Genomic DNA, 72,089 nt, shown 5'->3' on the forward strand with positions numbered 1-72,089 from the left:
GGGTTCTGACGGCAGTATATTACAAATCTAAGAATACTGCTCTCAATTATATACTGGTGACATGAGGCTGCCAGTTTCGAGCGAGGCTGAAAGCAGGAAAGAGGTCTATGGCAGATTCATATTGTGGTGGAAGCAGGCCTGCTACTTGGGTCACCTAACCTAGCAGACTCTAAGATATTACAGTTATTGGTGGAGGGAAAAATGTAGCAGAAGTTAAAGCAAAACCACTGTATACATACTCTTGATTTTTCTCTGCTCATTTTATTGAATAACTGAATGTATAAAAACCACAGAGAACATTACTGGAAAAAAATTTTATTCTTCAAATATATAATGGATTCTTTACCACTCAAATTATTTCTATAATAATTTTATCTTTTTATTAAAACTAAACATATATTTTTAATACATTTCATCTTTTCTCAAATGAATGACTATGGTATAATTGTGATTATCTTTAGCAACCAAAATCTATTTCCAGAAATTTAAACTTGATATGGAGAAAAATGCCATATCACGTCCTTTGTACCTGATTTGGTGCTGAGGTTGGGTTTGTTCCAGGATCCAGAGGTACAGGTACAATCAGGTACAATCAGGTTGTACCTGATTTGGTGTTGAGGTTGGGTTTGTTCCAGGATCCAGAGGCTATTCCAAGCTTGAAAGCGAAGTGATATCCTTAGGTTGGCCTTGGCTGCTTAAGGAACCTCTGGATGGGGGATGACTGGCTCTGCTCTGCACAGGACAGTTCCTTCTCAGGCTAAGCTGGAACCTCTGGGAACAGTGGACTGAGGGATGTACCATGTTCAGGCATTTGTTTGGGTGGCAGGTGGGGAGGACCCTATCTCTTATGTCAGATTTCTATCTATTGGTCATCATTTCTCCATAAAAATAAATGGCAAGTGGGCAGCTCTGGGTTCTTGATGATACCAATACTTTGCCCACAGTTCTCTCTCTCTCGATGATACTAAGACCAACAAAACAGAAGACAAAAACTGAGTTCACTGTGAACACTAGTAGTAGAAGTGACTGCGGCAACTGTGACGATAGTGGCAGAAACTGGGAACGGATTCTTGGAAAGGTCTTCTCGGATTGATTTATTCTAAGCAGCCAGTAGAGATCTAGGATTTGGACATACTGTGCTTGGATCTATCCTCTTAGTCTTCTCCACTGTCCACTGACTAATTTTTTTTTTACTCAAAATCAGGTTGAGGGAAAGAGTCTCCAGCTCTATCACAGAATCTCCATAAAACTTAAGATCATACCCAAACTTCCCATTAGAGTGTCTACTATGAATTCAAAATTAAATAACTCAAATAAATAATGGGTAGGTAATGAGTTTTTTTTAAGGTAGTAAAAAGATAAGACCTCCGTGATTTCTTCTTAGCATAATGCTAATCTTTCAAATGTGGGTAAAATCCCATTTAGAGGGAAGGTTTGGAATCCTACATAAAAATGTAATGTGCATTAAAACAGAAAATTCTTAAATATAAAAAAATTCAAGTGACCATATCCTTACTGATATTAATATAACACAAATAAAATTACAATAAACATTGGCAAAAAATGCAGCTCATTTCTAGTTAACACATTGAAATAACTGATATTCAAATTGTAACTATTATAGCATGGACGTGTGAATGAAGTTCATGAATGTACACATGCTTCAAAGTAGAATTTGGCTTTGGGCTAGTAATTTTATTCTGATCCACAGTGTTTATGACTCTTCATTTCAGTTGTTTTTACTAAGAAATTGGGAGATAAACCTAAATTTCTGACCCTTGGATTAATCAGAAAATAACTAAGAGTTATTCTTTTGTAAATTCAGTAAGAAGCTATTCTAAAATTGCTGTTTACTTATCTATTTCTCTAAATAAAACTCTTGGATAGTAATCTACTCTCCTAATTACAGGAAAATATTATAACTCTCTCTCCAATTCCTATTTTAACTAGAAAAGCCACATCATTATTTTTAATGGTTTCTTCTGTATTTCGTATTTTAAAAAATGTTAGTAACACTACTTTCTGTAAAATACAAAACAGCATTGAAAGTATCCAGTTACTACTGGCATTCAGATTTTGAAGATATACCTTTATGATGAAATAACAGTCATGAAACAAACTGTTCAGAACTGTCAGAGTAACCATTTGATAATCAGATTTATGACCCTCTTTAAAAATTTGTTAAAGCTATGCTGGTTTACATCAAAGTACTCCTAGTGAGGAGAAATGATGTACTGTACCAAAAAAACAAGACCTCATCAGGGGTCTTCTTAACTTGGCTCTGAACAACTTTAAAAGCCAAAAGATCTGCACCATATGTTGTTCTCAAGGTCAGTACCATGGGATGCCCTGTAAAAAGATCTTTTGGTATTACTGATAACAAAAGCACCTTGGATTGGATCCAAGATGGACATGTGTTATAAATGAATTCTGCTTTGTGGTAAAATACAGTTAAAGTACAATTCAACATACTTACCATAAAACCTACATAAGCAAAGGTACTCCTTTGAAGCCAAAAATCTGATGCTGCTAAAGTGTCCAGTTTCTACTATTACAGCCTAATGTGGCTGATTTGAAATCATTTCCTTAGTCCTACAGAATCTTCTTGATCTTTTAACATCTTACAATAGTAACCTGGCACTAGTTTAGGTCTATAAAAACATAATTGTCACAAGTCACCCAAAAACATGAGAACCAGCACAAATTTCTGCACATCTTTAAAAAAAAAAAGCCTTTGGATAATAACACTAATGCGTAATGCTGCGGAGGATCCAAAGAAGGACTCTAAATGACGGATATTATTTAATGATGGTAATCATTTTCTGCAAAGCTGTACCAATAACAATTTTAGGTAGAACATAACATGAAATTATTTCATGAAATATAGTCTTGTTCTATGCTCTCCCGACACCACTCCCAACAGAAAGCTTCCAGTCTATTTGCTGTTTCTTGGCTGAGAAGACATTCATCCTTTAATTCCCTGATTGTCTTCCTCAGTGATTTTTGTAAATGTCTTTGTCGGCCTAAAACATTCTGCAGACTTTTCTTGGTATCCTCTAGCTCGCTGATCACTTGATCTAATTTATGCTTAAGTTTCTTTGGACTGTCCATCACACTGTAGCTATGTTCCTAAAAACATAAACACCAAGTTATTAAACCAGACAGACAAGCAGTGAGATAAAAAATTATAACCAGGCCTCAGCTATTTCTCCACTTACTATACTTAGAGAAGATCTTTAAGTTGGTGATACTAAAAGGTTTAAAGAACATAGGAAGAGGATGGGGGTAGAACACTATTTCAGGTGCCTAGGGCCTCCCTCTTTGTCTAAGGCCAGGCATACATGAGGAGTACAGAATCCTGTGGATGGGAAGTACTTCTCACCTGGAGGTAGGTATCTGCTTATGAACAGCATGACATTCACAATGACTATACAGCATTAGGTCCCTAAGTGTGGAGCTGCTAAGTTTAAGTTTTACCTATCACAAAAACTTAAATTTTTAAACTTTTAACTGAATTGCTTTATTTTGATGAATATTTCACTTTATAAGGTATGACAGGAAAGGAGCACTGAAGCAGGTCCTCAGGCTGGGTGTTATGGATTTAGAGAGGACTCTGGTCTTGGGGTTTTAAAGAGATAATTTAAGTTCTCAGTATTTATTGTGGTTATGTTTATGTCTGCTGGGTAGACTTTTCTTCATCCAAAAACAACACTGACATATCTTATAAATGTAACATAAAATAATTTTGAAAAGCTGTTACTTAATATTAAAATTAGTGAAGAGGACTTTGCTTTCAGCCAAGATGAGATAACACAGACTGGACTGACTCCTATCTAAAAAAACTCCAACACAAGGCCAAAAGATGTAAAAACGTTTGAAGATAAACAGACATCAGGCAACGAAGGCAGATACTGCAGAGAGATGGGAAACAAAGAGGTGAGTCCTATGATTGCCCAGCTTATTGCCTTGAGAGAGTTCTAGGCCTCAGTGTAAGGGGAGGAAACCCAGGTAGAGCTTGGTAGATAGAGTTGAGGAGATAGTGCAAAGTGTCCAGGGAGACCAAGGTGGCTACAGTTCATAGGGCAAAGTATTAGAGAGGAAAGAGCTACATAGAGAGAGAACGCTGGAGATCTTCAGAGGCTCCCCCTCAAGTATTTCCTTGTAGGAAACTGCTTGAGGTTGAGGAAAGAGTGACCAGAAAAGATCAGGAGTGCCCTGAGCTCACAGGGCATAGACACTACTCCCACCAGCCAGACCAGATTCATGGGGCACTGAGTAGAGTATACAGAAGTCTTGCCTCAGTGGTGGAGAACAAATAGCCCACAACTGAGCACTGTTCTAGTCCTGCCTAACAAAGCAAAACCTGAAAGGATCAAACTGTTTCCAAATAACCAAACTCCATAACCAAGCTCAAGAAAACAGGACAAAAAACTATCCAACATCCAGCGAAGTAAAATCCGGCACTCAAAATTTACCAGGCACGCAAAGCAGCAGGAAAATACGAGCCATAATAAGAGATAAACCAATCAATAGAAGCCAACCCAGAACTCACAAATGTTAGAATTAGCAAACAAGGGAAGTAACAAAGTTATTAAAACTGTATTATATATGTTTAAAAGTTAAGCAGAGACATGAAAGATATTAAAAAAGAATCAAATAGGATACCTGGACATAAAACTTACAATTTAAATTTATTTATAATAAATTTAATAGATTTATTATCATAATAAATAATATATAATAATAGATTTACTATTATTTAAATCTCTTTAAAAGATAATTTACTGTTTAAACAGAAATAATAAAATGTAGTGTGGGGTTCATAGCATATGTAAAGTGAAATGTATGATAGCAGTAGCAGAAAAGGTTGGAGAGGAGAAATAAAGTATACTATGATAAGATTCATATACTATATGCTAAGTGGAATAATATCACTTATCATGTAGCCTGTGGTAAATTAAAGATGGATGCTATAAACCTAAAAGCAACTATCAAAGAGTTATGGCTAATGAGTGAAAAAGAGGAGATAAAATGAAATTGTAAAAAAAATTCAGTTAATCCAAAAGAAGGCAAAAAAAGAAGAAAATGAGAACAAAGAACAAATGGAACAGGAAATAAGTAAGATGACAGATTTAAACCAAACCATATCACATTAAGTCATGTGATATAAAAAAATTTAAAGTAATGTAATAATCACATTAAGTATAGAGTTTAAATAATCCAATTAAAAGGCAGAAATTATCAGGTTATATTAAAAAAATCAAGACTCAAGAGTACATGCTGCCCAGAAAAAAGCACTTTAAAGATAAAAAGACACAAACAGGTTGAAAGTAAAGGAGTTGAAAAAGATATGCTACAATAACACTAACAGAGAACTACAGTAGATATATTACCATCAGACAAAGTAGACTTCAGAGCAATGAATATTACCAGGGATAAAGGAGGCCATTTCTTAAAAATAAAGGGGTTAATTTATCAAGACATAAGAATATTAAATATTTAGTACCTAATAACAGCTGCAAAATGTAACAAGCAAAACCTGACAATTTAAGGAGAATGAGACAAATCCACAGTTATACTAGAAGATTAACAGCTCTCTCTCAATAAAAGATAGAACAAGTAGACAGAAATTAATTAAGAATGCAGATTTGAACATTATCAATTTGACCTAATTGACATTTATAGAACATTCTGGCTAACATCAGCAAACTATACATTCTTTGCAAATGCATGCAGAACGTTTACCAAGACAGACCATATTGTAGGCTATAAGTCTCAAAAAAAAGAATTAAAAGCATTCAAGTCACACAATGTATATTCTCTGACCACAAAAGAATTAAGTTAGAAATTAATAATAGAAAGATATCGGGGAAATTCCCCAATATTTGAAAACTATATAGCACACTTCCAAATAACCCATGGATCAAAGAACAAATCAAAATGGAATTTGGAAGTATTTTGAACTAAATGAAAATGAAAACACATTTAATTTGTGGAATGCCGCTAAAGCAATACTTAAGGAGAAATTAATATCACTAAATGCTAACGTTAGAAAGGAAGAAGGCTCAAATCAATGACCTCAGCTTCCATCTTAAGAAACTAGAAAGATGAGCATATTTTACTGAAATAAGTAAAAGGAAATAATAAAGATGAGTGGAAATCAGTGAAGTAGAAAATAAAAACAACAACAAAAAAGAAAAATGAGAAAAATCAGTGAAAGCTAGTTCTTGACAAGATCAATAAAACTGATAAATCTCTAGGCAGACTGATCAGCAATAAAAGAGAACAGAAACAAATTACTGATATCAGAAATGAGACAGTTGGTATCACTACAGATTCTATAGATATTGAAAAAATAAGGAAATGTTTTGAATAATTTTAAGCTAATAAACTTGACAGCTGAAATAAAATGGACAAATCCCTTGGAAGATAACAAGCTCCTTAAAAAACGTTCCCACAAAGAAAACTACTGTCCCAGATAGTTTTACTGGGGAATTCTACCAAATATTTATAGAAGAAATAACTGCAAATCTATACAAACTTTTCTAGAAAATTGAAAAATAAGGCAATATTTTCTAACTTGTTCTTTGAGGTTAGCATTATTCTGATACTGAAACCAGACAAAGACATTCAAAGGAAAGAAAACTATAGGCCAATATTCTTTGTGAACATACACAGAAAGATTCTAAACAAAATTTTAAATCTAATCCAACAATATATAAAAGGGATAACATCATGAAGAAGTAGGGTTTATTCCAGAATGCAAGGCTGGTTTAACATTAAGAAATTAATTGGGGAATTCCCTGGTGGTCCAGTGGTTAGGACTCTGCTTTCACTGCCGAGGGCCCAGGTTCAAATCCCCGGTGGGATAACTAAGATCCCACAAGCCATGTGGTGCGGCCAAAAAAATAAAATAAAAACAAATCAATCAATGTAACTAATCACACTAACAAACTAAAAAATAAAACCCAAATGATGTCTCAACAGACACAGAAAAGGCATTTGACAAAACTAACATTCCTTTCTGATAAAAATTCTCAGCAAAGTAGGAATAGAAAGGCACTTCCTATGTAACAGTATGGATGGACCTAGAGGGTATTATGCTAAGTGAATTTAAGTCAGACAGAGAAAGACAAATACTGTATGATGGAATCTAAAAAACAAAACAAATGAACAAACATGAAGCAGAAACAGAGTTGTAGATACAGAGAACAAACAGGTGATTGCTAGAGGGGATGGGGAGGAAAGAAACAGGTGAGGAATTAAGAGGAACAAACTTCCAGTTACAAAGTAAATGAGTCAAAGGTACGAAATGTACAAGTGTTGGGAATACAGGCAATAACTATGTAATATCTTTGTATGGTGACATATTGTAACTATACTTATTGTGATCAGTTTGAAATGTATAGAAATATGGAATCACTATGTTGTATAACAGGAAATAACATAATGTTGTAGGTCAATTATACTTCAAAAACAGACAAACTCAAAGAAAAAGAGTTCAGATTTGTGGTTATCAGAGGCAGGGGATAGGAGGAGGGAGAATTGGATGAAGGCAGTCAAAAGGTAAGAACTTCCAGTTATAAGAGAAATAAGTACTAGGGATATAATGTACAACATGACAAATATAATTAACACTGCTGTATGTCACATATGAAAGTTGTTAAGAGAGTATATCCTAAGACTTCTCATCACAGGAAAAAAATTTTTTTTCTATTCCTTTAATTTTGTTTATATGAGATGATGGATGTTCACTAAACTCACTGTGATTATCACTTCCTGATATGTGTAAATCAAAACATTACTGTACACAAACTTATACAGGGCTATATGTCAATTATATCTCAATAAAACTGAAAGAAAAAAATTGAAAGGTACTTCCTCAATCTGATAAAGGGCAGTTATAAAAAACCTACAGTTAACATCATATTTAATATCATATGAATATCTTTAATAGTGAAAGACTGAACAACTTCCTCCTAAAATCAGGAGCAAAGCATAAAGATCATTTCTCAGTACTTCTCTTCAGCATAACCTTGCAGGTTCAAGGCAGTGGAATAAAGCAAGAAAAAGAAATGAAAGGCACTCATATTGGAAAGGAAGAATTAACACTGTTTTTTTTTTTTGGGCCACGCCACATGACGTGTGGGATCTTAGTTCCCCGACCAGGAACTGAACCTGGGCCCTCGGCAGTGCAAGCATGGAGTCCAAAACACTGGACTGCCAGGAAATACCCTAAAACTGTTTTTAATGACAGACACCATGATTGTCTATGTAGAAAATCTGATAACCTCTAAAAAAAAGCTTTGATAATTAATATGTGAGTTTAGCAAGTTTGACAGATACAAGATCGATATACAAAAGTCAATTTATTTAATAGGGAGCAGACAGCAAAAGCAAGAAGAACTACAATCCTGCAGCCTGTGGAACAAAAACCACATTCACAGAAAGATAGACAAGATGAAAAGGCAGAGGGCTATGTACCAGATGAAGGAACAAGATAAACCCCCAGAAAAACAACTAAATGAAGTGGAGATAGGCAACCTTCCAGAAAAAGAATTCAGAATAATGATAGTGAAGATGATCCAGGACCTTGGAAAAAGAATGGAGGCAAAGATCGAGAAGATGCAAGAAATGTTTAACAAAGACCTAGAAGAACTAAAGAACAAACAAACAGAGATGAACAATACAATAACTGAAATGAAAACTACACTAGAAGGAATCAATAGCAGAATAACTGAGGCACAAGAATGGATAAGTGACCTGGAAGACAGAATGGTGGAATTCACTGCTGTGGAACAGAACAAAGAAAAAGAATGAAAGGAAATGAAGGCAGCCTAAGAGACCTCTGGGATAACATTAAATGCAACAACATTCGCATTATAGGGGTCTCAGAAGGAGAAGAGAGAGAGAAGGACAAGAGAAAGTATTTGAAGAGATTATAGACGAAAACTTCCCTAACATGGGAAAGGAAATAGCCACCCAAGTCCAGGAAGTGCAGAGAGTCCCATACACGATAAACCCAAGGAGAAACACATCAAGACACATAGTAATCAAATTGGCAAAAATTAAAGACAAAGAAAAATTATTGAAAGCAGCAAGGGAAAAACGACAAATAACATACAAGGGAACTCCCATAAGGTTAACAGCTGATTTCTCAGAAGAAACTCTACAAGCTAGAAGGGAGTGGCATGATATACTTAAAGTGATGAAAGGGAAGAACCTACAACCAAGATTACTCTACCAGGCAAGGATCTCATTCAAATTTGATGGAGAAATCAAAAGCTTTACAGACAAGCAAAAGCTAAGAGAATTCAGCACCACCAAACCAGCTCTACAACAAATACTAAAGGAACTTCTCTAACTGGGAAACACAAAAGAAAAGGACCTACATAAACAAACCCAAAACAACTAAGAAAATGGTCATAGGAACATACATATCGATAATTACCTTAAACGTGAATGGATTAAGTGCCCCAACCAAAAGACACAGGCTTGCTGAATGGATACAAAAACAAAACCCATATATATGCTGTCTACAAGAGACCCACTTCAGACCTAGGGACACATACAGACTGAAAGTGAAGGGATGGAAAAAGATATTCCATGCAAATGGAAATCAAAAGAAAGCTGGAGTAGCTATACTCATATCAGATAAAATAGACTCTAAAATAAAGAATGTTACAAGAGACAAGGAAGGCCACTACATAATGATCAAGGGATCAATCCAAGAAGAAGATACAACAATTATAAATATATATGCACCCAACATAGGAGCACCTCAATACATAAGGCAACTGCTAACAGCTCTAAAAGAGGAAATCGACAGTAACACAATAATAGTGGGGGACTTCAACACCTCACTTACACCAATGGACAGATCATCCAAATGAAAATAAATAAGGAAACAGAAGCTTTAAATGACACAATAGACCAGATAGATTTAATTGGTATTTATAGGACATTCCGTCCAAAAACAGCAGATTACACTTTCTTATCAAGTGTGCATGGAACATTCACCAGGATAGATCACATCTTGGGTCACAAGTCAAGCCTCAGTAAATTTAAGAAAATTGAAATCATATCAAGCATCTTTTCTGACCACAACACTATGAGATTAGAAATCAATTACAGGGAAAAAAACGTAAAAAACACAAACACATGAAGGCTAAACAATACGTTACTAAATAACCAAGAGATCACCGAAGAGATCAAAGAGGAAATCAAAAAATACCTAGAGACAAATGACAATGAAAACACGACAATCCAAAACCTATGGGATGCAGCAAAAGCAGTTCTAAGAGGGAAGTTTATAGCTATACAAGCCTACCTCAAGAAACAAGAAAAATCTCAAATAAACAATCTAACCTTACACCTAAAGGAACTAGAGGAAGAAGAACAAACAAAACCCAAAGTTCGCAGAAGGAAAGGAATCATAAAGATCAGAGCAGAAATAAATGAAATAGAAACAAAGAAAACAATAGCAAGGATCAATAAAAGTAAAAGCTGGTTCTTTGAGAAGATAAACAAAATTGATAAACCATTAGCCAGACTCATCAAGAAAAAGAGGGAGAGGACTCAAATCAATAAAATTAGAAATGAAAAAGGAGAAGTTACAACAGACACTGCAGAAATACAAAGCATCCTAAGAGACTACTACAAGCAACTCTATGCCAATAAAATGGACAACCTGGAAGAAATGGACAAATTCTTAGAAAGGTATAACCTTCCAAGACTGAACCAGGAAGAAATAGAAAATATGAACACACCAATCACAAGTAACGAAATTGAAACTGTGATTAAAAATCTTCCAACAAACAAAAGTCCAGGACCAGATGGCTTCACAGGTGAATTCTATCAAACATTTAGAGAAGAGCTAACACCTATCCTTCTCAAACTCTTCCAAAAAATTGCAGAGGAAGGAACACTCCCAAACTCATTTTATGAGGCCACCATCACCCTGATACCAAAATCAGACGAAGTTACTACAAAAAAAGAAAATTACAGACCAATATCACTGACGAATATAGATACACAAATCCTCAACAAAATAATAACAAACAGAATCCAACAACACATTAAAAGGATCATACACCATGATGAAGTGGGATTTATCCCAGGGATGCAAGGATTCTTCAATATACGCAAATCAATCAATGTGATACACCGTATTAACAAACTGAAGAATAAAAACAATATGATCATCTCAATAGATGCAGAAAAAGCCTTTGACAAAATTCAATACCCATTTATGATAAAAACTCTCCAGAAAGTGGGCATAGAGGGAACCTACCTCAACATAATAAAGGCCATATACAACAAACCCACAACAACCATCATTCTCAATGGTGAAAAACTGAAAGCATTTCCTCTAAGATCAGGAACAAGACAAGGATGTCCACTCTCACCACTATTATTCAACACAGTTTTGGAAGTCCTAGCCACGGCAATCAGAGAAGAAAAAGAAATAAAAGGAATACAAATTGCAAAAGAAGAAGTAAAACTGTCACTGTTTGCAGATGACACGATACTATACATAGAGAATCCTAAAGATGCCACCAGAAAACTACTAGAGCTAATCAATGAATTTGGTAAAGTTGCAGGATACAAAATTAATGCACAGAAATCTCTTGCATTCCTATACACTAATGATGAAAAATCTGAAAGAGACATTAAGGAAACACTCCCATTTACCACTGCAACAAAAAGAATAAAATACCTAGGAATAAACCTACCTAGGGAGACAAAAGACCTGTATGCAGAAAACTATAAGACACTGATGAAAGAAATTAAAGATGATACCAACAGATGGAGAGATATACCATGTTTTTGCATTGGAAGAATCAATATTGTGAAAATGACTATACTACCCAAAGCAATCTACAGATTCAGTGCAATCCCTATCAAACTACCAATAGCATTCTTTACGGAACTAGAACAAAAAATCTTAAAATTTGTATGGAGACACAAAAGACCCCGAATAGCCAAAGCAGTCTTGAGGGAAAAAAATGGAGCTGGAGGAATCAGACTCCCTGACTTCAGACTATACTACAAAGCTACAGTAATCAAGACAATATGGTACTGGCACAAAAACAGAAACAGAGATCAATGGAACAGGATAGAAAGCCCAGAGATAAACCCACGCACCTATGGTCAACTAATCTACGACAAAGGAGGCAAGGATATACCATGGAGAAAAGACAGTCTCTTCAATAAGTGGTGCTGGGAAAACTGGACAGCTACATGTAAAAGAATGAAATTAGAACACTCCCTGACGCCATACACAAAAATAAACTCAAAATGGATTACAGACCTAAATGTAAGACCGGACACTATAAAACTCTTAGAGGAAAACATAGGAAGAACACTCTGACATAAATCACAGCAAGATCTTTTTTGATCCACCTCCTAGAGTAATGGAAATAAAAACACAAATAAACAAATGGGACCTAATGAAATTTAAATGCTTTTGCACAGCAAAGGAAACCATAAACAAGATGAAAAGCCAACCCTCAGAATGGGAGAAAATATTTGTAAACGAATCAACGGACAAAGGATTAATCTCCAAAATATATAAACAGCTCATGCAGCTCAATATTAAAAAAACAAAAATAGGCAGAAGACCTAAATAGACATTTCTCTAAAGACATACTGATGGCCAAGAAGCACATGAAACCTGCTCGATATCACTAATTATTAGAGAAATGCAAATCAAAACTACATTGGGGTATCACCTCACACCAGCCAGAATGGGCATCATCAGAAAATCTACAAACAACAAATGCTGGAGAGGGTGTGGAGAAAAGGGAACCCTCTTGCACTGTTGGTGGGAACGTAAATTGTTACAGACACTATGGAGAACAGTATGGAGGTTCCTTTAAAAACTAAAAATAGAATTACCATATGACCCAGCAATCCCACTACTGGGCATATACCCAGAGAAAACCATAATTCAAAAAGACACATGCACCCCAATGTTCAGCACAACACTATTTACAGTAGCCAGGTCATGGAAGCAACCTAAATGCCCATCAACAGACGAATGGATAAAGAAGATGTGGTATATATATACAATGGAATATTATACAGCCATAAAAAGGAACGAAATTTGGTCATCTGTTGAGACGTGGATGGTTCTAGAGACTGTCATACAGAGTGAAGTAAGTCAGAAAGAGAAAAACAAATATCGTACGTTAACGCATATATGTGGAACCTAGAAAAATGGTACAGATGAACCAGTTTGCAGGGCAGAAATTGAGACACAGATGTAGAGAACAAACGTATGGCACCAAGGGGGCAAAGCGGCGGGGGGTGGGGGTGGTGGTGTGATGAATTGGGAGATAGGGATTGACATGTATACAGTGATGTGTATAAAATGGATGACTAATAAGGACCTGCTGTATAAAAAAAAATAAAAATATAGTAAATTTATTTCCCTACATTAACAGTAAATAAAAGAACACTGTCTATAATAGCATCCAAATATATAAAATATTTAGGGATAAATCTGATAAAAGGAGTGAAAGACCTGTACACTGAAAACTACAAAACACTGCTGAGAGAATTTAAAGGTCTAAATAAATGAAGTGATACAATGAATTCATGGGTTGGAAGACTTAAAATAGTCTTATTATGACGTCAATTCTTCCCAAATAGATCTGTAGGTTCAACATAATCCCAGTCAAAACTCCAGGATTTTTGTAGAAATTTACTAAGTAATTCTAAAATTCATATGAAAATGCAAAGGACCCAGAATATCCAAAACAACTTTGAAAAAGAACAAAGTTGGAAGATTAACACTGTCTGATTTCAGGAATTATTATAAAGCTATAGTAATCAAGACAGTAAAACAGATCCGGATTCCAGGCCTGGTTCTAACATCAACAGGCAATGAGATGAATAAAGCTTCAATACTGTGTGTGTATGACTGTCCTTTAAGAAAACCTGAAGACATAACTATTTTTTAAATTAGATATTTCCATATAGAAACTACAGTACCTAAAGGGAGGAATTAATTATTGTATTTTATTGGTTGAAATATCCTTGTGAAAGCACTCTTTGAACTATGTAACAAAAGATTAACTACCTGTGCATCGTTACTGCAAATATATAAAGTATAATGGCCCTGGGAAGCAATATTTCTGGATATTACATATTAAAAAAAAATCTCAAACACCTAAACTCCTAGTTTTTCAATAAGATTTTGAAAACTTAATCCTAATGGAGAGGACATGGTCATCTTAACAATATTAACATTAGCCCAGTAAGTAATTTTACTTACAAAAATGAACTGGGACTGGAATTCTTCGATACACGAGGAAGCACCAACAAGCTGGTGATTATGGTTTGTGACTGGAAGGGCTTTGAGGGTGAAGTTTTTCCTACAATGAAGCTTTTGTCTTTTCCCCTGTTAAGAATAGTTAATAACAATCATTGTAGATTTTCTGTCCTTTTGAAAAATTTTAACCTTCTTAACTTTATGTAGTAAAATTAATATATTTCTTTTTATGGAAATTGCTTTTAAAGGTCAGTAAAATTTAAATTCACTGAGAGTACTTTAAAGGAACTTCCCCAGAGTAACTCTAAAGTTGATCTGGAAACATGAATTCTTCCGGAAAAAAAAAAAAAAAAAGAGTGATAATGAGGGAAGATATACCCTACAAAGTATTAAAAATACCCTACTCAGTAACAATAGTTTAAAAAGTGTACTACTCTCTTAGAAAAATCTGAATAGATCATGTAGATAAGAGCCTTTAGGATAAAAAGTGGCATTCTAAATAAGTGGAGAAAGGCTATAAATCATGAAAAAATGAACTAATTATGAAAAACAGTTATTTCCTTTATGTATAATAAGTCACAATGAAATTCTATATACTGAAAATTTATGTAAGAATGAAAACAATGAGGAAGTAGAAAAATACATTGGAAATATTTACATAATCTTAAAGGGGAAGGCTAAAGTCAGATAGCACAAGAGAAAATATAGGACTACTCAAAAAAAAGTTTGAATTTCAAACAAAACAAAACAAAACAAACCAACCCCATAATGTGAGCTAAAGACAAATAACAAAAAGTAACTGCAACATAGATGGCAGTTAAATGATTCATAGCCTCAATATCTAGTGTTGTTCCAAAACAGCTTAGAAAAAGACGAAAATAGAAGAGGATCTGAATAAGTAATTCACATGAGAAGAAATAAAAACGTCTAATTTACATGAAAAAATGCAGAAACACATTTTCTAATATTTATATTAGAAATATTCATATTCTAATATTTTCTAATATTCAAGGATAAATTAAAACAATAAGATGCCATTTTTGCCTATCAGTTTTACCAAAGGTTAAAATCACAACTTACATTGAGGATTAGGGTGAACAGACACTTTTATGCATAACTAGTAGGGGAGCAGATTGGTATAAGCTTTATGGTGGGCCTTTATATATGTTGACTTCACTATAAAGTTTAGTTTAAAAATTGATGTTCCATATAGGTTTCTCTTAAAAACGTGATCCCTTGAGCTGCAACACAATCATGCCGGGTGCTTGTTAAAAAGTGCAGATTCCTAGACTCCAAACCAAACTTGCTGAATCAAATTCTTTGGGAGAGGGGCACAGGATTCTGCATTTTAAGCAAGTTCCCTGGATAATTCTTATGTAGACTAAAGTTTGAAAGCCATTGTTGTGGAAAAAATACGTATTTTTAAGAGGACATTTGTCACACTGTCCTCGTGTCTTTTTTTTTTTTTCTTTTGGCCATGCCACATGGCTTGTGGGATCTGATCAGGGATCGAACCCATGCCCCCTGCAGTGGAAGCGTGGAGTCTTAACCAGTGGACCACCAGGGAAGTCTCCTTGTGGAAAAATATTTAACATCATGGAAAACAGTAGTTAAGACTGAACTTTGGAGCCAAAATGCCTGGGTTCAAATCCAGCCTCTACCATTTAACAGCAGTGTGACTTGGGGAATGTATTCCAGCTTTCTGAGCCTAAGTTTTCTCAAGTGGTTAAATGAGAATAATAATAGTATTTAACTCTTATGGTTGTTTTGAGGACTAAAAGAGTTAATATATATGTAAAGTGTTTAGAATAGTGCCTGGCACACAGCCAGCACTATATGAATGTTGAAAAAACGAAAGAGTGAGGCAAAAAATAAAAAGCATATACAGTATAATTCTATTTTGTAACAATATATGAACATAGATGAATTTATATACAAACATATACATACGAACGACTGGAAAGATATACATCAGAGTGTTAACAATATTATTTCTGGATTACGTGATTATTGTTAATTTTAATTTTCTTTTTGATTGTATCATCTAATTTCCTATAATAAAAAATGTGTTATTAGGAAATAGCTTTTGAAAGGTAGTAATTTATGGTTTATTTGATTTAGTATGTCCATATTTCTTAAGGTCCTCTTAACATTACAGATGACTCCCTGCTATAGGAAACAAACCCTTGAGAGCAAATTGCACAAGATACTGTTCACTTATTAATATGGAAGAAAGTGAGGCAGTCTCCACCGGATAGCTCAGGTACTGCAATATGAACACCCGCGAACGTGACCAAGACCACCTGGGAGCAGGCACTCTTCTAGACTACTTCCTTGTTTCCAGCTGTCAGGAAGGAGACACCTTTCAATGGAGGTTCACGACTATTGTTGTGGGAACCCACAGGCTCCCCCTGAATTCTCCACATTGGAATCAGTCAGTCTCTATAGGTTCTGGACGCGAATACACTTTCAGGTATACGAAGTCAAGTGAGATGCTGAGGGTGAAGCAGCCCACCCACGGCACTAACATCACTGAGGAAAAAACACAGAATTCAACTAGACTTTACTTCAACAATCCTTTGTCTTTTTCTGACCTCTCTTCTCCTTTCCTTCTCCTGTTTTGGTTTTCTACCTTCTAGTCCTACCTAGGCTTTAAGCTTGAATGTGTGTGGCTCTAAAAGTATACTTCGGGGCTGTCAGAGGCTCTGCTCTTGACTTCTGCTGCAGTGTGAGGTGCACTGCCAGCCTGGAACTTCAGTCCAACCCTCTCATGTTCCTCCAGTTTTCAGACACGAATCTTGAGCTATACCAACTCCTAAGGTAGCCCGCTTCACCAAACCTTAGTAATATACAGACATTTCTGAGTGGATACTGGTAAAATTCTCCTACAACTCATGACAAAAGCTTAAGCAGCAGTTCACAAATCTAAAAACTTAAAGCATGGGCTTCAAATTAATAAGCAAACAATAAAAATGGTACCAAGTGTGGTGAAGTTTCTTAAATAGTACCATAAAAAGTGGGTCATGATGGTAAGCAGTATCTCATAAACAAACCTGTGAGTGAGATGGGGAATCAAAGATAGAAGGTATGACTCCAGGTTTCAGTTTAATATTTGGAGCACTTCTGTCAAAATCTGTCTTCTTAAAGTGCCTTGAACACAACACATCTCCTTTTTTAGGCTCCCAAGTGTCTACAGCATTCACATCAAGTCTTTTCATTGCTAATACCCATTTTCTTTTGACGTTTTCATCTGTGGGGAATCTAGAAAAACATACAAGAAGTATTTTAAAATTAAACACTATAGATATACACTTGAATTAAGGCTGTGCCTAAATTGATTCTTGGTATTACTCTTGGGAACTGGGATATTGAGGAAACCATCATGACTCATGCTTTCTTAACTTTCAGTTTTCATAGTCAGATTTCTCCACCAAACATGCTGCAGGCGTATGGCCCTCATTTACATCTTTCATCATACTATAAAGAAGAAAAGTTTCAAAGGACATTTAACACCTTTTAGTAAGATCCACAATTGAAGGTTTTTCTTCATCTGTAGATGATAAAGAATATCACTTGGGCCTTTTTCCTATCTGAGGAATTTATCCCAGATGAACAGAGACACTTGCACTTTCATTCTTCCGTCAGCATCAAAAAAATTGCTTAGTACAGCATTTAATACAAAACAGGGGTATAAATGCTTAGTGAATGAATGCAGAGAACACCTGCAGAGTTTGGAATTCTGGAGATCAGAATTATTTTGAGATCTGGAGGCCAATAACCATATCTTTTCCAATTTTTCCAGCGGGTTCAAATCCTTTTTGGAATACGGTAGGGTACACATACTCATTTTTGATATCCTTATACCTAGCAAAGTAGTTAGCAGGTCTTTCTCTGGCACACAGCACAGTGCCTGGCCCCAAAGCAGCAAAATAAACCTTTAGCAAATGCATAATTATTAAATCTTATTGCTCCTTTCCTATTCTGTCAGAAGAATGACTAAAATTTTAAATTAGGACCATCTTGGTTGTAATTTGGTTCACGACCATCCTGAACTTGTAATTTATATTTTTTCTCTACAACATATACTTGATCTATTTCTAAAGGACAGAATATATTTAGGCAAAGATCTTTCAGATTGTAAGCTATACGTAAACAACACTGAACTTCTTAGAAGTTATGGTAAAATACAAAGTAATAATATTAGCAAAAATGAGGTTGATGATATTTTTGTTAATCAGCCGGTGATACCTTTGCAGGTATCTTAAGCTTCTAAACGAAATGATAAAAGTGTAAAAGTATCACTGTCATTTCAAATTCAACTCAAAAGGCTATTTAAAAAGAACCTGATGTGACCACCTAGTGGGGTGGGATAGGGAGGGTGGGAGGGAGGGAGATGCAAGAGGGAAGAGATATAGGGATATATGTATATGTATAACTGATTCACTTTGTTATAAAGCAGAAACTAACACACCATTGTAAAGCAATTATACTCCAATAAAGATGTTTAAAAAAAAAAAAAAAAAAGAACCTGAGAACCAAAGTTCAAAATTGAACGTCTAGGGCGCATAGCTCAGGGGCAGAGCATTTGGCTGTAAAACTGATGATTTAAGTAGAACTGTCTTTTGCTTTTTCTAACAGTCAGAAGTACTTGGCTTAACTACAGCAGAATCTTACACGTGAAATGTCAGTCCTTTTAGCTTGGAATTCGGTAAACAGCGAGAAGCACATCCAACGGCCGAGCAACATTTCACCATGGTTTTAGCAACTCATACCAGAACTGAAAGAAAATTAAAAGGGTAAGCGTTAGTTAACTCCAAAGCTAAGGGGAACATAGTTACCTTTCCCGGTACCTTCCAGTATATTTTAGGTAACATGAAATCATGTTAGAAAGCCAAAGGGAAATATTTTCTTCCAAAACCTGCAGCTCTGCTCATACAATTTTCTAGGGGTTTGGCTCTTTAATAAGGCAAGTCATATTTAGCGATGCACCGAGGCGCCCGGTTTCCATTTAGGAGGCCGGTACATGTCCCTCCCACCGCTTCGTACAGGCACCTTGTTCCCTCGCCACCACGCCTTGGCACACTGACTCCTCCTGGCACCCTAACCTAGGCTGAACTCCCAGCCCAAGCGTTGCTTCCCCAGGGAGACCTTCCCTGACAGCCAGATTAAGTCAGATCCCCTCTAGGATTAGCTCTCGGGGAGCACACACGTCTCCTTCCTAGCACTTCTCAAAGCTCTAATCCTACATTTATTTCAGAGTCCCCGATGAACATCTTTCTCGGCACCAGTCTGTGAGCTCCCTGAGTGCAGGGTGGGGCGTGCGTTTTTTCTCTTTGATCCCCACGGCGTAGCTGGTGACTGGCACAAAGTAAATGTTAGGATATATACTGAAGGAATGAAGAGGAAATAAAGGAGATGAGGACGTGAGAAAGGAGCTCGGGGCGCTGAGAAGCGCCTGGGTGCCTAGCAGCCGGCGGCGCGCGCGCCGGACCCGCTCAGAGCCAGGAAGCCGGGCCGAGCTCCGCCCCTTTCTCCAGGCTCCGGCCGCCGCCGAGAGAAGGAGGGGCCGCCCTGTCACAGGTGCGGATGCGGCCGGAGAGCGGCGTCTCCGCGCCGCTGCGGTCCTCCTCGTCCCGAACCACGCCCAGGGTGTGGGCGGGTAGCGAAGGGGGGGAAAAGGGAAGGCAACCTAAGAGTCATTACCGTTAGCGGCGAAAGCAGCAACTAACACCGACAACAGAGATTGCGCTTCCCCTCACTTCCGTCCCGTCAGCTCAGGAACCGGAAATCCGGTTGCCCCGGGTCACGTACCCAGCCGCCATCTTGGCTCCGGTGGAAGCTGTACGCGGGAGGGGCTCGGGTAGAGCGGCGATGCTTCTCAGGGCGTAGCTTTCGTCCTGGTGGAAGGGTCCGTGGAATTTGAGGTCAGGTGGAGGAGATGGCGGCCTCGGCGCGGGAAGACGGCGCCCGCGGTCAAGCGCAAGGACGGCGGGGCTGCGAGCACTATGACAGAGGATGTCGCCTGAAGGTGAGGACTTAAGTGGGCTCTTCCCCTACGAGCTTCCGCCGGGCTGGGCTGGGGGCGGGGTGGGCAGGCAGGGCGGTTTTAGGCTTGGGCTGAAGTTTGAGGTTAAGCTGTTGTCTGGATACCTTCCCCTTTCACTGGGTTCCTGCTGTAGAGAACGTTTTTGGCAAGGCGACCACAGGCCCCACCTAGTCTCTTGTGTTGTGCTTTGCGAGCAAAGCTCGTCTTGCTTGGGAAGAGCCTGGCCTTGCACATTGGTTACTTTATCAGTGTGTTCATTTATTTAGTCTCTCGCTGCTGGAAGTAGACTGAGGCAGCCTCAGGCCTGTGCCGGCTTTTCTCCAGGATCACTTTCAGATGTGTGATGACATAAGCGAAGTGGGGTAAGCGAGTGGAGAATCAGAATACGATTTCATCTCCTGTCGTAAGTAAGTTTTACAGCATGCCAGCTTCGTTTGAGAGTCAGTGAGCATGCCTAAGCCTGCCAAGTAGGAAACGTATGTGTGTAATAGGAAGCTAGTCATGTAATTGCCACTGCATAGGGAATGATGTATAGGAGAGTGTCTAGTATGCATATACTGTTACTTCAGCTGTTTCAGAAAAATTCTTAGTCAATCTAGAATTTTAAAAATCCGCATCCATCCAATTAAAGTTCATTTTTCTTGCAAGAAGCGGTTTAAAGATTTTGCTTAGAAAGCTTGAGCTTTGGAGCCCCACAGCCCTACCCCCCAAATTTTAGCTCTGCTCTTGATAACTCAGTACTTTTGAGAAAACTACTGGTTAATGCCCCACATATAAAATATGGGTGATAGAAGTTCCTGTTTCATAAAAAAGTATGAGGCCTGTAAGGATAACCTGAAGCCTTTTTTGTAGGCGGTGGTTTGGTGACCATTCCTCCACTGCACTGGATAAAGCTCTTTCAAAGGTGGTCATTCACCAGGTGTTGTTTAAGGAGAGTGAGTGCTATCCGTGTGATTCCATTTCCATTGAGATGTGTTAGAGTTTCAGACTTCAGGTCTGAAACTGAATTCAGTATCCTCGTCTTCCTCTCCTCTCCCCCCAGAAAATCACACAAATACCTCTGTGTTTCATAGCACTCAGGTAGTTGACCCTGAGTATCAAATGCTTTTTTGCCCCCCCTCCCTTCCCTTAAATACCAGAGACCAAGTGAAGAGTTTTAAGGAGGAAGTAATCAACTAAATTAAAGGCTGCTGTTTGCCTTTAAGTTTGGCAAGGAGGAGGTCACTGGTGATCTTGAGGAGAAAAGTTTCTGTGGAGAGGTTGGGACAGAGTGTGATTGGAGTGGATTCAAGAGAGAATGGGATTAGTGGAAATGGACATAGCCTTTATAGACAATTGTTGGAGTTTTGCTGTGAAAGAGAGCAAAAAAAAAAAAAAAAAAGATGGAGGCTGTGGTTGTTGGGAAATGTGGGATCATGGGATTTTTCTTTTTTTCCCATGGGAGGGAAAGATGGGAGGTGTTGCAGCATGTATGTATATTCTTAGAACTGGCCCCCCAAAATGAGAACATTTATCGTGCAGGAGGAAGAGGGAAAACTGTAGGAGCCCTGTCTCTGAGTAGCCAAACTGAAGATGGGATCCAGTGTACAAGGAGAGGAGTTGGCCTTAGATAAAAACATGAACTACATGTAGACTGTAACAGAAGGACAGTGTGAGGTACATTTGCAAGTAGGTTGACAGAGTTTATGGGAGAATGTTCTCTTTTGATTATTTCTGTTTTCATAGTGAAATAAGCAAGAGTGTAGCGGGAAGAAGAGGTTTTTGAGGTTTGAAGAGAGAGGAGAAGATACGAAATAATCATCTAGGTGTTCGGTCCTAGACGGTGGAAGAATGAAGGAATTGACTAGGGAAGCATGGTAGTAAGAGCCCACTTTTCATTAGGGGTTATGACTTAAACGTGAGAACAGCCAGTGTGGGGGTGCTTTTGCTTTAGCCATATTTAGGTGTTCCTGTGCAGGTTGAGTAGGAGAGAATTGGATTTAAGCAGAGTTGGGCTTCTGGGTAGGTGAGTATGTAAATAGAGAAGGAAGGAACTAGGGTGTGTGCAAGGGAAGAAGCAGAATGAGTTGGAAAAGGAGGAGGTAGTGGTTAGAGAATTTAATGCTTGCAATTAAGATACAAACAGGATTCAGTTCTTGTTCTAAGCAGTGGCTCTTAAAGTGTGGGTGATGGGACCCCTGGGAATTCCTGAGGCCCATTAGAAGACTACTCTGTACTGCTAAGACATTTTTGTCTTTTCTGGCATGTGTGAAACTAATGACTAAAACTGCTAGCACCTTAACATGAATCAAGGCAGTGGCACTGAACGGTACTAAACCTATAGTTAAAAAAAAAAAAAGCCAGTTTCGCTTAAGAATGTCATTGATAGAATTAAAGCAGTAAAATTATTAATTGTATAAAATTTCAACTGTTGAATACATGTCTTTTTGTATGTTTGAAATGGGATGTTTTCATCAGGCACTTTTGCAGACTTACATTAGGTGCTTGTTATGAGGAAAAGCTCTGCGCAATTGGATTATGAACTGAACGAGTTTCTTTTTTAATGGGGCATTTTTTTACTTGAACTATGATTATTCAGACTTGAGTATTTGGTGGACATTTTCTCGACTAGGAGGGAAGTGAGACTGTCATTGCAAGGAAGACAATCAGCAGTGATAAAATTCAAGCTTTCATGTAAAAATTAGAGTTTTGGAAAACCTGTGTTAGCCTCTGAGCTTGAAAGCGTCACAATACTTAGTTTTCTGATAAGATGGTTAGTGATGTTAGCAAATGTGATTTTTTGATATTGCACGTCAAATGTGGGAACATTGGGAAGAGCTACGTAATTCAGTGAACTGATATTTTCCAAATGACCAGTGGATGGATAAAAGGTCCATTCACAATGCAAGATAGATCAATGGAAGGGAGAAAAGTTCACTGATGAATTTCAGATTTCATGTTGCAACTACCTGTTCTTAAGATTTGTTGAGTTTTGGTGTAGTATCAGAAGAATATCCATAATTTTCTAAGAAGGTTATTAAAATACCCCTCCCTCTTCCAACTACATATTTGTGTGAGCCCAAAATTTCTTCATATACTTCAGCCAAAACTGAGTGAATGCAGAAGCACATATGAGAATCTACCTATTTGGGGGGAAAATATAGCTGTTTTTCATTAAAATATGTTATTTATGTTAACATGTAATTGGTTTGTTGCTATTATTTTAAAAATAAGTAATAAATATTTTAAAAACCTGTAAGTTTTAATTTATAATATGGTAGGTGTCAATAGATATAATTTCACATAAACAAAAGCTCTTTGGGATCCTCCATAATTTTTAAGACTATATGTAAAGGGGTTGAGACCAAGATGTTTGAGAACCACTGTTTTGTGGTATGACTGAGAATATGTGGCTGAGGAGGGTTGGAGGACAAGGCCATTGGAAGTGAGAAAGGGAACTGAGAGTTCAGGGTATTGGAGGGATTATCACTGTTGGATGTGCAGATAACTAAGATTTAGGACAAGATTAATATTGGAAAGAAAAGGAGCCAGTTGAGTGTTAAAATAAGAAAGGAATGAGCTATGTTATAGGAAGTCATGGCATTGGAAGTCTTCAGAAATGAGTGGATCTGAAAGGTCACAGTGTACTGGAAAGTATCAGGTTACCTTACTGGCCTGCAGACTTCTCCATGTACTACTTAGAGTAAGGCTAAGTTGCTGTAACAGAAGGACCCAGTAGTAATGTGAGTTAAAGAATAAAGAGTTTATTTCTTCTCACCTAACAATTCAAGGTGAATGATCCAGTTTGGTAATGAGGCTGTGTTTCACATGATCATCCTAGGGACAAGTTTTTTCCATTGTATTATTTTGCCACGGAGGAGGAGGCATGCCCAGTTTCTTAATACACAGGCCCAGGAGTGGCCCTGATTTCTTCCGTGTGTATTCTGTTGGTAAGAACTTAGTCATTTGGTCACAGGTAACAGCAAGGAAACTGTAGTATAGCTGGGCAGTCGTGTGCCCAGGAAGAAGGAGACAGTAGATTTTGTTGGACAACTGGCAATCTTTGCTGCTCTTGAAAACAAGGACTGTCTTTTACGTTTATTGCATCTTCTAAAGTATCAGATACATAGTTGTTGGTTAGTAAACTTAAGAGGACTAAAATATAATCTTTATAGTATTTAATGCTTCGGGGTTGAAGTTGGTAAATGAATTTATCTGGAATGTCTAAGTAGAAGTTGCCTGCCTGCCATTTAGGCTGAGAATGAGTTTAGGGTGTTGTGGGATTAGTTTTGCAATCTAGGAACTTCCATCCTTCACAGTTCTTCTGTCTTTAACTACAAGGTTGTGTTCAACTTGATACAGAAATGTAGATGTTGAAGGGAAAACAGTGAAATGTCATGTTTAGTGTCAGTTTACCAAATGATTTATTGGTTGTAATCTTTTGACCTTGTTCCAAGGAGTAGGAGGAAGGAAATTTCTTTTTGCATTGCAAACTTGTTTTTTCTTGCTTCTTGTAACTGTTTTTCTCCCTTGGGGAGTAGGCACCATGCTGTGACAAGCTTTATTCTTGCCGGTTGTGTCATGATAACAGTGAAGATCATCTGCTAGATCGCTTTAAAGTAAAGGAAGTGCAGTGCATAAACTGTGAAAAAATCCAACGGGTAAGATTTTATCACAAATTTCTATTTTCTTTCTTTTTAAAAAAATTATCCTAAGGTGGTTTTAAAAATTTAATCAAGAGTATTGCCAATATGACTTCTTTAGCTCTTAAAGTAAGCCTTATCTTGGATTTCAGTGTATAAAAACTTGTAAAGATAAAACTGTGTGTACATTAATAAAAATTCTGGATATTTAAATAGTAATTCAAAATGTTTTGGTAAACTAATTTTTTAGTTACACGTGTTTTTTTTAGGCACAACAGACTTGTGAAGAATGTAGCACATTGTTTGGAGAATATTATTGCAGTATGTGCCATCTGTTTGACAAAGACAAGAAACAGTATCATTGTGAAAACTGTGGAATTTGTAGGTACTGTATGTATTCTTTTCTAATTGCTTCTGATATATCTGAGGAACAGTAGTTTTTAAAATCAACTTAGTTGGAATATAATTATTGATACATCTTATAAAATGCATTCATTTTAAGTGTCCAGTTCAGTAACTTTTGACAAATATATATACTGTGTTATTACCAACACAAACCAAGATAAAAAAAATTTCCATTATTCTAAAAAGTTTCTTCATGCCTTCATCATTTAACTAGGCCATCAACAATTGTGTGCCTATTTAAATTTTAACTTTGGGGTAGAAAATATGCTTTTATATGAAGTGTTTTGTAGGCAATTAAGGTAAAAAATTAGGGTAGATTTTTTTCCTTTTTGAAGATTAGTTTAAAAAAAAATTGTCAAAAGTTTTGATAAAATCACTACAGACTTAAAAATTGGAAAATACAGAAAAGTAGAAAGAATGAAAGTATTGATAAAACAGCCTGAAGTCCAATCACCCACTGACAAGGTACTATTGACATGTTGATATATAGGAATTTTTTTCTTTCTAAAAATCCTGAAGTGTTAGGTGTATACATAAGCATATATGTAACATGTGTATGTTTTAAAGTATACTAATATAACAAGCCACTCATGTTAAGAAATAGAATGTTACCAATACTGCTGGAGCTCTTAAGTATTCTATGTTAATCCTTTCTCCTTGTTCCCACTGGAGAATTTTAAATCGCTTCCTTTTCTTTTATGTAGTTGTTTTTAAGGAAGGATAACAAACATACCAAAAGATGTATCAATCATAAGCAAACAACTTTTTCTAGTTTTTAACTCTAGAAGTTTGATTTGGGTCTTTTTTATATCTTTCATGTCTATACTATTTGAACGTATGGAATATAGTAATAATAATTGGTTTAATGTCCTCCTCTGCTAATTCTAACATCTGTGTCAGTTGTGGATTGATTTTGATTGATGGATTATTCTTTTTTGGTTGGGTTTTCCTGCTGCTTTGCGTCACTGGTCATTGTTGGATACCAGACACTGTGATTTTTACCTTGTTGGGATATTTTCATATTCCTACAAATCTTCGTGAGCTTTATTTTGAGATGCAGTTAAGTTACTTGGAAACAGTTTGGTACTTCTGGGACTTGCTTTTATAATTTGTTAGATGGATCTGGAGGTGTGCTTATTCTAGGAATAATTATTCCTCACTACTGAGGTGTTACTCAGTACCTTCCTGAGTACTCTACCCAGTACCCCATGAGTTCTCAGGTTTTCCAGTCTGGCTGATGGGAGTAAACACTGATCCTGGCCATGTCTGAGTGCTGAGCGCTGTTCCTTCTAGTTCTCTTGGGTGGTTCTCTCTCTGGCCTTGGGTAGTTTCCTCACATGCATGCACTGATGTGTATCCTGCTAAATACCTGAGGGGCTCCCCTGTGCAGCTCTGTCCTCTCTGGTACTCTGTCCTGTGAACTCCAGCCATCTTCTCAGTCAGGAAGTCTTTTTGGCTCTGCCTTACTTCCTTCAACTTGTTTGGCCTGAAAGTGCTCTAAGCAGTAAACTGGGGCAGCTGTAGGGCTCACTTAATTTGCTTCCTGTATCTCACAGATCACTGTCCTTCATTGCCTGATGTTCAGTGAAACTTGTTTCATATATTTTGTTTGGGTTTTGTGGGGGTTGTTTTAGGCAGGAGGGTAGATCCAGTCTCTCTTATTCTGTCTTGGGCAGTAGTGGGAGCCTCCCTGCAGGGTTTTACCTGTGGAATTTGACAGGCTGATTCTAAATTTCACCTGGAAGAGAAAATTCACATAGCTAAGCAGATTCTGATTTTGAAAAGGAAGAATAACAAGGAGAGGATTGCCTTTCCACATGATCAAAACATGATAAAGTTAGAGTAATTCAAATGGTGTGTTCTTTGTACAGGAATAGACAAATAGATAAAGGGAAGAACAGTGTGTTTGTGAGTGTGTGTGTGTACATTCACATATTTATACATAGGAATTTATAACAAAAGTGGCATTTCAGATCAGGGGAAAGGGCATTAGGAAAATTGATTATCCATTTGGGAACAAAAAATTGATTACTAAAACTGTGCATTCATTAGAATATGGTTTTAGCATGTTGTGACAGAAACTCTAAATAACAAGTGCTTTGAAAAAGGTAGATGTTTATGTTTCTTATGGAAATGTCTGAACCATGTAGTTAATTAAACAGAAGTCCAGGTTCGTCTTATTTTTTTGCCATCCATAAGATATTTTCTAGCCTACATAGTTTAGAAGAGTCCATATTCTGGTCAGTGGAAAGGGGGAAATAGGTGAAGGGAAGGTATATACCCTTTTCTCCTAAGGACATGAGACAGAACTTTCATTTGTCTCTTCTGTTCATACCTTCAGAGAAGTTAGAAAATAGTTTTTATTCTGGACAGCCCTGTGCCTAGCTAAATGTTTCTGTTGTTGTGCAAGAAGAGGTATAAGAGAAATTTGGGGACAACTAGCCGTCTCACCTTTACCATACCTAATACATTTCAAATGGATGAAAGAAAAATATAAAAATTATAAGCCATAGCATTAGAAGTATATAGAGGAATGTGTTCATGACCTATAGGTTTCAAAAGTCTTTTCAAGACCAGAGGCAGAAGCATAAGGCCTAGAGGGAAATATGTCTTTTTATTATTACATAAGAATCAAAATGACTGTATGACAAAAGATGTAAAAAAAAGATAGATGACATACCAGAAAAATAATTGTAACATATGCAAGTGAAAAAGATTAATACCCAAGATATGTGAAGAGCTCCTTTAAATAAGGTTCCTCAAAAAAACTAAAAGTAGAACTACCATATGATACTGTATGCAATTCCACTCTTGGGTACATATTCGAAAAAAATACTAATTTGAAAAGGTACATGCACCCCAAGTGGTACTGTTCATAACAGTATCACTTACAAACACACACACACACACACACACACACACACACACACACACACAGAGGAATATTACTCAGCTACAGAAAAAGAATGAAATTCTGCCATTTGCAATGCCGTGGGTGGACCTAAAGAGTATTATGCTTAGTGAAAAGCCAGACAAAGACAAATGCTGTATGTTATCACTTACATGTAGACTCTAAAAAATAAAACAATGAATGTATATAACAAAACAGAATCAGACTCACAGATATAGAAAACAAACTAGTGGATACCAGTGGGAAGAGAGAAGGGGGGAGGGGCAAGATACAGGGGTAAGGGATTAAGAGATGCAAACTACTATGTATAAAATAGATAAGGAACAAGGATATATTGTACAGCACAGGGAAATAATAGCCATTATTTTGTAATAACTTTAAATGGAGTGTAATCTATGAAAAAATTCTTGTAAAATTTTTATTTATTTTTGGCGGCGTTGGGTCTTCGTTGCTGCTCGCGGGCTTTCTCTAGTTGCGGCGAGCGGCGGCTACTCTTCGCTGTGGTGTGCGGGCTTCTCATTGCGGTGGCTTCTCTTGTTGCGGAGCACGGGCTCTAGGTGTGCAGGCTTCAGTAGTTGCAGCATGCAGGCTCAGTAGTTGTGGCTCGCAAGCTCTAAAGCTCAGGCTCAGTAGTTGTGGTGCACGGGCTTAGTTGCTCCACGGCATGTGGGATCTTCCCGGACCAGGGATCGAACCCGTGTCACCTGCATTGGCGGGCAGATTCTCAACCACTGCGCCACCAGGGAAGTCCTCTATGAAAATATTGAATCACTATGCTGTATATTTTTGAAACTAATATAACATTGTAAATCAAGTATATACTTCAGTTAAAAATAAGAGCTTTTTAAAAAACATTTATGTATTTGCTGTGCTGGGCCTTAGTTGCGGCACACAGGATCTTTGTTGCCGCGTGTGGGATCTTTGTTGTGGCATGTGGGATCTAGTTTCCTGACCAGGGATCGAACCTGGGCCCCCTGCATTGGGAGCATGGAGACTTAACCACTGGACCACCATGGGAGTACCAAAAAGAGCTCTTTTAAATTGATGAAAGACAAATACCCTAGTAGAAAAATGAACCAAACACATGAACAGGCAATCCACGGGAGAAATCCAAATGGTTCATAAACATTAACATATGCTCCCTGTCTCATCATTTGAGAAATGCAAATTAAAATGACTTTTCATATTTGTCTGTCATATAGGTAACCAGTGTTGGCTAGGGTGTGGGGAACGTGGGTGCTGTCGCACACTGTTGGTGGGAGTATAAACTGTACTGTCTTTGGAGGTCCGTTTGGCAGCATCAGAGCTGATGATGCAATGCCCTCTGACCCCATAGTTTCACTTTTAGGAATCTTATAAAAAGTCATCAACATGTAGGTTGAGTGATGTCTGTATACAGATATTTATTGTATCATTGTATGAACTAAAGATAGTAAATTATATCAATAAAAGGATATTAAAAAAATTGTGATATATCCATACCATGTAATATTATGAAACTGTGGAGAGGAATAAAGTGGTTCTATGTATTCATACATAGAATGCTCTTCAGGAAATAATTGTTTTCTTCAGAAAGTTGCAGAACAGGATATATAGAAAGAATCCATCTATGTAAAAAACAAAACCCAAAGTGTGTGTGTCTGTATATTTATATGGGCAATTTTATAGGAAAAAAAGACATGGAAGGGTAGGTACCATTCTGCTTGTAGTGCTTTTACGTTTGGGGAATGCTGTTGGGGAGGTAGGGGTTTACTCATATTCTTCAGTGTGGTTTGAACTTTCTTTACAGTGAAACTAAACTTATATATGATGAACAGATTATCACTGTAGTAAAAAACGTGTTTGTTTTCATGCTTTTTTAAGGATTGGTCCAAAGGAAGATTTTTTCCACTGTCTGAAATGTAACTTATGCCTCACAATAAATCTCCAAGGAAAGCACAAGGTATATAATTCAGTTTGCATGATTTAAAAAGTATTACAGTGTTTTTGAAAACAGCTCAAATCCTCATTTGTTTAAAAGCATGCTCATTTTCAGATATTACCCAGTACAATCATGTCGCTTTTTATTTTTAAGCAGTATTAAGTAGATATTCTAAAGTATACACCTTAGAATATCTGATCTACAATTCCTTTTCTTCTCTGTGGTGTGTAAGAATACTTCCACCAGTTATTAGTATAACGTAGACAACTTCTAAATTGGCTTATGGATTCTTATCGTTGATACTGGTTTTAAGAATAACTTTTAAAAAGTGTGGTACAGGAGAAATACAGAGCAGTGTAACCTTTTGTTAACAGAGCATTCCAAGAAAATTCAGTATTCCTTTCATAATTAGACACATATTTTTCATTTGGATGTAGAAATTTTATGTCATGATCCTAGGCCTGTTAAAAATTATTTTCCATTACTTAGGAGAAAATCTAATAAACTATCGTTTATAGTACTGATTCTATCTAAGAATTTAGAGAATGGAGACACTAACGAGAGTGTTTTAAAAATAGATACTAGATAATAACTGGCCTAAAATACTAAGGTGGTGAGATGAATAATGAACATAGGGGATATTGTGACGAGTATAAGGGAGAAACAATGGGGCTGAATAAAGATGACACCCAAGGTTTTTAGTGCTGGCTTAAAGTACTTGATTAATAGATTGTGAATTTGTAGGAGATAAAAGATTGGGTTTGGTTTTACCGACTTGAGTTTAGGGTGATAGCAAGATATGCTTGCTGTGTTGTCTTTAGAAAACTGTATACTCATTTTCTCTTGTGGTATTTTTATTTTGTTTCTCACTTATTTTTTATTGTTTATGTTAGTAAATGGTCGTATCATCTACTCAGGTGCTTAATTAAAAAGCCTGGGCATCATCCATGACTTGGTGCTTTTTCTGTTACCTCCTCACACCTAATCAGACACTGTCTTGTCAAGTTAAGAACTCAGGCCCTGTGGGCACCGTGTTGGAGCTCAAATATATTTCCACCTCTTGCTACCATATAATTTTGGGAGTTCTTTAGCTTCTCTAGGCCTCAAATACATCATCTGTAAAACGGGGTAATAATTGTACCTGTTTCATTTAGTGTTGTGGGAATTAATTGAGGTAATACAGGTAATGAACTTGGCATATGGCATGTAGTACAATCTGTATAATATGAACTGTTATTATTTATATATAAAATGAAGATAATTTGAATAATTAAGACATATTAAGCAATTTCATTGTTTCAGGTAATGTGCAAAGCCATAGTTGTGAGAGTTAACTGTTCAATTTTTGTCTGACATACAAGAAACGTGTATTAATGTTCATTATTATCTTTAATAAGTTGGTATTGTTTCCTTAGTTAGTTTTTATTATTAATACTATGGTTATATCATTTCCATCTAGTTAAGCTTTGGTAATTTTAGTTTTGCTTTTAAACAGTGTATTGAAAATGTTTCCCGGCAGAATTGTCCAATATGTTTGGAGGTAAGCTTAAAATATTTTTTGTTTTGGAAATATCCCCTCTTGAATTTAAAATACTGGGTATTTATATTGTCTTCATGTAATTAAGCACTAACATTTATTTCCTTTTACAGGACATTCACACATCCCGTATTGTTGCTCATGTCTTGCCATGTGGACATCTTTTACACAGGTAAAGTAACTTTGGTTTTTTTCCTAAAAAATGTTTGGAAATAGTGGAGGTACTTTTTGCTTTATTAAAATAATGTTATATTTTTCAGAACGTGTTATGAAGAAATGTTGAAAGAGTGAGTGTTTCATGGGATTTAAAAAAACTGTAATTGTAAGACCTCTGTTTTCTTTCCTTTTCTTCCCTTTGTTTTGTTTTTTTGAGGGGAAGGGGAAATGGGCAAACCTTGCAGTTACTTGCACCATATTGGACATGGTAGATATTTCTCTCGAGATGGGTTGGGTAGATGGGTGGTGTTAAATTGAGCAAAAAGCATGGTGGGGGCATAAGACTATACCTTTGTCCTCATGTTTCTGTTATGCCTTATCTCATCTCACAACTTGAGACAGATAACTCTCATTTTCTGGCTATACTTATTGGGGAGCTCAGTCTCTGCCAGAGGCAGTCATAGCGTTGTAAAAAATAAAAATGCTGAGGCATGTTGCTCAAAATTCTTAGTTGTTTTATTGGCCCAGTATAATGACCTGTCAAAAAAAGCTGATAAGATTTATCTAATGCTGATTTTGTTGTGGGGAAAGGATGCTAAAGTGAGATACAAATAGTTAGGAAAGAGGAGACTGTGTAAATGTATTTTGGTCTTGCAAACTAATGAGTAGAAACTTTAGGAGCCGGATAGAAGGGAACTTTTTCAGAATTTTTAGAAAGGAAATAATATGATCTGAATAAGTTTTAAGGAATACAATCTCTCCTTTGCTTGAATAGATTAAGACATTGAGGCTGTTTAGCTAAAAAGCAGTTTAATTGGTTTTTAAAATATATTGAGTATATTCTACAGAGAATATTGAGTAATTCCTCTTCATTTTAGAGAACTGAGGAAAAAGAAGTAGGTTTAAAAAATACCCTATGATACAGGATTTAATTGAAAACTTTTATATTATGAAAGTTTCCAGATTTGTAAGATGATCTTGAAATATAAAATAATACCTGTCTTGGATGGTTTATGTACCAGTTAGCATGCATCTTCTTGTATACCTGAGTTGATATACTCCCCATTTAACGTTTGGGAAATAACTCTTTTATCTCTCCTAGAGGCTACAGATGTCCATTATGTATGCACTCTGCTTTCGATATGACTAGGTACTGGAGACAGCTGGATGATGAGGTAGCACACACTCCTATGCCATCAGAATATCAGAACATGACTGTGGATGTGAGTAGAATCAATGCTTAAAAATACTTTTCAGGTTCCTTGTTGATGTTCATGTGTATTTTTTCCCTTTTGCTCAGATCTGTCTAAAAAGTACTATTTGGGTGTAGATGCCAATGTGATGATTAATGGGAAGGACAGAATAATCTTTAAATTTTAGTTACTCTGAACTCAAAAGACCAGGAAAAAAAATCCAAGAATATCTTTGTGAAATTCTTCCCAACACTAGATGGCAGGCAAAAACTTTATTCTGAATAATTTACATATACTTAGCAGAGTCAGTTGGTAATGTAACTGAGTAGAGGTGGATTACTGGTTTGATGTTTTATTTTAATTATGTTTTAATTTTAACTATTTTAAATTTTATTTCAGGCAAACATGTTTACTGATTTTTTTTTTATGATTACTTCTTGGTTTTTAATGTTTATTACCCTTTTTAGTCTAAGACTTTATTTGGTCTTAGCCTGTAATCTAAAATATAAGAGGTATTTCTGTGCCTTTTGCCTCGTGGAGAATGATCATCTTTTCTCCATTAATTGAGATGTGCTGCTATCTAGTCTCAGCATAGTACATTCAGTTACAGGTTAGACTTGGAAAGTAGATAGCTTTCTGGTGCTTTAATAATTTTTCGACATATAAATTTTCAAAACATCTTCATTTCAAATACTTCTACACAAAAAGATAAAAACCACTTAACAAAGCCAGATAAAAATTATTTTCTGTTTAATTCACACTGGAGCATTTCATAATTCATGTGGATAATTGAATTGTTAGTAAGATCAATGAAAGATCACTTTTGTAATACTGATAGTAGTGTCATGTTTTATTAGAGGCTGTAGTGTGCTGTGTCCTATTTAGATCATTTTTTGAAATAACAGCCTTATTGAGATATAATTCACATACCATACAACTCATCCATTTAAAATGTCCAGTTCGGTGCTTTTTAGTGTATTCTTGGAGTTGTGCAAACATAACCACCATCAATTTTAGAATATTTTCATCACCCCAAAAGGAAACCCCATAGCCATTAGCAGTTATTCCTTAATCCTCTAGCTCTAGGCAACGAGTAATCTATTTTCTACATTTAGATCATATTCTTAAAAGAATTACTTTCCAAATTATAATTTAGAGAAAATTTGGATGTTTCCTACTTATTATGGTGTGGCTCTTCTAAAGCTAATGCTTTTCTCACATAGTAATTTATTGATCTTTTTTCAGGTTAACACCTTTTTTATTTTTCAGGATCTCAGTACTAGAAGAGATTAATTCCTAAGTGGCATCTTATTGTCATTTTAGGGACGAGCCAAAAGCTTTTCTTTATTCAACTTTAGAAAGTATTCTTTTGGACTTTAATTCATTTTTGAGGCATGGAAGGCTAGGAACTTAGTATATTAAAGAATAAGCAAAAATATTATAAGTATGTAAAAATTTGTTTTGTTAACTAAGATAATATTCTAAGTGTCAACAAAAAATAATGAAATTGTGTGTTGTTTTGAATTAGTCTAGGTCTTGATCTGATTATGATGCCTATGTTAATTTTTGTGCTACTACTATTTATACTATTTGGGAACTACTTTAAAATAAGACTTCTTAGCTCAAATCCACATTTTCATTTTCTAAATTCAAAGCTACTTTCTTATTAGAGTTTTTAGTGAACAAATAAAAGGTATGTTTTCATATCTTAAGTATGATTTTCGAGGAATTGTTTTGAGCAGACAATGCCACTTTCTATCTATAAGGTTTAGTATACTTAATTTTAATTCATCTCTTTTCAGATTCTCTGCAATGATTGCAATGGAAAATCTACAGTCCAGTTCCATATATTAGGCATGAAATGTAATATTTGTGAGTCCTACAATACTGCTCAGTCTGGAGGATATAGAGTTTCAGTAGATCAGCAATGACCAGCCTATACTGCACTGGACAACTCAGCATTTTCTGATATAGAAAAAGGCTATCTTTTTATCATGATGTGTCAGAATCTGTGCATTAGAGTTGATTTGTTTTGTATTAGTGTCACAGGGTAAAATCATAGGACTTAAGGATTCACAGCCTCTTTATAGAATTATCACAGCTCTACATTGAATGAAAGCCCTCATGCTTGTGTTTTGATTGGAAATTCCTTTGGTGTCAGTTGTTCGGAAGTTAATGTTTACCACTGAAATTCACATCCATAGATGTATTATACTTACATGGAACTTTGTTTTAAGTGCCACTATGCACACAGAATTCATTTCTAGTTCTTGATAGAACTGTACTTAATTCTCAGTATTATTCTTGACTTTTTAAGGGCTGTGCTATGAGAATATGTTCTATCTTACTGTTAAAGTCTAATTACATATACTTTAGAATTTTCTAAGACAGTCCTTTGGATCCTGTAAATGTGACTTTTGATGTAATAACTGCTAATAAAATTATATTGAAACAGTATTTTATAGAAAGTTTTTTTCCAAGGCTATCTATTTTTGGCTCAGAGCAATCCTATTTTCTTTATTTTGAAGTAATCTTCCATAAGAGTAATTGGGAAAAAGGTAAAATAATAGAACTCTTCTGAGCCTTAAGAAAGCCATCAACATTGAAAATAATCGTTTTGGTTGTCCAAAATTATTTTTTCAAAGAATAATTTATTCATTCAGTCAGCAGTTATTTAGTGAGCAACTGTTATGTGCTGGGTATGGTTCTAGATGCTATAGAGATAACAGTGAACAATACAGATGAAAGTCCCTGCCTTCATGGTGTTACATTCTAGTGCCCTTCACACTTGACTAGCTTTTTCCTTGTTTTTCTTTATGCACTGGTTGTCTTTGTTGTGAATGGGGTGGATTCTTTCTTCTCTAAATGCTTGAAAGTAGGTATGGATGAGTAGAAGGGACATGAAATGTAACTTTTTCAGGGACTCGTGATGGAATTAAATATACCTCTTAATTCAGGAACATGGTACACAAAAATGTTTGATGACCTGAACTTTTTTTACAGCAGTGTCCCAGTATCCAACTTAGTCTGTTTATAAAAAGCTTTCGGTTAGGAAGTAAAATGTGTACATATCAGTCGACAGGTATTTATTAAACACCAATTATGTTTCCAGCTTTGAGCTAGTTGAATCAAAGGAAGATAGCCTTTTAACTAAAAATCCTAACATTTCTGGTACATTTATTTCTTTGTTGAAACCTCTACCTGGACAAAGGTAGCAGTATTTGTTTGTCTGTTTGTTTTGGCCACTCCGTGTGGCCTGTGGGGATCTTAGTTCCCTGACCAGGGATCGAACCTGCACACCCTGCAGTGGAAGCGCGGAATCTTGACCACTGGGCTGGCAGGGAAGTCAAGGCAGCAGTATTGATTTCCAGTTTTGGGCCCAGATCTTCTTTATCGTATCCTGTCTTCCTGTCTTCCATGTTCTGCTCTTGTGTTCTCTCCCTTTGTCCGTTTCCTCCGCCTGGGCAGAGCACTCGTGCTGATCTTGATTTGGGGAAGGAATGGGATATTTTGCTAGGTATTACCAGTCAGTATACAGACAAGGAAAGACTAGTTTTCCAGTTGTATTACTTTTTATTTCTGTTATCTAATCCTGCTAAACTAATTTAAATCATACTGTTGCTTTTAATCATAGAATCATTGGCTCTTTGAGTAGGAGTGAGTATTGTAATAGTAACAAAATTCTGATTTGAGCATCTACTGTTTGCCAGGCTTAGTGATTAGCATGAATCACTACCATAATTCTGTAGGGTAGGTGCTGTCATTTCATAGATGAGAAGGCTGGAGTTCAGAGGTTAAATGACATGCTTGAGTTAGTGACAGGCGCTCAGTGTTGGAGCTGGGAATCAGATCCAGGTCTATGACCCCAAACCCACTATACCATGCTGCCTTTGACTCAAACTTCCATTTTGCTAAACTACCCTTGATAGCTAAGTCATCTGTCATGGAGGAGCTTGTGATTTGATAGACCTTCCATTTTTAGATGTCTTCTTTTAACTCTAAATCTGATTAGTTATGTCTTCAACTCAGGATGCAAGTCTGTCCAAAATGATGCAGAATTGGTAATGTAAAAGCTTGTTTATGATATCCAGTCATGTGCTTGAAGCAGTTTTCAAATGTCCTTGAAGTTTATGTACCAAGGGTTTCTTCAAGGGTTTGTCCATGACATGTCAATTCAATGCTTAAAATCCTTCAACAGTTCTCATTCACAGTCAGAAGTTCCTTAGCATTCAGTACATAATACTTAAAATGGAAAATCTTAAAAATTTTTTTGGCTTGTCCTAATTCAAAAATATCTTTATTGTAGGAAAGAGGAAAAGAAGGTTAAAAAAACCTTATCTTTCAGAGATGACTACTTTTAATATATTTTAATGGATAACTTCGTTCTTTTCTTGTTCGTAGAGATTTTAAAGAAGCTTGTAGGAATGTTAAACGCTTAGTCTGATCTTTGGTATGGTGGTATGGTAGAATTGTCTGTCCCTGAAATAAGGTAGAGCAGAATTGTCTGTCCCTAAAATAAGTCAGATTGCCTTGCCACAGAATTTGTATGTACAGTGTACTTACTGTAAAAACCAGTAACTCAATATGTTTATGAATTTCTTGGTGCATGGAAGCCTGTTGGCCCCTTTTATCATTAATGAAGTGTGTATATCAGGTTGTTCACTTTTTACCTCTTGTAGTTTCTAGAGTCTTCTTAACCAGTTTGTGGAGTTCTGTATGATATTGACTTTAGCTCATGTTTGAAGTAGTATGTTTATGGTGTCATAGATTTTTAAACTCATTCTTGTTTTTTTTCCATTAAAACCTATTTTCATATTGTACACATATTTAATTTTCTTTTAATTAAAAAAATTTTGGTTATGAATCACAACAAATGTGAGTAGTAAGGAGTCAACATCCTATCTTATACGTGCTTGACACCTGATAGGTGTTCAGTAGTGAATAAATTAATTTGAAGTGAATTAACTTGAAATGGATATTCAAAAGTCTGTCATTTTTTTAATCATCTCTAAGTTCTCTTACAGTTTTTGCCATTTGTATTATTTCACTGAATTTATTTCTTACTAAGTGGACTTATTTCTTATTGTCATTTTCATGTCAATGTTTTTCCCTTGTGCTTGTCCAGTTAATCGTTTGTATTACATGCCACCTTTGGGCAGGTCTGCTTTGTAATTTGTTCTTACACATCTGTTTTCATTCCCATAATAGTTTCATACCTACTTGGTTGTCTTCCATCTGATTTCACTTTCTGTCTCCCTCACGTCCATCTTGCCAGATTACTTTTCCTAAACTTAGACTTGTTATAATTTTAGTCAAAATAATGTACAGGTTCCCTACCGTATATTTGATTAAGCCCAGATTCCACACATTGACATCTTTACAGTATTGTTCCAGTTTTTTTTTGGTTTTTTTGATAATCTTTATTAATTCAGTTAGCATTTTTTTTTCATTTTATTTTTTATACAGCAGGTTCTTACTAGTAATCAATTTTATACACATCAGTGTACACATGTCAATCCCAATCTCCCAATCCATCCCACCACCCCCCCCCCCCCCACAGCTTTCCCCCCTTGCTGTCCATATGTTTGTCCTCTACATCTGTGTCTAAATTTCTGCCCTGCAAACTGGTTCATCTGTACCATTTTCTAGGTTCCACATATATGCGTTAATATATGATATTTGTTTTCCTCTTTCTGACTTCACTGTATGACAGTCTCTAGATCCATCCACGTCTCAACAAATGACCCAATTTCGTTCCCTTTTATGGCTGAGTAATATTCCATTGTATATATGTACCACATCTTCTTTATCCATTCGTCTGTCGATGGGCATTTAGGTTGCTTCCATGACCTGGCTGTAAATAGTGCTGCAATGAACACTGGGGTGCATGTGTCTTTTTGAATTACGGTTTTCTCAGGGTATATGCCCAGTAGTGGGATTGCTGGATCATATGGTAGTTCTATTTTTAGTTTTTTAAGGAACCTCCATACTGTTCTCCATAGTGGCTGTATCAATTTACATTCCCACCAACAGTGCAAGAGGGTTCCCTTTTCTCCACACCCTCTCCAGCATTTGTTGTTTGTAGATTTTCTGATGATGCCCATTCTAACTGGTGTGAGGTGATACCTCATTGTAGTTTTGATTTGCATTTCTCTAATAATTAGTGATGTTGAGCAGCTTTTCATGTGCTTCTAGGCCATCTGTATGTCTTCTATGGAGAAATGTCTATTTAGGTCTTCTGCCCATTTTTGGATTGGGTTGTTTGTTTTTTTAATATTGAGCTGCATGAGCTGTTTATATATTTTGGAGATTAATCCTTTGTCTGTTGATTTGTTTGCAAATATTTTCTCCCATTCTGAGGGTTGTCTTTTGGTCTTGTTTATGGTTTCCTTTGCTGTGCAAAAGCTTTGAAGTTTCATTAGGTCCCATTTGTTTATTTTTGTTTTTATTTCCATTACCCTAGGAGGTGGGTAGAAAAAAGATCTTGCTGTGATTTATGTCAAAGAGTGTTCTTCCTATGTTTTCCTCTAAGAGTTTTATAGTGTCCAGTCTTACATTTAGGTCTCTAATCCATTGTGAGTTTATTTTTGTGTATGGTGTTAGGGAGTATTCTAATTTCATTCTTTTACATGTAGCTGTCCAGTTTTCCCAGCACCACTTATTGAAGAGGCTGTCTTTTCTCCATTGTATATCCTTGCCTCCTTTATCATAGATTAGTTGACCATAGGTGCGTGGGTTTATCTCTGGGGTTTCTGTCTTGTTCCATTGATCTATGTTTGTGTTTTTGTGCCAGTACCATATTGTTTTGATTACTGTAGCTTTGTAGTATAGTCTGAAGTCAAGGAGTCTGATTCTTCCAGCTCCATTTTTTTCCCTCAAGACTGCTTTGGCTATTCGGGGTCTTTTGTGTTTCCGTAGAAATTTTAAGATTTTTGTTCTAGTTCCGTAAAAAATGCCATTGGTAATTTGTTAGGGATTGCATTGAATCTGTAGATTGCTTTGGGGAGTATAGTCATTTTCACAATATTGATTCTTCCAATCCAAGAACATGGTATATCTCTCTATCTGTTGGTATCATCTTTAATTTCTTTCATCAGTGTCTTATAGTTTTCTGCATACAGGTCTTCTGTCTCCCTAGGTAGGTTTATTCCTAGGTATTTTATTATTTTTGTTTCAGTGGTAAATGAGAGTGTTTCCTTAATTTCTCTTTCAGATTTTTCATCATTAGTATATAGGAATGCAAGCAATTTCTGTGCATTAATTTTGTATCCTGCAGCTTTACCAAATTCATTAATTAGCTGTAGTAGTTTTCTGGTGGCAGTTTTAGGATTCTCTATGTATAGTATCATGTCATCTGCAACAGTGACAGTTTTACATCTTCTTTTCCAATTTGTATTCCTTTTATTTCTTCTTCCTCTCTGATTGCCGTGACTAGGACTTCCAAAACTGTGTTGAATAATAGTGGTGAGAGTGGACATCCTTGTCTTGTTCCTGATCTTAGAGGATATGCTTTCAGTTTTTCACCATTGAGAATGATGTTTGCTGTGGGTTTGTCATATATGGCCTTTATTATGTTGAGGTAGGTTCCCTCTATGCCCACTTTCTGGAGAGTTTTTATCATAAATGGGTATTGAATTTTGTCAAAGGCTTTTTCTGCATCTATTGAGATGATCATGTGGTTTTTATTCAATTTGTTAATATGGTGTATCACATTGATTGATTTGCATATATTGAAGAATCCTTGCATCCCTGGGATAAATCCCACTTGATCATGGTGTATGATCCTTTTAATGTGTTGTTGGATTCTGTTTGCTAGTATTTTGTTGAGGGTTTTTGCATCTATATTCATCTGATATTGGTCTGTAATTTTCTTTTTTTGTAGTATCTTTGTCTGGTTTTGGTATCAGGGTGATGGTGGCCTCATAGAATGAGTTTGGGAGTGTTCCTTCCTCTGCAATTTTTTGGAAGAGTTTGAGAAGGATTGGTGTTAGCTCTTTTCTAAAATTTGATAGAATTCACCTGTGAAGCCATCTGGTCCTGGACTTTTGTTTGTTGGAAGATTTTTTATCACAGTTTCAATTTCATTACTTGTGATTGGTCTGTTCATATTTTCTATTTCTTCCTGGTTCAATCTTGGAAGGTTATACCTTTCTAAGAATTTGTCCATTTCTTCCAGGTTGTCCATTTTATTGGCATAGAGTTGCTTGTAGTAGTCTCTTAGGATGCTTTGTATTTCTGCAGTGTCTGTTGTAATTTCTCCTTTTTCATTTTTAATTTTAATGATTTGAGTCCTCTCCCTCTTTTTCTTGATGAGTCTGGCTAATGGTTTATCAATTTTGTTTATCTTCTCAAAGACCCAGCTTTTAGTGTTATTGATTTTTGCTATTGTTTTCTTTGTTTCTGTTTCATTTATTTCTGCTCTGATCTTGATGATTACTTGCCTTCTGCTAACTTTGGGTTTTGTTTGTTCTTCTTTCTCTAGTTCCTTTAGGTATAAGGTTAGATTGTTTATTTGAAATTTTTCTTGTTTCTTGAGATGAGATTTAATTGCTATAAACTTCCCTCTTAGAACTGCTTTTGCTGCATCCCATAGATTTTGGATCGTCGTGTTTGCATTGTCATTTGTCTCTAGGTATTTTTTGATTTCCTCTTTGATTTCTTCGGTGATCTCTTGGTTATTTAGTAATGTGTTGTTTAGCCTCCATGTGTTTGTGTTTTTTACGTTTTTTTCCCTGTAATTCATTTCTAATCTCATAGTGTTGTGGTCAGAAAAGATGCTTGATATGATTTCAGTTTTCTTAAATTTACTGAGGCTTGATTTGTGACCCAAGATGTGATCTATCCTGGAGAATGTTCTGTGCACACTTGATAAGAAAGTGTAATCTGCTGTTTTTGGATGGAATGTCCTATAAATATCAATTAAATCTATCTGGTCTATTGTGTCATTTAAAGCTTCTGTTTCCTTATTTATTTTCATTTGGATGATCTGTCCATTGGTGTAAGTGAGGTGTTAAAGTCCCCCACTATTATTTTGTTACTGTCGATTTCCTCTTTTAGAGCTCTTAGTAGTTGCCTTATGTATTGAGGTGCTCCTATGTTGGGTGCATATATATTTACAATTGTTATATCTTCTTCTTGGATTGATCCCTTGATCATTATGTAGTGTCCTTCCTTGTCTCTTGTAACATTCTTTATTTTAGAGTCTATTTTATCTGATATGAGTATTGCTACTCCCGCTTTCTTTTAATTTCCATTTGCATGGAATATCTTTTTCCATCCCCTCACTTTCAGTCTGTATGTGTCCCTAGGTCTGAAGTGGGTCTCTTGTAGACAGCATATATATGGGTCTTGTTTTTGTATCCATTCAGCAAGCCTGTGTCTTTTGGTTGGAGCATTTAATCCATTCACGTTTAAGGTAATTACCGATATGTATGTTCCTATTCCCATTTTCTTAATTGTTTTGGGTTTGTTTTTGTAGGTCCTTTTCTTCTCTTGTGTTTCGCAGTTAGAGAAGTTCCTTTAGCATTTGTTGTAGAGCTGGTTTGGTGGTGCTGAATTCTCTTAGCTTTTGCTTGTCTGTGAAGCTTTTGATTTCTCCATCAAATTTGTTTTTGTTTTTGTTTTTAATTTTTATTTATTATTTATTTATTATTTATTTTCGGCTGTGTTGGGTCTTCATTTCTGTGCGAGAGCTTTCTCTAGTTGCGGTGAGCGGGGGCCACTCTTCATCGTGGTGCGCGGACCTCTCACTATCGCCGCCTCTCTTGTTGCAGAGCACAGGCTCCAGACGCGCAGGCTCAGTAGTTGTGGCTCACGGGCCTAGTTGCTCCGCGGCATGTGGGATCTTCCCAGACCAGGGCTCAAACCCGTGTCCCCTGCATTGGCAGGCAGATTCTCAGCCACTGCGCCACCAGGGAAGCCCATCTCCATCAAATTTGAATGAGATTCTTGCCTTGTAGAGTAATCTTGGTTGTAGGTTCTTCCCTTTCATCACTTTAAGTATATCATGCCACTCCCTTCTAGCTTGTAGAGTTTCTTCTGAGAAATCAGCTGTTAACCTTATGGGAGTTCCCTTGTATGTTATTTGTCATTTTTCCCTTGCTGCTTTCAGTAATTTTTCTTTGTCTTTAATTTTTGCCAATTTGATTACTATGTGTCTCGGTGTGTTTCTCCTTGGGTTTATCGTGTATGGAACTCGCTGCGCTTCCTCTCCTTGGGTGGCTATTTCCTTTCCCATGTTAGGGAAGTCTTCGTCTATAATCTCTTCAAATATTTTCTCTTGTCCTTCTCTCTCTCTTCTCCTTCTGAGACCCCTATAATGTGAATGTTGTTGCATTTAATGTTGTCCCAGAGGTCTCTTAGGCTGTCTTCATTTCTTTTCATTCTTTTTTCTTTATTCTGTTTTTCACTGTCATTCTGAATTCTTTTTCTGGAATATTGCCTATCTCCCCTTCATTTAGTTGGTTTTCTGTGCTTTTATGTTGTTCCTTCATTTGGTACATAGCCCTCTGCCTTTTCATCTTGTCTATCTTTCTGTGAATGTGGTTTTTGTTCCACAGGCTGCAGGATTGTACTTCTTGCTTCTGCTGTCTGCCCTCTATTGTTCTAGTTTTATCTTTTCAGTTTTATTGTTCATTTTTTATTTACATATATTTCTAAACACACCTCATTTGAATTTTTGCTCTTTGCCTTTGCATTTTTGCTCTTTGCCTTTGCACACGTGGTTCCTTCAGGAATGTTCATTCTCAGAAAAATGTAGTTGTTAAAGGCCTGCCTCTTGCTAGTCCAGCTCAAAGTTTGCCTTCTCCATTACTGCTGATTAGCATCGAGAACTCTTTTTTAACCTCTCCTTTTTCTAAACTATAGCACCCTGTATGAGCCTTAAAAGGACTTAGCATTTCCTTTATTATTGTTCAATTTTTGTCTTTCCCCTTCTCATTTCAGCGTTGTATATGAGAAGGTATGTATATAAAGCTTCTCAAGCACAAAGCTGGGGTAGGGGTACAGCTAAAGCTACTGAAAGCCCAGCTGCGTTGCGGAGGGCAAGCGAGGTGGAGGTAAGCAAGGTGGGCTGTGGCAGACACTAACCCCGTGGGCTTGGGGGTGAGAAAAGCCTCTATTGCTTTCTGAGGATAGTGATGGAGCTTTTCATGTCTTCAAGCACCTTGTTCATAAGAATTTTTTGAATTTCTAGTGACATTAAAAAAAAATTGTTACCAAGTGTTACTGTATATAAGAATTTGATACAAGTTTGTGTGTGTACATGTATGTATAAGAATTCCTTGAAAAGACAAAAGTGGTTAGTACTAGGATATATTGATTGAAGTATGATAGTATCACATCTTTCTCAAACTAGAAGACAGGAATCAAGTCATGCTGGAATCTGATCGATAGGTTCATCTACTCATTTATCGCATTTACCAGGCATTTACTTCGCACCAAGTGTGTGCCAGGCACAATATCTAGAGCTGGATTATTAAAAAAAAAAAATGAGTAAAACGGTAAATGACCTCAAATTGTTTCTGGCATAGGAGAGGTGGGTATGTGGCTGGTAGTGTTACAGGAGTGCTTTTGCTGATTTCTAACAGCCTCAAGTGGCTCAGTAAGTCGTGAGCCCTTTAGAAATAGCCTCTTCAGGACAACTTTTTGGCTTGGTTCTGCCACACAGGGACCACAAAATTACAGTCTTTGGGAGGTTTGTAGGCCTGTGACTTACGTGTTCTCTATTTTAGAATAAGCAGTTAAGCTTAAATTCCTATGGATGGAAACTAACAGGCCCACTCTGTGATAGGTGATACACAGGGTCCCGGCTGTAATGCTTGCCATTCCCCAGTTCATTAAGGATTGTCCTTGTCCAGATTTTGTTGCTTAGGCATGCCAAACATCTACTCTTGTAAATCTCTGATCAGGATCAAAGCATCAGGCTGGTCGCACTCCCCCTGCCCCCCTCCCCCAGAGGCAAACAATATGATACTCAAATTGGAGTCAAAACTTCCCTTAATCACCCACCCGCTTTCAGCTATTCTGTCCAGTTTTCACTCTGTCCTTATTACCATCTTGCATATTCTGTTTTTCTAGAGTCAGAATTCAGAATGAGCTAAGTATGATAAACATTCCTTTAGCCTCTTTAGGGGCTGCTGTGATTTCAGCCATTGCTCCTCATCCTCTTACGTGGTGGAGACCCCGAGGAACTGAGCCTGCCTGAGCCTGGAGAACCTTGAAAGGAAAAGACAGTTCTGGACATTCTCCCCCGGTCTGGTCACAATATCAAAAAGATTTCTTTTGGAGACCCATCCACAACTGCCCTGGACTGTGGTCCCCCGCCCCCTTCTCGCCACCTCCCACTGGGCATCACAACAGCATTTACTTGAAATCTCTGATTGGCATTTGTTCCAGTCTGCATTGCTTAGATTATTTACACTTTAATCTCCTTGTTGAATTCTAATTTCCTTTAGAGCAAATTGTACAGTCCCTGATATTGAACTTAATATGATCTGTGCCTTCTCTTAAAGCACTAGAGAGTTACATTCCTCCAGAGTTCTGAATCAAGTTCTGAATCAATTTGGAAGTAAATATGGGAGTGAGATATTGCTGCTAAAGCTGGAAAGGAGATTGAGGCTTGGAACCAAGGCCAAATTGAGTTTTCTCTTCCTTATTCTAAGTTGAATTTACCCACACAGTCACTGATGGCAGGCTTTACTCCACAGGGGAGTCTCTGCCCTGAGGAGGGGACCAGTGAGTCCTAAACACTGCAACTGCTGGGGACAAGGCTAGAGCCAAGAAAGGGCTTAGACCACGCATGTGCAATGGCTTTTCCCCAAATCTCACCATGCATGTGCAATGACTCCCAAATCTCACCACTATCAGGTAACTCCTTCTGATGGGGTAGGGTGAATGGGGAAGCCATGGGGAGAAGGATGGAGGCTTTCTTAATACTTCCAAAGGGGGCAGGATTGATTACCTGAGGAAAGAATATGGAGAAGCCCTGTTGCAAAGACCCTGAGATAGCCCTGCTGTCCTGGCATCCATTGGATGGAAGGTAATCTGAATCTGGTCCGACCCTGTGGGCCAAATGGAACTTGTAGAGGATGAGATAAATAACCTCTTCCTGTTATAGACTCTAAATTTGGCCTCACCTCCAGGGATGGTGGGCTGTGACACCAGGCAAAGCCTACCTTCCAGTCTGTCATCTTGAGGGTGAAGCAGTGCTGGCTGGAGTAAGTCTGGGCACTTTTTTTTTTTTTTTTTTTAAATTAAATCATGTTGATATTCTAGGCAAAGAGCAGTATTTGTTAGAATTAATCTATCTCCTTTTGACCTTTGTGAGTTGATGTATTTCTTTGGGGCTATTTCATTGTGAAGATAAACAGATTTTTAAAAAAATAATGGAATCATAGACTTTAGACCTGGAAGACCATATAGCGCAGCCCACTCTGGTTTTGCTTGATCAAACTGAAGCCCAGCAAACTTCAATTTACTTGCCCAAGCTTTCTATGCAGCACTGCAAAGGGAAAGTTTCTTGTTATTTTCTGCACCATTATCTCCTCTGAGGCTCTGTATAATGCACATGCATTGGAGGCCGGAATAAATAGTGTTGTTCCCCTTTGATAAACACCAACCCAAGACATACAGACCAAGAGAGATGATCTGGGTTGGGAGAAGGGAGACATGAGGACTATGGGAGAAAGATGGGAAACATGGAGGAGTAAATAGAAGAAGTGTCTTCTCTAAGCTGTACTCCCCAACGTCATAGCATTGCAATCTAGGTGTATTTGTATATCCAAACATTTGGGCTCTTAGGCTAGTCTAAAATTTGGGGGGAAGGGCCAGAAACAACTCTGAGTTGCCCAATATCATGAATTGTATGTTGTTGTGAGCAGCCTGATAAAATAGAAATGGCTTGGACTTTGAAAGCAGAGAGACAGAAGTTCAAATTCTGTCAATCTAATCTAACACATACTGGCATGTGACCTTGGTCAGTTCTTAACTTCCCAGACATATTACTCTTTGTGAAATAAAGGTGGTAGTGACAGCCTCATAGGATTCGTGTGGTGAGGTTTAAATAAGATAAAGTCTAAAGCACTAAAAATAGTGCCTGTGTGTACTGGGCCCTCAGTAGACATCAAGGCTCATATCCTTCTTGTTTGCAGTATTGAGGTGATCTCCAGCATGTGCTCCCAGTGAACTGTAGCAATATCCCCAAGTCTCCAGTGACTGGAACTGAGTCTGGGCCCTACCATTATCATCTGAGTTCTGGCTGCGGAGGGCTTGGGAGTCTGCCCAGGGACAAATGGCCTCAAGTGGATTGGGCCTTGCTCCTTGCTCTGCCTAGAGGGCCTCACAGCCATGAGGTTCTTCTAGCACCAGGAATGTGGTCCTTTCCATTCAGCCTGCAGCCCAGAGCTCTCTATCCCCTTGGACATCCCTCTGACTCTGCCCCAGACCCGTTAGACTCATTTTTCCACTGAGGAAGACAGGAACTGGTTGCCTTGTCCTTTATGAGGAAAGGTATTTTTCTTCTCTCCCTTGGCAAGTGAACCAGCCTTTGGATTTGGAACACTCTGAGTGACTCTGCTCAGCTGATTGGTTGGTTGGTGGATGAATCAGTCTGGTTGTGTAGACCTTGAACTTGTTATAGGGGGAATCCATTCTCTTTGTAAAAGCAGCTGATGGATTTTAGTGAGGTTGTGATGAGAGACGTTACTTTTGGGGTCATCGTAATACATTTTGTTTTCTCAAAAGAACAAAATTGTTCCTAAATTTAGGAAGGAAAGAATCTTCTAAACTTCAGAATGGTTTTATTGTGGATAGGGGACTTGGATGACTTCCTAATTTCTCTGCTTAGCTTGGGGCAAGTAATTTTCCTGACAGTCAGTTTTCTTTTAGATAAGAGCAATAATATCTAATAATAATTCTTGTTACCTTTAAAGGAGTAACTCTCCCCGTACCCCCTACCCACAGTAGTCATATTTATTTCTTAGGCAGTAGAGCAGAGTGGTTAAGGACACAGACTCTGGAGACAGATCGCTGGGATTTGTATCCTGGCTCTGCCATTTACTTGCTTTGTGACCCTGGACAACTTGTTTAACCTTTCTGTGTTTCATGGGTTATTTGTGGAGATTAACCTTACTTACGTAAAGAGTTTAGACAGAGATTGCTATATTATGATGTCTTTGATATCTGCTTGCTACCTCTTGAGATTTTCTACCTGGCTCCCTTTTCCCTTTCCTACTTATTACCATTCAGCTACATACACTGATTGGATTTTCATTCTTTACCTTTACTATCTTGCCCAAATTAAGCCCCATGATTTTCCTCCCCTTTCTGATTTATGCTTTTGCATCTGGGTGAGATGATTGGCAGCCTATGGTACAAGGATGCTGGAGAATCCTGCAGGGAAAATGAACCCAGAGTACCTTAAACTTTGTTTCCTGACAGCAGAGGGTGCTACAACGTTTCTGGTGACAGGAATATTTTGTACAGAATGATTTTTTTTTTCTACCTGGTACTTAAAAGTAAGAACTTTCCCAGGATTCTGACATTGAGAAATTTTATTGTCTATTGTAAAATAATGACACAAGCCAACATCAAGAATGCACAGTCTTTGAACAGTTGTAAAATTTAATTAAGCATGTCTGTTACCACAATATTTCATATCTGCCTATTTGTATTCCTTGGGCCAGGTTTGTAAAGGTAGAGTATTTTCAAGAGTATATGGCCAGTGTAATCTGCTGCTATGTCCTTATACATTTTGGAATGGGCAAGAGAGGAGGGAGGAGGAATGGTGAGCAGTCAGGGGTGGAGGTAGAAGTCTGGGTAGCTGGCAGCACCAGTGCTGGAATGTAAATTTTGGTGCCAAGGGGAATCTGCAAGCTGATAAGGGCCAGATGTATGATAGCTCTAAGCGGAAAAGTGCTGTTTGGCTTGCTGATAATTGGGAACTGGTCAGAGCCAGAGAAACTAATGTGCGTGCCAAGGGGGACCCAAAATACGACAGATTGAATATTCTAAGATGGCTGCAACAAGATCTTCATTCCACATGCTCATCTTTCAATGTGACATTGACACTCCTCTCATCAAGACGTGGGACCTACTTTTCTCCCCGTGAATGTGTGTGGCTAGTGACTGTGGTTGAAGTGATGTTTCCTAAACTAGGTTATAAAGGTGATAGACTTGCTCCCTGGGGTAGTACTGGGATGCTAGCTCTTGGTACCTCACCACTGTGCTATGTGGAAGCCCAGGTCACATGGAGAGCCCAACCAGTAGGTGTTCTGGCTGACAGCCTCAGCTGACATCCCAACCAACAGCCAGCATTGATTGCCAGATTTAGGAGTGAGGAAACCTTCTCATTGTAACTATGTGACAGACTGTGAGTGAGAACAGCACAACTCAACCTAGTCAACCCCCAGAACCATGAGAGATAAGAAAATGATTGTTGTTCTTTTAGCCCACCAAGTTTTGGGATGATTTGTTACCCAGCAATAGTAACTGAAATATGAAGTTAAGGTCTATCAGCCAGAGGGTCTGGTATGAGAGAGTTAAGTCAAGGCTGAATTTCCAAAGTAAAAGCTGAACAACGGAAAGGAGCATGAGCATAGAAGAAGGACGGAGAAGGGAGGATGGGGTGGGTGATAAGGGAGTCTGTAATGAGGCATGACTGGTCAGGCTTCTGTGACGTGGCAGACTACTTACTATCCTGCTCTTCTTTTATTTTATTTATTTTATTTTTATTATTATTTTTTATTTAATTAATTTATTTATCCATTCTTGGCTGTGTTGGGTCCTCGCCTCCGGGCGAGGGCCTTCTCTAGTTGTGGCAAGCGGGGGCCACCCTTCATCGCGGTGCGCCGGCCTCTCACTATCGCGGCCTCTCTTGTTGCGGAGCACAGGCTCCAGACGCGCAGGCTCAGTAGTTGTGGCTCACGGGCCTAGTTGCTCCGTGGCATGTGAGATCTTCCCAGACCAGGGCTTGAACCAGTGTCGCCTGCATTAGCAGGCAGATTCTCAACCACTGCGCCACCAGGGAAGCCCATATCCTGCTCTTCTTAACAGTAAGCCTGGTTGTAGCCTCCTCCACCGTCCATCTAACTTTTTATCATTGAAAATATAAAACATGCAAAAGTGGAGCAACTAATACAGTGAACCCCATATTCATTGCCCAGTTTCAACATGATCAACACATGGCCAACTTTATTTATATCCTTACTTACTCACTTTCCCCCTTCACATTATCTTGAAGCAAATCTCAGTCATAATATCATATTATCCCTACATATTTCAAATATACCACTAAAAGATAAAAAACATAACCACAATATTATTATCACACCTAAAGCAATGAAGAAATAAACAATTATATCTATATATCTCTCTATATATATCAACTTTTGTGTTTAAATCAGAATCTGAATAATATCAATAATCAGTACTGCCATAGAAATATAATGCAATCTACATATGAATTTTAAATTCTGATTAAAAAGATAAAAATAAAATTTCCTTTAATAGGCTTTATTTAGTCTGTTTAATCTAGAAGCTTGATCAGATTTAAATTAAATTTTTGTCAAGACTATTTGTACGTTATGTTGTGTTTTTCCATTAGGAGACACATAATGACTGACAGTCAGTGACGAACATTGTCTTATATCCAGTACTTTATTAGGGGTTGAAGATTATTTTATTATTCAGCTTTTGTTTATTAGCCTGAACATTACTATAAAGAGAAAACATTACTATAAGGAGAAAACTCCCCTCATCCGTTTGGTAATGTAAATAACAACTCTGGCTTGATTTTTTCATTTTGTAAACTATTGCTTCAAATTCATATAAAAATCAGTAAAAATGCCTCCTTTTTTATGGTGAGATTTCTATGCAGATTATAGCATTGCTTAAAGTTATTTTTGTTTCTTATCATGAGTAACACATGTTCATGATAGAAAATATGCAAAAGTAGAAAGAGGAATAGAGAAAAACAGTGGCCTTGAATTATATCACCCAAAGACAATGCTGCAAACATTTTGGTTTATTTCCTCACAATCTCATCTCTAAGCATTAAAAAAGAGCCCTATTTATAATCATAGAGTCATACATATTTGTATCCTGCTCTTTTTCATGTAATAGAGCAAACGTGCTTGTAGTAGTACAATCTTTCTGTAAGCATTTAAAAGTCTTGCACAGTATTTCAATTTATAGATACTAAGCATTTAGAGTGTTGCTGATATCTTTCCTTTTGTAAATGTGTGACGAAGATGTATTTCACTCTTCTGTATTTCAGAGACCATCCTTGGGAAATGCAATTTATTTCAAAAAGCTATGAAAGGTTATGTGCAATGTAGCATAACAAAATCAAATAAGAACTCCACAATCTAACTATTTACTCAATCACCAAATATCTATTGAATTTCTGCTATGTCTCTATTCTAGGCACTGGGATACAGTGGTAAACAAATAGACACAGTCTCTTCCTCTTATGGGGCTAATACAGTCTGCCCTCTGTATCCATGGGTTCCGCATCTGTGGATTCAACCAACCACAGATCAAAAATATTTGGGAAAAAAATTCCAGAAAGTCCCAAAAAGCAAAGTTGAATTTGCTGCACACTGGTAACTATTTACAGAGCATTTACATTGTATTTATGGCTATTTATGTAGCATTTGCATTGCATTAGTTATTATAAATAATCTAGAGATAATTTGAAGTAGATGAGAGGATGTGTGTAGGTTATATGCAAATACTATGCCATGTTATATAAAGGACTTGAGTACCCATGAATTTTGGTATCCATGGGGCTGAAATGGGGGTGGTGGTTGTCCTGGAACCAACCCCTGTGGATACCAAGGGATCACTGTGTTTCAGTGTATGGGAAGACAGACAATAAACAAGTAGATATGATTAATTTAGACAGTGATAAATACTATGAAGGAAATAAAACATGGAGGGACTACTTTAGAAAGAGTAGCTCTTTATGGAGTCTCTAGCTAGAGACTAAGTTTGGAATAGCTGGAAGTATGGGGAACAGGGATGAAAGAAGCAGAAAGTAGGATACCAGACTGTATGAACATTCTCTTGATAGAAGAGAGAACAAACATTTTAGAATTAAAAGAGGTGTTCCAAAAAGAATCCTAAAGTGAGAATCTGCTGGTTTCAATCTGCCAGCCATATAACAAGATTCTCAACATCATAAGCCATCAAAACCACAGTGAGGAACTACTTCACACCCGCTAGGATGGCTATGATCAAAAAGACAAATAACAAGTGTTGGTGAGTATGTGAAGAAACTGGAACCCTCATACATTGATGGTGGGAATGTGATATGGTGCCATGGCTTTGGAAAACAGACTGGCAGTTCCTGAAAAGGTTAAACTAAGAGCTACCATACTACCCAGCAGTTTCACTCCTAGATGTGTACCTAAGAGAACTGAAAACATATGTTCACACAAAAACTTTTACATGAATGTTCATAGTAGCTTTACACATATTAGCCAAAAAGTGGAAACAGCCTAAATGTCTATCAACTGATGAATGGATAAACAAAATGTGGTATATCCATATAATGGAATATTATGCAATCATGAAGGGGAATGAAGTACTGATACGTGCTACAACATGGATGAACTTTGAAAACATTAAGCTAGGTGGAAGAAGCCAATCACAAAGGACCACATATAGTATGATTCCATTTATATGAAATGTCCAGAATAGACAAATCCATTGAGATAGAAAGTAGATTGGTGATTGCCAGGGGCTGGGGAAGTGAGGGATGGGCAGTGACTATTAGTGGTTATGGAACTTCTTTTTGGAGTGATAAAAATGTTCTAAAATTGATTGTAATAATTGTGCAACTTTGTGAATCTACTAAAAACCATTGAAATGTACATTTAAATGGGTAAAATTTATGATTATGTGAGTTATATCTCAATAAAACTGTTATTAAAAAAGATCTGCCAGCACAGCACTCCAAAATGCTTCCAGATGATATGATGCCTGGGATTTCCTTCAAAATAATCCATTATTGGGGGCTAAGGCTCTAGATGAAACAAGATTGGCCATGATTTGATAGTTGTTGGAGCTAAGCTGTGGGTTATGAGGGAGTACATTATACTATTTTCTCTGATTTTCTATATATTTGATATTTTCCATAATAAATATTAATAATGTATTTTTTATTTAAAGACCTTTGGTTCTGGGGTAGTTATTTGCAGGTCATAACCATGAGATTCAGAATGGCTTGGTTAATAGCCAGGTCTCTGGAGGCAGTCTTCGTATTTTATTTAATTTATTTATTTTGTTATTATTATTTTTTTTAAAAGACACCAATTGTACTTGAACATTTGTTACTTTTAAAAAAAAATTTATTTATTTATTTATTTATTTTTGGCTGTGTTGGGTCTTCGTTTCTGTGTGAGGGCTTTCTCTAGTTGTGGCAAGCGGGGACCACTCTTCATCGCGGTGTGTGGGCCTCTCACTATCGCGGCCTCTCTTGTTGCGGAGCACAGGCTCCAGACGCGCAGGCTCAGTAGTTGTGGCTCACGGGCACACTTGCTCCGCGGCATGTGGGATCTTCCCAGACCAGGGCTCGAACCCGTGTCCCCTGCATTAGCAGGCAGATTCTCAACCACTGTGCCACCAGGGAAGCCCTGTTTTTTGTTATTTTAATGGCTGAGTAATATTCCATTGTATATATACCACATCTTCTTTACCCATTCATCTGTTGATGGACATTTAGGTTGTTTCCATGTCTTGGCTATTGTAAATAGTGCTACCATGAACATTGGGGTGCATGTATCTTTTCGAACTATGGTTTTCTCTGGATATATGGCCAGGAGTGTGATTGCTTGATCCTATGGTAGGTCTATTTTTAGTTTTTTAAGGAACCTCCATACTTCTCCATAGTGGTTGTACCAATTTACATTCCCACCAACAGTGTAGGAGGGTTCCCTTTTCTTCACACGCTCTTCAGCATTTATTGTTTGTAGACTTTTTGATGTTTGTAGACTTATTTTTTGTAGACTGATGATGGCCATTCTGACCAGTGTGAGGTGATACCTCATTGTGGTTTTGATTTGCATTTCTCTAATGATTAGTGATGTTGAGCATCTTTTCATGTGCTTTTTGCCCATCTGTATGTCTTCTTTGGGGAAATGTCTATTTAGATTTTCTGCCCAGTTTTTGACTGGGTTGTTTGTTTTTTTGATATAGAGCTGCATGTGCTGTTTGCATGTTTTGGAGGTTAATCTCTTGTCAGTTGCTTCATTTGCAAATATTTTATCTCAGTCTTTGTATTTTAAATCCTGGTTTTGCTGCGTGACTCTGGGCAAGGCATGTAGCTTCTTTATGCCTCAGTTTCATCACCTATAAAATGGAGGCATAAAGTACCCACCTAGGGATGGTACAAGGATTAAATGAGTTAATATTCACAAAGTGCTTCAAACACTGTCTGATACTTAGTAAGCATTATGTATGTTTACCTTTTCATTAAAAAGAAGAAGGAAGGGATACTGGTTGCAACCTATTAAATTGATTTTATGACAAAGAATTCAGTTTTGGCAACATCACTGCCATCTTGGAACTTGGCTGTTTCCTTCAAAAATCCATTTCATTTTATATTTCTGGTATCTTGTGCGTAGGGATGGTGTTAGCACCTGCACCTCCATCCTCTTGCTTCCCTGAGTGTGGATGTCCTCAGTGAAATGGAATATGTTGGTCTGGGGACAGGACCATCTCTCTCAAGGGAAACCCTTTAGACTGACCACACATAGTTGATCACAAACAGGATGAGTTCTTCCCTATTTTTAAAGAAAGAACTTTATCTTTCCTCCCCTCTCACTTTAAAACTGAGAATATGCTTTTGCTTTTGAAACATCCATACTTGCTACTCATCTACAAGGAGACAAGTGTTGTTGACATGCCCAAAAGAAAGTGCTGCTCAGATGCTAAAGCAGATCAGGAACTGATGGGCAGCCTCTCCTCTTCAGCCTGCTCTTCCCAGACACTTAGCATCATTTGTCAGATGCTCTGGAAATGCTTCTCCATAGACTGTGTTGAAACAGGCAAGTCCCCTCCGGCTGCTGTTCAGGACCACCTTACACTTACACTTGACCCTAGTAGCCATTTTCCTGCCTGCAGTGGAGTAGGAGGAGAGAGGAGATAATTGTACTCAGCCCATCATTATGTTAAGTGTTTTCTGCTCTGGTGCTTGAAAATTCTCTCTCTGCCCTGAAAGCATGCAGTGGCTCCAGTTAGAGGGCCAGGTACAGGTTTCCTTTTCTCTACAAGGGTAAGTACTTTTGGTGTCATATTTGTTCTTGTCAGGAAGGATTTTCCACTGCCCTTTCCTCTGTGGCTGAAGTGTGACTCTTGGTTCTGACTCTGGCCTTGGGTTAGGTCCATGGACGACCTCCATGGAGATACTCTTGACTTTGCAAAAGAAGGCATCAACTTTTCCTTGCCATCCACTAACCCACCTCTCACCCACTTTCAACCCCATGAACCGTAGACATGCATCCATTCCTTTAACTGTTCAATAAGCATTTATTGATTTTCCACTACATGTGGAATGCTGCACTCAAGGCTTTGGGGTCTCCACCAAAATGAAGGAAGGAAGGAAGGAGGAAAGGTGGTTCTTGTTTTTGGGAAAAACCAAATTTCTAGTTGGAGAACTAAAATGTATATGTAAAGTTCTCAGAGCAAATCATCAGTGTCTATGAACACTTTTCTTGCTTACTTGTAACACTTATAACATCATCTATCAGGCATCATAATTTTCCATGTGCAATAGAAACTTACCCTGTCCTTTATTCTACTTCTCTTTATTTGAATTCTCCTCTATAAGAAACAAAGCTCTTTACTTTGATGCTTTTGTATCCTTCACCCACCCTGACACATGCCCACCACATGGCAAGTGTGTTTCCTTTCCCCCTTTTCTTCCTTCCTTCCTCTTCCTGTTCTCCCTTCCTCTCTTCCTTCCTTCCTTCTTCCTTCTTTTCTTCCTTCCTTCCTTCTACTTTCCCTTCTTCCTTTCTTCCGTCCTTTCTGGTATTTGGATTGTGGTAAAGATTTTATGTGAAGCTTTGATATATTTAGAGTTACTTAGAATTACTCTTTTAAGTTTATCAGACCAGCACTACTTCATAGTGGAGAAGCAAGAGATGAGTCTGAAGACATTAGCCAGGTCACATGATGTAGCACTCGATTGCCATAATAAGTTTGGATTTTATCCAGAAAGTAACAGGTGGTTAGTCACACATATTTATTGAATATTTACTATGGGCAAGCACTGTTCTAGGCACTAAGGATATAGCAGTCAAATGGGGTCCCTACCTTTAGGGTGCTTATATTCCAGTGGGGGAAGACAGATAATAAACACAGAAATAGGTAGTGATAAGTGTTATGAAGAAGATAAAAGAGAATATTGTCAAAGAGAGTGCCTGGGTTTGGGGATGGTTGTTCTAGCTAAGGAGGTCAGATCAGGCCTTTCTGAGGTGGTAACATTTGAGGTAAGAACTGACAGATAGAAAGGAGGAAATGTATTCCAAGCACAAGGAACAGCAAATGCAAAGGACCTGAGAAGGAAGCCAGTTTGGCATCTTCAGGGAGAGAGAAAAAGGACAGAGCTGTTGGACCATGGTGGCTGGGGTATGAGTAGAGTGAGATGTATATGAAGAGTTTGAAGGGTGGCCAGTTCATGTAGGGATTTCAATGCTGTATTAAGAAATGCAGATCTTTTTTCTGGTTCAATGGGAAACTTTGGAAAGTTTTAAGTATGATAGTTCATCTAATTTGTACTATTAAAGAATATTCTAATGGTTTTCCAGAGGATAGACAGTAGTGGGGCAAGTCTCGGGGGACCAGTTAAGAGGCTTTTACAGTCCAGGGATGAGATTAGAGTGGCTTGATCCGATGTCATAACAGAGGGTCACATGGCCAGTAAGTGGCTGAGAGAAACTTGCTTATGTCTGAGCAGCAACTGAAGGTTGTGTAGGAACTCAGATTGATGATGGAGAGGAACAGTCTTTACAACTAAGAGAGAAGCTGCTGGGTTTCTGAGGCTGGCTCTCATTTTATTTCTCTGCTTTAACTCATGATCATGCAGTTTCATTATGACAAATTTGAAAAACTAGAAGGAATGTTTATTTCCCAGAAAAATATCAACAATCAAAATTGAAAAAAGAAGAAAGGGAAACTACTGATGAGAATGAAAAGATGATTCAAGATCTATTGAAAAGACCCAGGCACAGATGGTTTCAGAGCAATTATCTAATCTTTAAAGAATGAATAATTCTATTGTTTTTCAAGTGATTCCAAGCCATGTAAAAAGACAGGTATCTCTCCAAATGATTTCATGAAATCATCATAACTATAATACTGAAACCTGAGAAAGGTAGGAAAAAATATAGACAAATATAGACAAATCTCTTTTATGAATATAGATGCAAAAATTACACATAAAATATTAGCAAAAATAATCTGGTAATGAATCAAAAGAATAATACATTTTGATCAAATATTTTTATTTTAGGAATTTAAGGATAATCAATAGTGAGAAATCTGACAACATACTTTATTATTTCAGCAAATCATATAATCATTTTAATAGATACGGACGTTTTCAATAAAAGTTAACTTTCATTCCCAATTAAACTAGAAGTAAAATGGAAACAAGGGAATTCTTTGGGGTAGTACATTTTAGCTGACAACCATTATTTAAAAAATTAAGCTTTCTTACCTTTATGATAAAATACAAGTATTCTGAACTTGCTAACCAGCTGATTGCAAACAGCTGGCCAGGTAACCACATAAATTTCCAGAGAACTAGTTAGCCAGACAAGTTATCCTTTTTTAGCTAACCACCAAGCTCTTTTATGTTACAAAATGCTCATGACGTTCTCCTAATTACTGTGATATGAGATGCTATGAGACCTTAGTTGTTTGCCTAACAGTAGGAAACTGTACACTGTCTAGACTGAAGGTCTAGGGGATGAATGCAGCCTAACCTGATGATTGACTCTCACCTGTAGTCCTATGTCTTTGTTTACACACTAATTACCATTGTGACTGGTTATTTCCAGTTTTACTACAGAATTAATTAAAATAAAAACAATACACCAAAACCTGACAATCCTAAAATCAAATTATAACAACTATTTCTATTAAAATTTGGAACCAGTTGGGGATGTCCTCTCTCACCATTATAATTAAAACTGATTGGGAGGTACTAGTGATGTAGTGAGACAATAAAATATAGTAATTGATATAAATATTAGAAAACAAGAGTGAAAACAATCACTTTTTGCTGATGATATGATTTTATATTTAGAAAACCCAAGACAGCAGTAAATAAAACCACACAAGAATTAATAAGAAAATTTGGTTAGGTAATTGCTACAAGATTCTTATACAAGAATTGGTCATTTCCTCTATTTTAACAATAAGCACTGAGTAAGGGAAATACAAAAAATAGCATTTATACATAAGTTACAAAAACTACAAAGTACTTAGAAATAAGTTGTAAAGGAAAAGCACAGGAATACTATGAAGAAAATTATAAAATCTTCTTGTATGACCTAAAACAGGATTTGAACAAATGGTTAAGACAATGTTTTTAAATGAGAAGGAAATGTAATAAAAATGTCAATTTCCCCTAAATTAATATAAACTGATGAAATTTAGATTAGAATACCAATGACGTTTTAAAAAAACTCTTTGGGATTGGGTAAAATTATCTTAAAATTTAGGAGTACGACTAGGTGCCTAATAATAATCAAGAAAAGTTTGAAAACATAGACTAGCAAAGGAGGGACTCTCTTATCAGATGTTAGAATGTACGATGAAGCCACTCAAGTCAAAACAATATGGCAGTGGCATAGGAATAGACAAATAGATAAATGGGTCAAATAGAGAATACAGAAATAGATCTTAGTGTATAAGAGAATTTAAAATGCAAGAAACTGGTATTTTATTATGTTAGGAGAAGTTAGAATTATTTAATAAATATTAAACTAGAAGAAATTTAGAAGAAAGTAAGATTTGACCCTTATATCATATACAAATATAATTTTAAGATTATCTAATATTGCAAATGAAGAAAAAATAGTGTAATAAAATTCTGGGAATTTAGAAGTTGTATTGTGTGTGTATGTACTTGTGTATGTATTTTTTCCCTTAAACATTTTTGACTACATTTACACATTTAATGTAACTACCTATTTTAAAATCGTGTTTTGTCGATGGTTTCCTTTGCTGTGCAAAACTTTTAAGTTTAATTAGGTCCCATTTGTTTATTTTTATTTTTATTTCCATCACTCTAGGAGACAGATCCAAAAAAATATTGCTGCAATTTATGTCAAAGAGTGTTCTGCCTGTGTTTTCCTCTAGGAATTTTATAGTATCCGGTCTTACATTTAGGTCTTTAATCCATTTTGAGTTTATTTTTGTATGTGATGTGAGAAAATGTTCTAATTTCATTCTTTTGCATGTGGCTGTCCAGTTTTCCCAGCACCACTTATTGAAGAGACTGTCTGTTCATCATTGTATATTCTTGCCTCCTTTGTTGTAGATTAATTGACCATATGTGCATGGGTTTATTTCTGGGCTCTCTATTCTGTTCCATTGATCTATGTGTCTGTTTTTGTGTCAGTACCATGCTGTTTGATTACTGTAGCTTTGTAGTATAGTCTGAAGTCATGGAGCATGATATCTCTAGCTTTATTATTTGTTCTCAAGATTGCTTTGGAAATTCTGGGTCTTTTGTAGTTCCATATAAATTATTTATTCTAGTTTTCTAGGATTATTTGTTATAGATCTTTGAAAAATGTCATGAGTATTTTGATAGGGATTGTATTAAATCTGTAGATTACTTTGGGTAGTATGGTCATTTTAACAATATTAAGTCTTCCTGTCCATGAACACGGAATATCTTTCCAACACATCTATTAATTTCTTTTTTTTATAAATTGAAGACCATGATTTTGCACCAATATCTTCATTTCCAGTCCAACATCACATATATAATCTAGTTTTTTTCCTTTACATCCTCATTTGAAAGTTTAATTGTTTAAATTTCTTTTACACATATTTTTGGTGTTAATTTTGAATAATATATTTTATTTTTATCCCATTTTGGTTATTTGCCATCTTCAATCAGAGAGACTGAAAAGAAAATTTAAAATTAAATATTTATTGTTCAAAATATACAAACTTAAATAAGATAGAAGAATTTAAAATACTTAAACATTCAAATTAATTTTTTATAAGTTTGTAGAATTTATGGTTCTGAAGTTATTATAGCTTAAAATTGCATGAAGACTTCAGGGACATCCTTTATTTACTTATATGATTAGTCCTCCTTATGCAATCAATTTCTCATCTCTGCCATCATGCGCACCCCTGTGTGATGCCCTCCTCACTGTACCCATTATTACAACCTCCTGTGTAAGGCTGCTCTTCCATGGGGATGCCCTGCTCACCCTGCTGGGGCTCTGACTCCCTGTGCCTCAAGGTGGAGGTGACCTCTTATCCTGCCTGGCTAAGCAGCTTCTTGTCCTTCTTATCTTCCTAAGATACCAACTCCATGCTCTGGGCTGCCATGGCTCACCCTCTCCCCATTCCTGAGGTGTGGATGCCTACATCTCTTAGAAGTGGGCTCATCTAATACGTTTAGGACTGAATTGTTCAGGAAAGGAAAGCAGGAAAAAAAAAATGGAAAAGAAAGGAAGAGGAAGAAGAAGAGGAATAGTTCATTTGTTTTTAACCTTCCATCAATATATTCAAAGATATTAATTTCCCTCTAAGTATTATTTAGGTGCATCTCACAGATTTTAATGTACGGTACTTTCATTGTTATTTAGTTCTAAGTAGCTTCTAATTTTATGTTTAACCCAAGTGTTAGTCACTTATTTAAATAACATGAGACTTTCAATCAAATTCTGCATAAAATGGAAACGTAAAAGTCATTTTACTTGTTTTCTCTAGGCATGTTAAGAGCCAATGATCCCTTTCTGGCTTAACAAAGAAAGTCAACAAGTATTTATATCTTTAAGATGCCATTTTAAATATTATCACCAGGGCAACACATTATAAGACAACCAATCAGCATTATAAGCCTCTTAGGGATGAGGAACTATTTCCTCAGGATATAACAACAGTTTCTGAAGTCTGGATGTCTTACAAATCTTTGTTATAATTAAAGTTGTCAGGTCAGTTTTTATGATGCAGAATATTCTATGTTTTTCTGGCAGCTTCTGGGGGAAGTGGAAATATTTGCTTCTTATTTTGCAAAGACTTTTCACCAGAGTTAGAAGAGTCTTTAGTTTTTCAAGCCTAAATGTTGAAATGTATGAAAAGAAAAAGAGACAGTTCTGAAAAGCCCCAAATTCAGTTGGAATGGGTTATATAAAATTTGCATCTATTTTAGTAACTTTTAAAGTTTTAACCTGAGAATTAAGTGTTCTATATCTTTGCTCTTTTGTTTTCTACTTAAGCTATTAATTTCTGAAAATAGTGACTTAAAAATTTCCAAGTAGATGGTTAATTTATTTCATTGTTCTATCAGTTCTTGTTCCATATATTTTTAGCTATATTACTAAGTACATATATGTTCATGATCATTGCATCTTCTTGGTCCTTTGTTCCTGATGCTAATATATACTACCCCTATATATCCCATATGATGTTTTTCATATTATATGTTCTTTTTTTGTCTAGTGTTAAAATTGCTATACTGGATTTCTTCTGGTTTATATCTAACTTGTTTAGCTTTTCTCATCCCTTTTAAAAAATAGAGTAAAAAACTTTTAACTAACCACCTGACTCAAGAACTAAAACAGTAACAATTAAATCTACCTAGTGCTTCTCTTCCCCTTCCTCCTATTCCACCCATCTATTTCCCTCAATGGTAATAGCTATGCTAAATTTTGTGTATATCATTACCTTGTTTTAAAAAACTATTTTATGAAATATATGTATACATACATCATACATACATATATGTACTATATATATGTAAACGAAGTATTGTTTTTTATTATCTGATTTTGAACTTTAAAAAGAGTGTGCACATTGTGTGTAGTCTTCTGGGACCTGCTTTTATCACTCAACATTATGCTACTCATATTCATCCATACTCTGTGTTACTGCATCTCATTAATTTTTACTGCTGTAAAGTATTTCACCATTTGAAAATATCATCCTATCAAAGGATTTTAACTTTTTTGCTATTACAAACAGAGCTGTCATGAACTCTTCCTGTACGTGAGTTTCCTTTGGGCACACACTTAGGAGTGGTATTGCTAAAGCATAAGTTATGCAAATATTCAACTTGACAAGCTGATTTTATTTTGTCCTTTATTATCTATCTATCTATCTATCTATCTATCTATCTATCTATCTATCTATCTATCATCTATCATCGTCTATCTGTGCTGTGTGCAAAATACTGTATGTAATCATCACTTTATTTTCAATCTTTCCACATCGTTTTGTTTTCAGTGTGGGTCTTGTAAGTAACAGTTGTTGGATTTTTTCCCACCATATAAACCAAGAGTTCAATTTATATTTGTAATAACTGCTGTTATTTAGAACTTATTCTTGTTATTTTACTTTATACATTCAGCATTTTAGGCTTTCTGATAAGTATGTAGTAATATCTCATTGTGGTTTTAGTTTGTATTTTCCTAATGGCTAATGATATTAAAAATCTTTTCATCTGTTTATTTGCCATCTGTATGTCTTCTCTGGCGATATGTCTCTTCATGTATTTTGCCCATGTTCTAACTGGATAGTTTTTTATTTTTGAATTTTGTGTGTTCCTTATATATCACAGACACCCATGCTTTGTCAGATATGTGGTTTTCAATATTTTCTCCAAATTTGTAGCTTATCTTTTCATCCTCTTAACTGGGTGTTTCACAGAGCAGAAGTTTTAAACTTTAATGATGTACAATTTATCTTTCATTTATTTTTTTTTGCCTCACCTGCTTCAGGTCTCTGCTCAAAGTTTACTTACCCAGCAAATTTTTTCTTTTATGGATTTTGCTTCTTGTTTCAAGTCTAAGAACTTGTTGCTAGTTCTAGATTTCAAGGATTTCTTCTACCTTTTTTTCTAAAAGTGTTTATAGTTTTATGTCTTACATTTAAGTCCATGATTTATTTTGCTTAATTTTTGTATAAGGTGTGAAACTTACATCATGGTTTATTTTTTGCCTATGAATGTCTAATTGTTCTAGCACCATTTGGTGAAAGGGCTATCTTTCCTCCATTGAATTGCTTTTGCATCTTTATCAAAAATCCATTAGACATATTTGTCTGAGTCTATTGCTGTATTCTGTGTTCTGTTCCATTAGTCTATAAATCTATCCTTCTGCCATTGCCATACAGTCTTGATTATTGTAGCTATATAATAAGTCTTGAAATTGAGTAGATGGATCCTTCCACTTTCTTCGTCTTTTTCAAAATTGTTTTAGCTGTTCCAATTCCTCTACATTTACATATAAATTTTAAAATAATCTTGTCTATATATGCAATAGATCTCGCTGGGATTTTAATAGGAATTGCATTAAATTTGTATATGTATTTGGGGAAAATTGACATCTTTACTATGTTGAGTTTTCTGGACCATGAACATGGTGTGTCTCTATATTTCTTGAGATTTTCTTTGACATTTTTTCATTAGTGTTGTGTAGTTTTCAGCATAAAATTTCCAGGCATGGTTTGCTAGATTTATACCTGAATGTTTAATTATTCAAATGATTGTCAGTGGTATTGTGTTTTTAAATTTTGGTGTCTATGTTTTCATGTTAGTGTATAGAAATAAAACTGATTTTCAATATTTATCCTGTACTCTGTGATCTTGCTGAATAACGTATTAGTTCAAGAGGTTTTTGTTTGTTTGTTTTTTAGTTTTGTAGATTCCTACAAAGTTCCTTTTCTTGAATTCCTTTTCTTGCCTTATTTCATTTGTTAGAACTTCCAGCACTATGTTGAATAAAAATGGTGAGAGTGGACATTTTTGTCTTGTTTCTGATTTTGGGTGAAAGCATTTAATCTATTACCTTTAAGTATGATGTTAGCTGTGGGGTTTTGTTAGATGTTCTTTATTAAGTTGAGGAGGTTCCCCTCTATTTCTATTTTTCTGAGAGTTTTTTTAATCATGACTGAGTGTTGTATTTTGACAAATATCTTTTATGCATTGATATGATCATATGATTTTTCCTCTTAGCCTGTTAATCTGCTGGTCTACACTGATTGATTTTTGAATATTGAACCAGCCTTGTATACCTGGAATAAAATCTACTTAAACATGGTGGATAATTCTTTTTGCACATTGTTTAATTCTAAATGCTAATATTTTGTTAAGGAATTTCATGTCTATATTCATGAGCAAAATTGGTGTGTAGTATCTTCTTCTTCTTCTTCTTTTTTTTTTTTTTTTTTTGTACTGACTCTGTCTGCTTTTTGGTATTAGGATAATACTTCCTTCCTAAAACGAACTGGAGGGTTTCCTCTTCTATGTTCCAGAAGAGATTGTATAGATTTGGGGTTAAATTTTCTTTAAAAATTTGGTAGAATCCTTCAGAAAACCCATCTGTTTTTTTTTTTTTAATTTTTATTTATTTGTTTATTTATGGCTTGTGTTGGGTCTTCGTTTCTTTGTTATTTATTTATGGCTTGTGTTGGGTCTTCGTTTCTGTGCGAGGGCTTTCTCTAGTTGCGGCAAGCGGGGGCCACTCTTCATCGCGGTGTGCGGGCCTCTCACTATCGTGGCCTCTCTTGTTGCGGAGCACAGGCTCCAGACGCGCAGGCTCAGTAGTTGTGGCTCACGGGCCCAGTTGCTCTGCGGCATGTGGGATCTTCCCAGACCAGGGCTCGAACCCATGTCCCCTGCATTGGCAGGCAGATTCTCAACCACTGTGCCACCAGGGAAGCCCAACCTATCTGTTTTTAAAAATAGACTTGATTTATTTTAAAGTAGACTTTATTTTTAAGAGCAGATTTAAGTTCATAGCAATATTGTGCAGAAAGTACAGAGTTTCCCAGATACCCCCTGCCCCTTACATATATAGCCTCCCCCATTATTAACAACCTTCACCAAAATGGTACATATGTTACAATTGATAAAGTTACATTGACACATCATCATCACTCAGAGCCCGTAGTTTACATTAGGGTTCACTCATGTGTTGTACTCTCTATGGGTTTGGACAAATTTATAATGACATGTATCCAGAGTTATAGTATCATTGCCCTAAAAATTTATATGCTCCACCTATTCATCCTTTCCTCCCCCTTAACTCCTGGCAATCCGTGATCTTTTTATTGTCTCCATAGTTTTGCTTTTTCCAGGATGTCATATAGTTGAACTCATATAAGTATGTAGAATTTTCAGGTTGGCTTATTTCACTTAGTAATATGCATTTAAATTTCCTTCAAGTCTTCTCATGGCTTGAAAGCTAATTTCCTTTTTAGCGCTGAAAAATAATCCATTGTCTGGGTGTATCACAGTTTATTCATTCACTTACTGACAGATATTTTGATTTCTTCAAAGTTTTGGCAATTATGAATAAAACTGCCACAAATATCTGTGTACAGATTTTTATGTGGACATAAGTTTTCAATTCCTTTGGATAAATACCAAAGAGTGTGATTGTTGGGTCATATGGTTAGAGTGTGGTTAGTTTTATAAGGAACCACCAAACTGTTTTCCAAAGTAGTGATATTTCTTTTTTGGAAGTTTTAAAATTATGAATTCTATTTCCATAATAGTTATAGGGATATTTAAATTATTTAACTAATATTGGATGAGTTGTGTGTTCTTCTTTGTCTGTCCTGTCCATTCTGCTATGAACCATCCACTGAGCTTTTTATTTTGGTTTTCGTATTTTATAATTCTAAAATTTTCATTTGTTTTTTCTTTATATCTTCTAATTTTTTGCTGAGGCATATTTTGCATTTGTTTTAAGCATGTTAGTAACTCTTTGATGAAGCATTTTTATGATGGCTGCTTTAAAATCTAGCATCTCTGTCACCTCATTTTTGGCATCTGCTCATTGATGTTTTTCATTCAGTTTAAGATCTTCTTGGTTCTTGATATCATGAGTGATTTTCAACTGTAACTTAGACATTTTTGTATCATGTTATATGACCTTGGATCATATTCAAATCTTCTGTTTTAGCTAGACTTTCTTGACACTGCTCTGAGGATGCCACCCCACTGCTTCTAAGTGGAGATAGGAGTCCAGGTTCTCCATCTAGTTTCCACTGACACCCAAGATGGGGAAGGAGCTCCTCTTTACCCCTGGATGGGGGTGGGTGGGAGTAATATCTCCCCACATGGTCTCCACTGACACAATAGTGGGGTGTCCATGTTATCAGTGGGTGATGAGGAAAGTTCTGACTCTCCACTAGGAGATACCTCTGATACCACCCCTGAGGGGAAGATGGGGATAGCTCATTACTGCCAAGTGGAGATGGAAGTTCTGACTCATCCCATGGTCCCCACTGACACATTGGGGGAGAGGGCTTGTTATTGCCTGGCTCTCTGTTGGATTTCTGCCCCTGGTGGTTGTGTTGGGGTGCCTCATTACATCCTTGCAAGAGTGGAAAACTAGACTTCCCACTTTACTTTTTCTATCATGGATAGTGCTGGGACCACAGTATTTTTGGTGTTTGGCTGGACTAGAGTAGTCATTGTCTGAAAGTTTTCTGTCTTACTAGATTACTCCTTTCCTGGTCCTTTGGCTAGAGTGAGCAAGCTTTTATTTTAATTTTATTTATTGATTCATTTGTCAGGACTCATTGGTATTTTCAGGTTGCCATCTTCTTCAGCTCCGAGTCTGGAGCTGAAGAAAACCCATGGAATTCACCACTGTGTCATTCTTCAGGTCATGAGGTCCCTAGCTGGTCTGCCTTCTCTCTACGTTTCAGAGTTTTCTTACATTAGTTTTATATCTAATATCCAGGATTTTTAGTCATACTTAGTGGGAAGAATAGAGAAAATCCAGAAGTGGAGGACCAGGGTGGGTTTTAACATTTCCATTTTACAGAAGAAAGAGCTGATGTTAAAAGATGTTAATGAATATGTTTAAGGTCACACAGAAAGTGAGAGATAGAGCAGGATCAAACCTAGGCTGTGAAGTCCTGAATGTCAGAGTTGAGGAGCCATCCTTTTCTAGTACCTTTTCCAATATTTGAATCCTCTCTCTAATGTCCCTATCAAGTGGTCAACATTGAAGCCATGCAAGAAAGTTCTGTGACTCCTAATTTCCTGCTGCTTGCACCAAAACATGGTCCCTCGTTGGGCAGCATAAATCTCAATTTACTGTATGGGATAACATGTCCTGTTATTTGATATTTCCATAATTCCTACTCCTGTGCAAGGCACAATGTTGATGACCAGCAGCTACCAAGGCTTGACCTTGGTATTAAAGCCCAGCCTGGATAACTCTAGGCAAACACTGTCTGAGATGTATGAGAAAGAATGGTCAACTTCACCTTTTCTTTTATATCCATCTCTCCACAATTCACTAGTCTTCTCCAGTGTAGAGGATAATGGTGATGCTCTGCTCAGATCCCCTTGGATACCATTTTACTATTTTTGTGCACCACCTGGGTTTTCTGTGCTTTCCAAAGACAGCATTTATAGCCTTTCTCTGGACTCACTGGCTCCCAGAGCCTGGTTTTCCTAAAAGGCAGAAAGCTGAAAGTACATGGAAATTATGTCCCCTGGGGTGACCCATTTGGGAGCAGGCAACTATATGGTGTAACTTATATTCTGACTTCCTCCCAGAGAACAGGCTGAAGCTGCTCTCTGTGGGGATTGTGCCTGGGGTGATATTGCTGCTTGGCTTCCCCCCCTTTTCCCATCCCACCCCTGCTTCCTCCCTCATTTCCCTTTGTAGCACTTCTTTAATAAATCACACAAATCCTCTTTTCAGAGTCTGCATCTGGGGAACCTGACCAAAACAACCATCAAAGAAGTTTCAATGTGGATGCTTGTTTATCTGTAACGTGAGGGTGTGTAGCATAGTTACTGTGGTCACTACTGAGGAGGAATAGGGAGGAGTCATGGCCAAGTTGCCTTGATCTTGTCGTTATGGAGACAGACATGCCGGGCTTCATCACAGGGCTGCTTTCCTCCAGGTATGATGTTGCTGTGGAAACACAGAGCCTGAAGCCTCAAAGAACACTCTGTTCCAATCCCAGCTGCTTTATCCATCTGCTTTGTGTCTCATTAGCAGACGGAGCCTAGTGAGACAGGAGGCTTTGACCACATCTCTGTTCAACCCAGTTCTCTAGAGAAGGCCCCACCCCTGGACTTTCTCCTGGGTGAGTGGGAATCTTGGGGTATTTTTGGGTAATATTTGCTAAATTAGATGGAGACAAAATCTTGTTGTGCTGCATGGTTTTCAGAATGACTGCTGGGAATCTCACTTACTGCATATTTATTTCAATCTAAGTTCACGTGGATCCATCTTAGACTCAGTCTTATTTTCAGCTTGTAGATTCTTTCAGCATTAACCTTCCTGTTCCCAGAAATGAGAATAATTATGCTAACTCATGGTTAATGTTTCCTATGGTCAAGAAAGCAAAATTTTAAGCAGAGTAGTTATGGGATGAGTTATCTTTCCATGGTGATGGCACTGATGCTGGAATCTGACCACAGGTACCAATGTGGCCCAAGGCTATCTCCCCAATGGTTGACAGTGGTTCTCAATTACGCTGCAATGTGGAGATACAACCTCATGGTTAAGAGCATGGGCTTTGGTGTTAGATGGTGTCTTAGTGTGAGCAGCAACTATAACAAAATAACAGACGGGATGGCTTATATTACAAACATTTATTTCTCATAGTCCGGAGGCTGGCAAGTCCAAGATCAAGGTGTTAGCAGATTTAGTGTCTGATTAGAGCCTTAGTTCTGGTTTGCAGATGGCTGGCTTCTTGCTGTGTTCTCACATGGGGGAGAGAGAGGGGACTCTGGGCTCTTCCTCTTCTTATGAGGGCACTAATCCCATCATGAGTACTCTACCCGCATGACCTCATCTAAACCTGATTATCCCCCAGAGGCCCCACCTCCAAATACCATCATATTGGGGATTAGGGCTTCAATATATGAATTTTAGGGGGGGACACAACATTCAGTTTGTAGCAGATGGTTTTAGGTTGACTCGAGTTAAGGAGAGAGTCATGAAAAAGAGATCTCTTTTATTGTAAAAAGTTATTTATTTGTCATTTAGTAATGGCAATGACTGCTACTTTTCATTGTTTTTGTTATTATTGTTGAAATCAAACTTTGCCAACTAATTAAAATTTCTAAAGTTAATTCCTGACATTTTATTGCCTGCATCTCTTAAAGGCATCAGCTAGATCTGAGAGTCAAGATTAATTTTCAGAGAAAAACATCAATATCAGTTAGGGTTCAGGCAGGTAAACAAATCATTCCAGGTATTTCAAACAGAACAATACTTAATATGGGGAATAAACTGCCTACAGAAATCATTGAGAAGAAGCCAAAGTCAAGAGGACAACCACAGCTATAGTCTATCCAAGGGGCCAGAGAGATTCTGATGCCTCCCAGAGGCCCGGAACTGATAGGAAACTACTGCTAGCCTCATAGCTTCTCTGCAGCCCTAAGGGGGTGAATTTCAAGGGAACATGGAAGCTATTATTAAAACCCCCCATTTATGAAGCCCACGTATCTGCTAAAGCTAGCAGAAGGAGAAGAGTAATTCTATCCCCTTTCTGCCTTCTATGTCTTGCATGAGTGTATCTCACTGTTGTGGGATAAACCATAACCCTGCTGGCAACTGAGTTTGTGACATTTAGTTCTCAGGCTTTCTGCCCTTGTGATATAAGGGAGAACAGAGAAGGAAATGGAAGAGTGTGCAGGTCCAATAGGCAATATCTGGTTATTGTTCATTTTATATGCCTAGTCCCCAGCATCCTAGTTTTATTTCTCAGCACTTATAATTGTGAATGGGATTCTGATGTTTGTGAACTGGATGTTTCTAAATAGGCTGCTGTAATTATGCTTTTGCCCTTGTGTGGCTCTTTATATCCAATAGAGAAAATTCATGATTATAAACACAATGGATTGTTTGATTTTTAGGTCAACTAAAAGTCAGCCTGTATTTAGTTAAAGCCGAGGACCTGAGACTCAACGATTACACTACCATTAACTATCTGGGATGGTAGGATAACAACAGCAATCGTGATAATGATGATAATGATAGCTACTGCTTGTCTTTACTTTTGGCCCCTGTTCTAAGTGCTTTACATCTACTAACTCATCGCTCCTCACCAGTCATATGTGGCACTATTCCCGTTTTACAGATGGAAGCACTGAAATATCAAGAGGTTAAATAAATTTCCCAATTTCATACAGCAGAACCAGGATTTGAATCTCAAACTCACTCTTAAACACTACAAAACACACAGAAATTCTAACAGTCATACACGATTTTTATTCATTTGTTACTTTATTCTAAATTATTTTATTGGGTTCCACCGAAGTGTAAGTTTTCTCTGACTCTCCCTTCTGTTTACTCTTGTATTTTATGATAAAATTAGTGGTTAAAGTTTATTGAGAGCTTTCTGTGCTAAAGGATTTGCAGGTAATATATCATTTAATATGCAAAACAGCTTTATGAGGTCTGGAGAGGGTAAGCAATCATTTCAGCATCACACAGCAAGGAAATGACAGAGCTTGGATTCAACCTCTAACTTTGCACTGACTGGCCAATTCAGTAGCTACCAGCTAAATGCCACAACTGAGCATGTGAAGTGTGGTTAGCCTGAATTATGATGTGCTGTAAGTGTAAAATGTCTGCCAGATTTCGAAGACTTTTCACACTGTGGTGCATCTGGGAGATGCTGTGGTGTGAAATAAGACTTAAAACCTCATTTCCAGCCTCAATCTCTTCTTAGGAGTTCATCTAAAAGTTATTGAGCCATGTTGACTACTGTGATTGGAGAAGACTTTATTGAGTGCCAGGGACTTGAGTTGGAGGTGGGGTGGGTTTGGGGGGTGGGACTCGAAGGATAGGATACATTGCATTTGTTAGAAATGCCAACAGCATTCTGGGGTTTAGGAAGCAGATCAGTCTTGCTGGAGTGATGTGTTGTAGCTGAATCTTATTTGCTACAAATCACTCACCCTGATTTTTGCCAAAAGGGGGTGTTTATTGGATGGATGCAAGGTTGTCTCCTACAACACAGGAAGGTAGTACGGCTGGGTCTTAGGTGGGACTGAAACCAGGGCTTTGAAACCTGCCAGGAACAAAGGAAGCCACTCTTTCTTTTTTCCTGGAGTTGCCTAGTCTAGCAACTCAGTTTCTCTCTCTGCTTTGTTGTCCCTTTTCTATGTTGACCCGCTTTTTCTGCTTCCCAGCATATGATGGAGAACGCTTGACTGACTGGAGTTGCTGGGTCCCTGTTCAAAATTAGTTGAGGGTGGCTTCCCTGGTGGCGCAGTGGTTAAGAATCTCCCTGCTGAGGCAAGGGACACGGGTTCGAGCCCTGGTCCGGGAAGATCCCACATACCACGGAGCAACTAAGCCTGTGCACCAGAACTACTGAGCCTGCGCTCTAGAGCCCGCGAGCCACAACAATCGAAGCCCGTGCTCCTAGAGCCCGTGCTACACAACAAGAGAAGCCACCGCCATGAGAAGCCCACGCACCGCAACGAAGAGTAGCCCCCCGCTCGCCAGAGAAAGCCCCCGCACAGCAACAAAGACCCAACGCAGCCAAAAATAAATAAATTAAATAAATAAGTTAAAAAAAAATTAGTTGAGGGGGAACCTGATTGGCTGGGCTTTGCTCAAATATTCTTCCTAGTCCAAATAATGAGTCAAAATAAACAAATTAAATAATATGACTGCTACAGAAATAACTGACTCTGTATTTTTTACCTGCTCTTCCATCATACATGGGTAAATTCCTCAACTTTTCTACCTCTCACAATACTTAAAAAAATACTTTTACTGCTGCATAATCATGTCACAGCTCTTAACCAAGAAAAGCAATATAGT

The 72,089-nt window shown here is 37.1% G+C and overlaps 2 protein-coding genes across 8 annotated transcripts; one reads left to right on the forward strand and one right to left on the reverse strand.

The window, feature by feature from the left end:
- Positions 1-421: 421 nt before the first annotated feature.
- On the reverse strand, positions 422-20,301 carry THAP6 (THAP domain containing 6). Of its 4 annotated transcripts, none has more exons than XM_059922846.1 (5): positions 20,090-20,301; positions 18,953-19,055; positions 17,332-17,539; positions 14,282-14,407; positions 422-3,129 (listed from the first exon to the last, which is right to left on the reverse strand). In XM_059922846.1, the coding sequence occupies exons 2-5, from the start codon at positions 19,030-19,032 to the stop codon at positions 2,875-2,877; spliced, it is 669 nt and encodes a 222-aa protein (XP_059778829.1). In that variant the 5' UTR covers positions 19,033-19,055; positions 20,090-20,301; the 3' UTR covers positions 422-2,874. The 4 variants fall into 4 exon arrangements, with proteins under 4 accessions (XP_059778829.1, XP_059778827.1, XP_059778828.1 ...); XM_059922844.1 differs by having other exon boundaries at positions 19,982-20,100; XM_059922845.1 differs by lacking the exon at positions 20,090-20,301 and adding an exon at positions 19,525-19,728.
- Positions 19,856-35,526, forward strand: RCHY1 (ring finger and CHY zinc finger domain containing 1). 4 transcript variants are annotated; one of them, XM_059922842.1, is made up of 10 exons: positions 20,216-20,306; positions 20,591-20,731; positions 24,845-24,964; positions 25,216-25,331; positions 30,126-30,204; positions 31,679-31,723; positions 31,834-31,892; positions 31,981-32,007; positions 32,979-33,099; positions 34,872-35,526. In XM_059922842.1, exons 4-10 carry the CDS (start codon positions 25,270-25,272, stop codon positions 34,998-35,000), a joined length of 522 nt encoding a protein of 173 aa, XP_059778825.1. In that variant the 5' UTR covers positions 20,216-20,306; positions 20,591-20,731; positions 24,845-24,964; positions 25,216-25,269; the 3' UTR covers positions 35,001-35,526. The 4 variants fall into 4 exon arrangements, with proteins under 4 accessions (XP_059778824.1, XP_059778823.1, XP_059778825.1 ...); XM_059922843.1 differs by having other exon boundaries at positions 20,591-20,686; XM_059922840.1 differs by lacking the exon at positions 20,591-20,731 and having other exon boundaries at positions 19,857-20,306.
- Positions 35,527-72,089: the final 36,563 nt, after the last annotated feature.

The sequence above is a fragment of the Balaenoptera ricei genome, chromosome 5 (assembly GCF_028023285.1).
Source record: "Balaenoptera ricei isolate mBalRic1 chromosome 5, mBalRic1.hap2, whole genome shotgun sequence".
NCBI classification, from domain to species: Eukaryota; Metazoa; Chordata; class Mammalia; order Artiodactyla; family Balaenopteridae; genus Balaenoptera; species Balaenoptera ricei.

Excerpts from the sequence above, each read along its gene's own strand:
- THAP6 (XM_059922846.1), bottom strand. The coding sequence starts at position 19,032 with ATGGTGAAATGTTGCTCGGCCGTTGGATGTGCTTCTCGCTGTTTACCG. Across the intron at positions 17,540-18,952 it reads AAAGGACTGACATTTCACGT|ATTCCCCACAGATGAAAACG; the intron begins GTAAGATTCTGC and ends ATGTTTTTCTAG. Across the intron at positions 3,130-14,281 it reads TCCAGTCCCAGTTCATTTTT|GAACATAGCTACAGTGTGAT; the intron begins GTAAGTAAAATT and ends TTATGTTTTTAG.
- RCHY1 (XM_059922840.1), top strand. The coding sequence starts at position 20,217 with ATGGCGGCCTCGGCGCGGGAAGACGGCGCCCGCGGTCAAGCGCAAGGA. Across the intron at positions 24,965-25,215 it reads ACTGTGAAAAAATCCAACGG|GCACAACAGACTTGTGAAGA; the intron begins GTAAGATTTTAT and ends TGTTTTTTTTAG. Across the intron at positions 31,893-31,980 it reads TGTGGACATCTTTTACACAG|AACGTGTTATGAAGAAATGT; the intron begins GTAAAGTAACTT and ends TATATTTTTCAG.